Below are 72089 nucleotides of genomic sequence, written 5' to 3'. Positions count from 1 at the left end.
GGTGTGTTTTTTTGGATGATTTCAAAAGACGGTGTAGTGACATCGCCTTTCCCAGATGACGTACTGGGAACACTACCATCAGGACTGGTGACAGAACCTAGTTGCTCATTTTGCCCATATGTGGACTGCTTTGAATCCATTCTGAGCCCAAAGCACTTGTAGTGCTACAAATTGTTTTTGACACTGCAGCAATATAGTTCTTTTTTCACAGCCAGATAAATTTCTGCAAAATAATGGGGTACACCCCAAAAGCAAATGGAAGTGCTAAATAAATAAATAAATATATTTCTTATTAAAGTGCTGCAATATAGTTCTTTTTTCACAGCCAGATAAATTTCTGCAAAATAATGGGGGACACCCCAATAGCACTTGGAGTGCCAGAAACTGAACAAAAAACCCTCCTCTCTTCTCCTCTTACTGCTGTAACAATCTGGTATTAAGCTTTCAATGCTGTTTAATGCAATCAATCACTGTCCCTGCGCTGATATAGCCATTGTGACCTAACCCTGCTCTCTCCCTGTCCAATGGTGATGGATTGCGGTGGAGGCTGGTATTTATGCTTTTTAAATCTCACGAGATCCGAGCTCAGAAAAACGAATACGTCACAATGATGTTTTGCCTCGATTTCGATGGTGCAGATCGAAAAAAGTCCTGTGAACGGGAATGGGAGGATGCAATGAGGATGTAGTGAGAGTGGATGTGTCAGGAGCCGCGGCGGCCTCGGGCACCACCGCGACTCACTTCCTGTTCCTAGTGAACGTCCCGGCCGTCTCTATGACGACCGGGGCGTCACTTCCGGTTCTCGGTCCCGACCGTTGCCAAGGCAACGGCCGGACGCCGAGTGTAACAAGCGGTGCGCCCCGGCAAGTGAGTCAGCCGGGCGCATGCGCTAAGATAGCCTGTGGGCTAATTATTGTCGGGGCATGGGCTGTGATGTGTTGCAGGGCTAAGCCCTGATTGGCCAAAGTCTGTATATAAGGCAGGGAGGGCTAAGCCTCCCTGCCGGTTATAGCGTCCAGTCTGCCTGTCAGCTAACCTGCTCCTGCTCCTGTTAGTATTGGTGAAAACCTGTTTGGACTGATTACCTGTGTATGACCCCTTGCCTGAATTTGACCCTGTCTGTGTATCCTGTGACCCTGACCTTCTTGCCTGTATTTGGACCTTGCTACCGTGCTTGTGATCCTTGACCCTGGATCGTGTATTGGATTCCCTGTCTGCTGCCGGCCTTGATCCTTGCCTGGACTTCACTCCGCTTGCCTGGATTCCCCCTAGTCGGTACACACTTCACGAGCCTCTGCTAGTCTGCGGCCAAGTCTGTCCCCACCACTAGTGGCTCCAGTGAACACCTGACTGGCAGAGCAGACTCCGTGTTGTGCTGTACCGGCTAGAGGGGTTCCTAACATTATAACCGGCCACACGTTTTGGAAACGAAGTTGGTATGGAAGAAAGCTGAACCAATTCGTCTCCTCTTCAAGCCCTGGCGGGTCATGTTGAGACCCTCTACCAGATGATACGGGAACTGTCCCAGTGGTTGTCCTCCCCAGACGGGGTCCCCCGGACTACACTGCTCAGTTCTGGTTCAGTTGATGAACCCAAGTTAAATTTGCCGGACCGGTTTTCCGGAAATAGAGCTCTGTTCCGGAATTTTAAAGAAAGCTGCAAACTCTACTTTCGTCTGAAGCCTCGGTCTTCTGGTTCAGAACAGCAGAGAGTTGGAATTGTCATCTCCCTCCTGCAGGGTTACCCCAAGTCCTGGGCCTTCACCCTACCACAGTTGAGTCCTATCATGCAATCGTTGGAAGCTTTCTTTAATGCACTAGGCCTCCTTTACAATGATCCCGATCGAGTTGCCTCTGCGGAGGCTCATCTACGGGCCTTAAAGCAAGGCCTGCGCTCGGCAGAAGAATACTGCACTGAATTCCACAGATGGTCACCTGACAGTGAGTGGAATGATCCAGCGTTATGCAGCCAGTTTCGCTTAGGACTGTCAGAGGAGATTAAGGATTCACTTGTGCAGTATCCTTCCCCCACCTCGTTGGAGAGCCTTATGCAACTCGCCATTAAAATTAACAGGAGGATCGAGGAGAGGAAGACAGAGAAAGAGGCGTCTTCTTGTTTGTCTGCAATTATTTCAGCCTCCACGGATGTTGAGAAGCCTACGCAGTCAGGTGCGTTTCACCTCCCTCCGGAGGAAAGAGACAAGAGACGGTCACAAGGCCTATGTCTTTATTGTGGCAATAAGGGCCACTTTTCCTGTTCTTTTCCATACAAACCTGAAAAGGGAGCATGTCTGGGAAAAGTCCACTTGGGGTTGCAAATCGTTTCCCAAAAGAATGCTGTCCTGATTCCTGCACAAATTACTTTCGGTGCCAGTTCCGTGGCCCTGTCTGCCTTCATTGATAGTGGAGCGGCCGGCAACTTCCTCGACATCGGGTTTGCCTATTCTGCTGGGATTCTTATGGTGAAGCTTCGTTCTGCAGTTACAGTTTGTGGTCTAGATGGGAGTCCATTGCCTGGAGGTAAAATTGTTTGCGAGACTCCATCACTACAACTGAACATAGGAGCTCTCCATTCCGAGGCCATAACCCTCCTCCTTATCGACTGTCCATCAGTCCGGCTGATCCTGGGCCATCCGTGGCTTTCCCGTCACAATCCTGTCGTGGATTGGCAAAAAGGTGAAATTGTCCAGTGGAGCTCGTATTGTACACAGTCCTGCTTGACTCTGCCTCTGCGTGTAATCCAGTCTATTCCGGAGCAACTTCCCGCACAGTATCATGAGTACTGGGATGTGTTCTCCAAAAAGTCTGCTGACACCTTACCGCCTCATCGAGACTTCGACTGTGCTATTGAGCTGATTCCTGGTTCCAAGTTACCTAAGGGGCGCTTATATTCTCTCTCTGGTCCCGAGACCAAGTCCATGCAAGCTTATATTGAGGAGAATCTTGAGAAGCGGTTCATCAGGCCATCTAAATTTCCTGTAGGTGCCGGATGCTTCTTTGTGTCAAAAAAAGATGGTGGACTGCGGCCCTGCATTGACTACCGGGGTCTCAATCAAATTACAGTCAAGAACACCTATCCGCTCCCTCTCATCTCGGTGTTATTCGATCAGTTAAGAGGTGCCATGGTCTTCACCAAAATCGATCTCCGTGGCGCATACAACCTCATTCGCATCAGAGAGGCAGATGAATGGAAGACGGCATTCAATACACACTCCGGCCAATACGAGTATCTGGTCATGCCGTTTGGCCTTAGTAATGCACCTGCTGTGTTTCAAGATCTGATTAACGAAGTGCTACGAGAGTTCCTTGATTGTTTCATGGTTGTCTATTTAGACGACATTCTCATCTATTCCAAGTCATTAACTATACATCGGGGCCACGTCAAACAGGTCCTACAGAAATTGCGAGAACACCACCTTTATGCCAAACTAGAAAAATGCGAGTTTGAGGTGCAGAAGGTATCCTTCCTAGGCTACGTAATTTCTTTGCAAGGGTTCTCCATGGATCCAACCAAGGTCCAAGCTATCCTGGATTGGGTGCAACCAAATAATCTCAAAGCGGTGCAGAGGTTCCTGGGCTTCGCCAATTATTATAGAAGGTTCATTCGTGGCTTTGGTGATATTGTGGCTCCTATTGTCACCCTGACTCGCAAAGGAATGGATTCCACTAATTGGTCGCCTCAAGCAATAGCTGCATTTGAAAGCCTGAAAAAAGCCTTTGTATCCGCTCAGGTCCTTAGACACCCAGATCGTAAAAAACCATTTGTTCTTGAGGTTGACGCCTCTGATGTCGGTGCTGGTGCTATATTGTCTCAGAAGGACTCTCATACTCACCGTCTGCACCCATGTGCTTACTTTTCTCGTAAATTCTCTTCGGCGAAAGCCAGCTATGACGTGGGGAACCGAGAACTATTGGCAATTAAGTGGGCCTTTGAAGAGTGGCGTCATTGGCTGGAGGGTGCCACGCATCAGATTTCCGTGATTACGGATCATAAAAACCTACAATATATTCAGTCGGCCAAACGTCTGAACCCCAGTCAGGCCCGTTGGTCGCTATTTTTCACTCAATTCGATTTTGTAATCACCTACCGACCAGGTTCTAAGAATGTCCGAGCAGATGCTCTGTCTAGAAGCTTTCTGGCTAATCATGTTCCTATTATGAATCCGGAACCTATCATTCCCCCTTCCATAATCCACGCTGGGCTGACCCAAGATCTGAGCATTACACTCCAAAGGTTTCAAAGGATAGCCCCGAATAATACCCCGGACGGATGTTTATTTGTGCCGGTTCATTTAAGGAAGGCGGTTCTTGCAGAAGCTCACAATAGTAAGACTGCTGGACATCCCGGAATCCGGAAAATGTTGGAAATCTTATCCCGTACTGTATGGTGGCCATCGTTACCTACTGATGTCAGGAGTTATGTTCTCTCTTGCGAGGGTTGTGCCAGGAATAAAGTTCCCAGGAATCGTCCAGTAGGTCAATTGATTCCATTGCCCGTTCCTGCAAAACCCTGGACTCATTTGTCCATGGACTTTATCGTCGATCTGCCACTCTCTGCAGGACACAACACCATATGGGTTGTAGTAGATCGATTCAGCAAGTTGTGTCACTTCATACCACTAGCCAAGCTCCCTAGTGCTCGAAATCTGGCTGTCCTGTTCATCCAGCACATATTCCGCCTCCATGGACTTCCTTGTGACATTGTTTCTGATCGTGGGTCACAATTTATAGCACAATTTTGGAAATCCTTTTTCAAGATTAGCCTGTCGTCTGCATACCACCCTCAGTCTAATGGACAGACTGAAAGGGTTAATCAGTCCTTGGAGCAGTTCTTACGATGCTACACTTCCGAATTTCACGACAACTGGTCGTCCTTATTGCCCTGGGCAGAATTCGCCTATAACAATTCATATCATTCATCTACGCAAATCTCGCCATTCTATTGCAACTTTGGTTTCCATCCCAGATCCAATTCCTTGTATTCCCTCAGATCCGCTGGTATTCCGGAGATTCGTTCCACAGCTGCTGACCTCCAGGTCATTTGGAAAAAAGTGCAATTCGTTTTAAGACGGGCCTCATTTTCTGCAAAAAAAAATTCTGATCGCCACCGTGCCACCTGCTCCCTTAAAGTGGGGCAGAAAGTGTGGCTTTCTACACAAAATATTAGGCTCAGACAGCCTTGCAGGAAATTGGGTCCTAAATTCATCGGTCCGTTTCTCATTATTAAGCAGATCAATGCCGTTGCATTCAGGTTGAAAATTCCTGGGTCATTAAGGATACCAAACACATTTAATTGCTCTTTGCTTAAGCCTGTACTATACCCAAGTCAATCCCAGCTTCCAAGTCCACATGTACAGAATCGGAATAAGTCTCAAAAATACATAATTCAGAAGATTCTCGATTCTAAGAACGTGCAGGGCCAGGTGCACTTCCTGGTACAGTGGAGGAATCGCGGCTTGGAGGACTGGTCCTGGGTCCCGCGGAGAAAACTTAATGCTACAAAACTTAAGAGAATTTTTCAAAAAATTCCCTAAAAAACCTGGGTGTCGGGGTTCCTTAACCCCTTCTCAAGGGGGGGTACTGTCAGGAACCGCGGCAGCCTCGGGCACTGCCGCGACTCACTTCCTGTTCCTAGTGAACGTCCCGGCCGTCTCCATGACGACCGGGGCGTCACTTCCGGTTCTCGGTCCCGACCGTTGCCAAGGCAACGGCCGGTCGCCGAGTGTAACAAGCGGTGCGCCCCGGCAAGTGAGTCAGCCGGGTGCATGCGCTAAGATAGCCTGTGGGCTAATTATTGTCGGGGCATGAGCTGTGATGTGTTGCAGGGCTAAGCCCTGATTGGCCAAAGTCTGTATATAAGGCAGGGAGGGCTTAGCCTCCCTGCGGGTTATAGCGTCCAGTCTGCCTGTCAGCTAACCTGCTCCTGCTCCTGTTAGTATTGGTGAAAACCTGTTTGGACTGATTACCTGTGTATGACCCCTTGCCTGGATTTGACCTTGCCTGTGTATCCTGTGACCCTGACCTTCTTGCCTGTATCTGGACCTTGCTACCGTGCTTGTGATCCTTGACCCTGGATCGTGTATTGGATTCCCTGTCTGCTGCCGGCCTTGATCCTTGCCTGGACTTCACTCCGCTTGCCTGGGTTCCCCTTAGTCGGTACACACTTCACGACCCTCTGCTAGTCTGCGGCCAAGTCTGTCCCCACCACTAGGGGCTCCAGTGAACACCTGACTGGCAGAGCAGACTCCGGGTTGTGCTGTACCGGCTAGAGGGGTTCCTAACAGGATGAGACACGCAGATCTTGTCCCGAACAAAGTTATTGAGTTTGGAGATATTTTGAGACAAAGTGAGGAGATGTATGTTGGTGCAGTTTTGTTGATGGACTTAGGTAGATTAGTAGAAGTATTTTTTTATTGGATTTGGTAAAATACAGGCAACCAATAAAGAGGTTGACAGAGTGGTTCAGCAGAGGAAGAACGATTTACATGAAAAATCAATTTAGCAGCAGCATGCAAAATAGATCGTAGGCGTGAGAGTCTGGTTTGGGGAAGACCGGTTGTGACTGGATCACCTATAAGTAACTTATGGTATTAATTTATTTAAAGGAAATAGCGCAGGGCACTTATTTATATAATTGCAAATGTACTTATTTTTGATATTGTGTGTATTTCGGAAAGGAAATATCTTTATTTCTGAGACCAGGGGAGAAAATTAGTTTTTTGTTTTAACATTGCTAGAGGAAATCTGCAATTAGGCATGTGGGGAGGGAGACTGATAGCAGGAAATGCTAACAAAGTCTTTTGAGATGAAGTGTCAAATGGCTGCTCTGGGGTCGCTACTGTGTAGCGTTTTGTCCAGAGTGTTAGAACCTGTCTGAACATTGTACACAGCACAAGATGAATGAAATCACAGCAAGTTTTAGCATAACACAGATAAAGCATATCACAGATAAGTGTAAATATTGTTAGCTTTGCATTGCATGTAAATCCATGTTTGGGTAAACAAATTGCATCCTGATTCTAAAAATAGCTGAGACCTCAAGGGGACTGGCTTATCCTTTGCTTCAAAGGCCTGCTTCAAAATGTATTCCATACTGAAAATCCTGTGACCTACAGATTAGACCCAAAATCTAATCCATTCTCGGCTGTTTCTGAGGTTTGGAACCAGCATCCATTACCATCGCTCTGCCCGCTACCCTGCAGCTCTGGCCAGTGTGATAGGCCTGGGGGGATCCATCCATAGCAACCCTGATCCATGAGAAGAGATCAGGAGTACCAGCCCAGGTGCACAAGCAACGGGGTACAATCGCAGCGTGAATTATCCAGAAAAAATCCGGTTCTGGATGCCTGTAAAAGAGTCCAGAAGTGGCAGCATTTGTAAGCCCCTCCTACTGCCGTAAAAGGGCGCAATTGGGATAACAAAAAGGAACTGTGGCAAAGTAAGCACAGCCGGTTCCCAGCAACAACAGACAGGATGGCATAGGCGGTCCATCCTGTCACACTGGTAAAGGGAGGAAATTACAATATTCAATGCTGGAGATGATGAATGCATGAATTAGAGTTTTTGCAGTGTCTTGTATAAGATATGTGCGTATTCTGGAAATGTTTTTTAGAGTTATGTAACATGATTTAGATATATAGTCGATGTGGGGAACAAAGGATAATTCTGAGTCAAGGAGCACACCTAGGCAGGGTTGACAACAGAAATAGAAATGTCAGGTAGGTAACTTCTGTTGTTGGGTGGGAATATTATTAACTCTGTTTTTGAAAGATTGAGTTAGAGCTGGCAAGAGGATATCCAAGATGCATAGCAGAAAGACAGTCAGTAACGCGAGACAACACAGATGGCGAGAGATAAGACGAGGATAGATAAATTTGGGTATCATCTGCATAGAGATGATACTGAAATCCAAAAGAGTTTATTAGTTTTCCTAGAGAAGTGGTATATATAGATAACAGCAGGAGACCTAGCACTGAGCTTTGTGGTGGTCCAACTGATAAAGGAAGCGGAGCAGAGGTGGATCCAGAAAAAATAACACTAAAAGAGCGATTAGAACGGTAGGATGAGAACCAGGATAGGACAGTGTCTTGAAGACCTATGAATTGTGGCATTTGTATGAGAAGAGAGTGGTCAACAGTGTCAAATGCACCAGAACGATCCATGAGAAATATAAAAGAGCTATGGCCTTTAGATTCAGCAGGGCTCAAACCATTAACAACTTTAGTCAACACAGTTTTTCTGGAGAGTTGAGAATGAAAGCCTGACTGAAGAGGATCCAAAATGTTGTTAGCGGAAATGAAGCGTGTGAGGTGAGTGAAGGCAAGTCTCTCTAGAAGCTTGGAGGGGCATGGTTGCGAAGAGATGTGACCGTAATTTGAGAGAGAGTTTGGGTCAGAATTTGTTTTTTTTCAGAATAGGAGTAATCACTGCGTGGTGACATAATGACAGGAATATACCAGTAGAGAGAAATAGATTACATGTTTTAGTTAGAGGTGAAATGAGCACAGTTTAAAGGCATCTACTGATTTGTGAGAGTATAGGATCAAGAGAACAGGAGGTAGAGTAGGAAGATAAGAAGAGGGTAGAAACATCATTTTCATTACTTGGGTCAAATGAAGAGAAGGTGTCAGAGGGTGCTGGGAAGGAATTGAGGTGATTGCTTGCTAAGGAGGACGATGCCCTTTCTAGACTGACCTTATCAATCTTATCCTTGAAGTAGGAAGCACAATCCTGGACCCTGATAGTAGTCAGAGAGTTTGTAGTAGGAGGATTGAGAAGAGATGTAAATGTGTTAAACAGGCGTTTCGGGTTAGAAACCTGAGCATAGATGAGAGATTGGAAGTATGTTTGTTTTTCAGTGTTTGGAGCATTTTGATATGAGTGGTAGATAGAAGTATATGTGAAGAAATCATTAGAGGTACAAGACTTACACCAGTGACGTTCTACTTCAAGGAAAAGTTTTGTAAGATTTTGTATTACTTTAGTGTGCCACGGCTGACATTGTGTAGTATGATTTGGCTGTTGCTAGGTTTCGGTGAAAATGAGGTACTGCCATATCAAGGGAGGATAGTATAGAGATTGGGGAGGGAAGGTGTTGGAAAGAGGTGGAAAACTGTTGAAAATCAATAGAGTTAATATTCCTGCGGGTATAAGGAGGCTTGGTAGAGTTTGACAGCTGAGAGGTTAAAGTAGTGGGGGTGAGAATGTAGCTGATAAAGTGATGATCCGAGAGGGGGAATGGAGTGTTAAGGAAAACAGAAACAGAGCATAGTCTAGAGAAAATAAGTTCAAGGCCTTGGCCATCCTGATGAGTAGAGGATTCAACCAACTGGGAGAGGTCGAGGTAGGAGGTTAAAGTGAACAGTTTGGAAGCAGCATTGGAATATGGATTATCAATGGGGATGTTGAAATCACCCATGATGATGGTGGGTATGTCAGAAAATAAGAAGTGAGGGAGCCATGCAAAGAAATCCTGAAGAAATTGTTAATGCACTCCAGGGGGTGCTAGATCACAGCAACATGCATAGGGCATGGATTAAACATCTGAATAGCATGTACTTCAAAAGATGAGAATGTAAATGTTGGGACATTTGGTAGAACTGTGAAGGTGCACTGTGAGGAAAAAGTGTAGTCCAACCCCACCTCCTTGTCTGCCTCCAGGCATGGGAGGTGTGGGTGAAATGGAGCCCACCATGTGAAATGGTTGCAGGTGAGGTAGTGTTTGACTGTGTAAGACAGGCATCAGTGATTACCGGAAGGTTGAGGTTATTTAAGAGGAGAAGGATATAGATATATATATATATATATATATATATATATATATATATATATATATATATATATATATATATATTGTGAAAGTCAAATAATTGCATGAGGTCGTTTTACATTAAAAAACATAGATTGAATTTGTTTTATGAGAAATAAGCGAATGGTACGCTACAGCGCAGAATGGCTAATTATGTAATCATACTAGCGAACACATATAAATATATTTACACTCACACATACATTTGTTAATAGTTCACTTTAATAAGGTCCAAGAATTAGTCCTATATATTCAAATAGTTTAATGTAATAGTTTTAAAACTACTTTCAAGACATCTAAGGTTCAAGGTTTAGGAAATGTATCATGTTTAGTGTCATATTAATCCACTTTTTTCCATTAGGAATCCACTACTATATGCTAAGCAATCGCACCCTGTGGACACTAGTTATGGATGATAAAGGATTAATGCTCAATATGATTATGTGTTTTAAATGCACATGGGTTGGTTTGACCAATATTTCAGCAGGCTCCTTAGGGAAGACACGCAGGCAGCTGTTGGAGTAAGCTGCCCCACCCTTGGAGAGCATCCTTTGAATCAACTTATGACCTAAATCCTAAACCAATGAAAAATGCTTTTACTGTTATCTTATTTACTTTATGACATCATCACAAACGGTTGGGCACTAAATTTTGGCTTACTAAGAAACTACAGTACTTACCACGACATGCTGACATTGACGACTGTCTGAAAAACTGAAGGGCATACATTTCGACTCATGAAGATCACGTTTCCCAGAATAACGTAATTTAAAAGTGTGATTGCGGCTGTTAAAGGGGCGATGCAAGGACACGCATGCTGTACAATGCTTTTTACTAAGTCACACTGTCGCCGTGGTATCTGACGTCATTCTGAGAGCCGGAATCTTCATCTTCGGAATGGTTGCACTTCAGTTTTCAAACAGTCTCCAATGTTAGCATGTCTGGCATCAGAGTTTCGGGGTCCTCGAGTCCTGGTAAGCACGGTCGTTGTTTAGTAAGCCGTGATTATGACTACCACCGACACAAACTTTATATAAACCAGGCACCATTCAGTCTACTCTGACACAGGTTTCAGGAATGACTGTTAGCTGGATCCAGTGCGCAACTTATGTTTTCTATCAATTGTACTTTACATTATTTTATTGTATTCCGTTATACTTTGCTAGTAAATATCTTTGTGAGTTGGAACCACAATTACCACATTGGACAATATTTATTGATAGTGTCAATACGAACATTACAAGTTGGGGGCTCATGAGCGGAGGCCATACTAATCAAGCATTCTCAAAACCTACGGATTTCGGTTTGTAAACAAAGGGTGGACGATGCATCATTAACGATTAAGAGCGCAAATATTTCTATGCCTTTTATCATCTAGTGTTGCAAAACCGAATATCCACTTTGTGTAATTCAAGGGGTGCTGGTTAAAACCTAGGGACAAGAAAGAAAAACTTTCATTTTATGTCTGTTTGAAAATTAAATTTGGTTTCTTTGCATGCTGTATGCATATATTTCCAGGTATATTTGCCACGTTTAAACGGTTGTATTGATAGATATTGCTGTTTTATTTTATGGTGAAATTAATTGTTAAAATTTCTGAGAAGTTATTACCAACATTTGGGAAAGTATTTTTCTGTACAGAAAACAAAGGTGTATGTGAATTGTGAATTGTGTGATTGTGAAGATAAAGTAAAGTTGAGTATCCAGGTTACTGTTGAGAAAACAGGATATAAAGATAACCGAGGTAGGTGTACGAAGGTATAAGTTTAAAATAAAGGTTTTCGTCACAATCCCAATAGTAATCGTAAAGTTTACCGATAGCTAGTGTCTGTGCGCGGTGCGATCGGACCACACGTGTTGCATGCGCAACTGGAATTGTGACTTGTGGATGTGCCAGAAGAAATTCACTGGAAAGGCTGGTATTGCTGAGATCAATATTTAGTGCTCCCAGTTAAAAAGTACTCAGCAGTTAACTTCTCTGGAAATGCGGGATATCGTTTTATGCTATGAAGTTTTTATATTTAGTTCTTTCAGTAGAAAGTGACTGTGTTAGCGAATTAGCTGGGAAAGCTGGAAATCGCGTGTATTGTTTAGTGTTACACAGTGAAGAAGAAGGGAGTGGATACAGCTTACAGAATTCGTCCACGGCCACAAAAAAATCTCTATCAGGAGTTTTGTACTGCGAAGCTTTGAGGATTCTGATTCAACGTAGGTGCTAAACAACCGTTACAGATGGTCGATGAAGTAGAGTCAATCAAGGACCGATAGGTTTGGCAAGTATGTTATGAGTGTCAAATATGGTGCGCAATGGCATACAGTGATAATTAGGTCAAGATGACCAATGAATATGTGAAACCCTTTCCTAAGGTTGGTAGTTTTGATACAGAGGTATTAAGAACTGTAAGAGGTAAAATTTGATAAAGTCACTAAAACAGAGATTTAAACACTCTGATTGTTAAAAACTGTGGCAACATGAAGGGAGTGTGTGGTACAATAGCACATGCGCAGCGGAAAGTAGCATTGCGAAGCAGAGAGAAGCGAGCACAAGTGTGACCCGCTGCCATATGCAGACCGGGGTAAAAGTACAATCGAAACCAAAAATGATAAAATCATAAGTAACTTATATCCCAAATTTAGTGGTATGCACAGTAATATTTCTGAAGAAGATAATGAACCCACTGTTATTTCAGCCATTGCCCATGCAATTTAAATGCAAGAAAGGGAGTGATCCCACCAGCAGGGGCAACGGCTGAAATCGGTGAGATTTGTGTAGAAACCAATAGACGGGGTAACATTTATTGTACTGAAACAGTGATTCCAGTAATTAGTCCACAATGTAGTGATTTAGTATGCTTGCATCCTGTCCGTATAATAGCAGTTCCTAATGGGAAAGCGGACAAGGATGGTGTAGTTCCCATAAAACATGTAGCAATGCATTGTCCATTGACTAGGTCTGAGCTGCATTCAATTATGTCTGATTTCCCAGACTCAAGGATAGATTTGGGCAAATGTCAGAAATTTGTTAAAGATTTGGGCAATGCTCATGATCCAACTAATAAAGATTGGTGAGGGGCGTTGAGGGCCTGTCTTCCTCCTAATACTGATATGCAAATTTTTATTAAGGATTTTATGTTGGAGGAAGATAAATTCTTAACTGATGACGATAATCAAAGCAATATAAAAGGTATAACCTTTCAATTGGGTATAAACTTCCCAGTAAGAGTAAACTGGAGCAAAATTTTCACTATTAGGCAAAGGGATGGTGAGCCTGCATCAGATTATTTTCCCAGAGTCCTGACAGCAATGACCAAATAAATACACTGGGATAGCAGACATAAAAGATGACGTGCATCAAAGGGAGGTAGCTGTTACAGTACTAATGGATGGCCTTTGGTACAATCTAAAAACCAGGGTACAAACCTCTTTACCTAATTGGAGAGAAATCACAGTAGACACCCTTAGGGTGTCTGCTGAGGATCATGCCAAAAATATGGGTAGAAAAAAAGAGGCACAGAATGAATGGTTAATGATGGTAAGTATTCCAGGCACTGGAAGGACTACATACACAACTACAGATCCAAAACACATAGCAAGCGAAAGCGACATACGTCAAGTGAGGTGTTTAAAATGTCTTAAAGAGGGACACATAATGAAGTACTGTAAAGAGGAAGTTAGAGGGGAAAATAACACAAGATAAGATCGGGCCGCCTAGAAGGGAGTCATATTGATACACACAAAAAAGAGATCCACAAGTCTTTGAGGCCTCTCATCAGTTATCCGCACACAACATAGATGCAAACGCTTTGCAGGAGAACAAACACTAGGGGTTAGGTCATACCTGTATCGTACAACCAGTTAGACTAACTTAAAAGTCTTAATGAAGAACCTGCAGTGACAGTTGATGTATCTGGTATAACACACACTTTTCTTGTTGATACTGGGTCAGCCAGTAAAGTGATAACTTCTCCTTTAAGTTTACAGCTTACTAACAAAACTGTTCCAGCTATGGGAGCCAAGGAGAGAGTGCTACATTACCCTCTGACTAAACATGTAGAGGTTACTATTGGGCCCCTGCATACCAAGCATTCATTTATTTTGGCTGCAGCGGCTCCTACTAACCTACTGGGCAGGGATTTATTGTGCAAAATGGGATGTGTTATTTACTGCACTCCTGATGGAGTATTTCTGGATATTCCAGGAAAGTTTGCACATGAAGTGCAGGACTTAGTAGACACACCACAAAGGCTAATGCTGCACTCTATCATTCTATTAACAAAGTCCATCCCAGGTAGAAGAAATGTATCACAAATATAGGGTTGCCTATGGATCAAAGATGGACAAAGCACTGGATTAATGGCAAATGGTGTAATGGTGCATTTATAAAGTGGCAGGCAAGCTCCAAAAATCCCACAGTACCCATTAAAACCGGAGGTGGAATTAGGGCTGTATCCTGTAATTGAAAGGCTGTTACAACAAGGAATCTTAATTCGTCCAGCACAGCTAACAGTCCAATTTTCCCAGTGAAGAAGAATGGGAAAATTGGCTATAGATTAGTCCAAGACTTAAGGGAAATCAATAAAGTAGTTGAGAGCTAATTCCCCATAGTACCCAATCCAGCTGTCATCTATATGCAGATTCCACCATCTGCCAGTCATTTTACTGTAATTGATCTTTGTTCTGCCTTCTTCTCTGTTCCTCTTCATCCTGACTGTCAGTATCTCTTTGCCTTCTCCTATAAGGGGGTACAATACACATGAACAAGAATTCCCCAGGGATTCATTGACAGCCCCAGAATTTCCCCCCAGGCCTTACACGATTGTTTACTATCCTTTCAACCAAGCAATGTGTTTGTTCTAATTCAATGTGTTGACAATTTGTTGCTGTTCTCTGATTCATTTTTGTCATCTGTGTCTGATACTAAACTGTTATTGCTTCATCTCTCGCCGTCTGGACACAAGGTTGCAAAGGATAAATTACAGCCATGCCAGACCAGGGTTAAATATTTGGGACACTGTCTCACCCAGGGGCTAAGACACCTGACAACAGACAGATTTCAGGCCATACAAAACATGACACTGCCGCAGAACCAACAGCAGATCCTTACCTTCCTAGGGATGTGTGGGTATTGTAGATCATGGATTCCAGGTTTTTCTATTCTGGCATTGACATTACAGGAGTTAGTCTCATCCTCAAAGCCTGAATGTGTTACATACACAGAGGAGCCAAAGCAGGCATTCTTTAACCTTAAAGAATGGGAATAACTGATTATGAAAAGCCTTTTGAGTTATATTGAACGGAAGCTGATGGTTGTGCAGCAAGTGTCTTGACACAGAAATAAGGGTACGCCAGCAGAACGGTAGAATACTACAGTGCACAATTGGACACTGTGTTTGGATCTTTCCATACATGGTTAAGAAGTGTAGCTGCAACTGCTCTTTTAGTAAGTAAGAACAAGGGCGTAGTACTAGGACATGTTTCAACTGTCTATACACCACATGTAGTATCTGCTTTGTTAAATTCTGCTCAAACTAGACATGCCTCCTCAGCGAGCTTCACAAAATGGGAATCAGCTCTGATGGCACCTGCAAATATCACCATTAAACGGTGCAATACTTTAAATCCAGCAACATACTTTCCATATGCACCTCTGGATGCACAAAGGGTGGAAGAAGAGGAGACTTTAGCTGAGGGTGAATTTGACAGGTATACTGATACACATGATTGTATAGAATATTTGAACCAGACTTTTACTGCAAGACCTGACATATATGACACCCCTTTATGTAGATTTTACATATTACACGGAAGGAAGTTGTCATACACAGACAGACAGACAGAGGAGAACTATGTACCGGTTATGCTGTTGTAGATGATGAGGATGTTATAGAAGCTGAACCCCTTGGTCCACCTCACTTAGAATAAGTAGCCGAACTCATAGCATTGTGAAGAGCGTGTGAGTTGGCAGAGGGTAAATCAGCTAATATATACACTGACTCTAGGTACGCTTTCAGGGTAGTGCATGATTTCGGTGCCCTTTGGAGTCTTAGAAACTTTTATGACAGCGGCAGGCACACCAGTAGCACACTCACAGCACATAAAAGGACTTTTGACAGCAATACAATTATCAAAGGCGGTAGCCGTCATCAAATGTAAAGCCCACACACATGAAGAAGACCCGGTATTAGTGGGTAATAGCAGAGCAGATGAAGCTGCCAACTGAACAGCAGGTTTATCTGTAAACATGTCAACTGACAAGATGATGCTTTTCCAAATGACAAACACACAACAATTAATTGAAATGCAAGATTTGTGTTCCCTACAGGAAAAAGCAGTCTAGAAGGTGAAGGCATGTGGTCAAGAGTCCTCTGGACTCTTGAGAGATGGACAAGGTAGGCCTGTGGTTTAAAGAGCATTTTTTCCAGGCCTAGCTGAGGCAGCTTATGGTCTGACTCATCTGGGTAAAGAAGGTATGTGTAAGCTGGTTAAAGCATATTCGTTTGCAACAGGCTTTTATTCTCAATCTAGTAAGAAGGCGATGTCTTATCTTACTTGCTTGAGGAAAAATGTTGGGAATACAATATCAACAGAGCTATCCCATATTCCTCCAACAGATGGATGTTTCCAGGTAATAGAAAATTGACTTCATCCAATTACCACCTTGGAGGAATCTCAAATATGTATTAGTATGTGTTAGGAACCCCTCCAACCAGTACAAAACCCGGAGTCTACTCCGAAAGTCTGGTGTTCACTGTTGCCTCTAGTGGTGGGGACAGACTTGGCTGCAGACAAACAGAGGGTCGTGAAATGTGTACCGGCTGGGGAGAACCCAGGAAGGCGGAGTAAGGTCCAGGCGAGGGTCGAGGGCCGGCAGCAGACAGCGTATCCAGTAAACAAGCCAAGGTCAGAGGTCACAGGCAAAACAGCAGCGTAAGGGTCCAGGCAATCGGTCAAGGAGCACAGGCAGTCAATCGTAGTCAGATATCCAGACAAGAGTCGGCAACAATAAACAGGTACAAAAACAAGCAGGTACAGAGAGCAGGCTAGAGCACTGAAGCGGGAACTATAACCGGCAGTGAGGCCCAGTCCTCACTGCCTTAAATATTATGATGGGCAAATCAGAAAGGAGGAGGACAGGGCTGATAATCAGCCTCAGGAGGCTGCTGATTAATTACTAGCTGGGAACTAGCATAGATCATATCACAACCAGGAACATGTATGAATGACAAATAATATTCATGCGAGAGCTCCCCCTGGAGTTGGAGGATGTCCCTACAACCTCCACAAATATAGCAGTGCATTGAAACTAATGCACGTGCTCGGCTGCTACCTCACGCCAGGATGCGGCATACTGCCGCGGCTCGTAACAGTATGCACTGATGTATTATCTAATTGGGTAGAGGCATTTCCAGTTGCCACTAATATTGCTATTTTTACTGCAAAAAAAATTGTCCAGGAATTTGTATGCAGATATGGTATCCCTAGAATTATAGAAAGTGATAGGCGTACTCATTTTACTGGTGATATTTTTCAGCTCATGTGTAAACTCATGGGAATTGATAGCAAACTTCATACTCCTTACCGACCACAAGCCAGTGGAAATGGTAAATGGTATCATTAAAACAAATTGAGTAAGGTGATAGCTGAAACTGGATTTGCGTGGCCAGAAGGTTTGCCACTAGTCCTCCTTAGCATCAGTACCAATCCCAGACCTCAAATTAATTTGTTCCCCATTGAGATACTTTTTGACTGATAACCTTAATTGATCATATGTCCAAAAGATTATTTAAAATGCAACAATTAAGCGACTGCTCAATACTTCATAAAGATGAGCAAGTGGCTAAGACAGCAGCAACAGAAACTCAAAATACTGTCACCTGGTATGTAAGACACTAACTGACACAATGTTGAACTTGGGGAATATGTCATAATCAGCAATTTCTTACGCTTAGGTTGTTTAACAGACCAGTGGGAAGGCCCGTACCAGCACCACATCTCTAAAAGTAGCAGAAAGAGACACTTGAATCTCTACACACTGCAGAAAAGTCAACAATCCGGAGAAGGTACAAGACAAAGCCGAGACTGACACCACAGATCGGTCACTCGTGAATCTGTTTCGGGAGACCTAAAGACTGCATATACTGACATCTGAGCCAAGGATGTTGCAAAGGCTATTGTCTCAGCATAGAGTGGTGGTTCTTCTATTTTTTTTTTCCAGAATTCTTCTTATTTTTATTCTTTCTAGAACATTTGATTCTTGCGATGGTGGTCAGATGAGAGAGAATGGGTTCGTTAGTTATACTGATGAGGTGGAGATGGAGGAGAATTTGTTAGAACACTCAATACAGCCTGTTGCCTTATTCAATTAAGGGGTAATGAAAAGATCTGCTAACTCTGGAGCTCGGCGACAGTGTGAGGGGCTATTGTATCTGTAAGTACTGTGACCCCCTGAATAAAAGTGCATCCCGTGGTGCCAGTCCAGTAGTAATTTGGATGTGGGTGAGCACCCATTGGATGATTATCATTCCTTAATGGGTAAGGTCTTAAACCAACCAAATGCTGGGTGTGCTCTCACCTGCCTCAGGAACAGAATAATGTAGGAGTGGTACCGTTCCTACTAAACATCTCTAAGGTCCATGAATTACAGTGAGGGATGCCCATATAAGAGAGATATAATACCACTATGTCCCTTAGTTTAAAACTTTGCCAATACTCAGTAGATTGATCCTTGTTGTGCTTGAATTTTTCATATGCAACGAAACTTGAGAAGTGGGAAGCTGAAGTACCTAATCAGACAATAGCTCGCCACATCATTATTGGTGGGAAACTCACTAGAATACCAATAACCACAATTACTGAAGGGCACCATGGACGAGGACATGTCAACAAACATAAGAGGGTATTGATTGGTAAAGTTCCTTTGGGTTATTGTCAGAATGTCATACATGTCGAAACCTACTTTGAACAAATGGAAATGATATGAATGAGGAGTTTTGTCAAGATTTTGTGCAATATTATAACCAATCGTACTGCGCCTTACATGCGCACGCTATCTTCTTATTCTGTTCTCAGATACACTCGTTATAAAACTCGCACTTTTATGCACTTTACTCAGTCTTTTGACCATACTAAATAACACAAGTTTTACAGAACTATTTATCCAATAATCACTGTATCTCTCACAGTATATATTTGTTATAAATAACCAATACTCACAACATATGTGTGTATTTTAATCAAAGTATTTTACTGTTAACACAGAAAAGCTTGTATTCACAGTTCACACATATATCATAACGTTGTTCAACATAACATGGTATATCAATATAACATTAAACCTAGGTTCACCACCGTTATTCCTTACACTATCCTAGCTTTACATATGTATCCTTGATAAGAATCAGTATTTATAATATTGATTTAACTATCACAGATATCAGACAATAGCTACAAAGTTATATGTATATAAATAGTTAAATCCACATTACAAATACACATATAGCTCTATGGATATATATATTAATGGTACTTATCAAGTCCTTGTATCCTGGGTCCGATTCTTTATCTGCAGTGTAGGGAACGTTCCTGTAGTATAGAATCCTTTCTTGTAGCTTAGTGTAGGTTTTCTGTAGTATAATGTAGATATATTTTCTGTAGTGTAATGTATCTTTTATAGAATTGTATAGTGTAATATATCTATCTTTTCTGTAGTGTAGTGTGTCCCCATTAGTGTAGTGTTCCTAGTGTATGTTCTGTAGTGTAGTGTGTTGTCCAGGGGCAGCAGGCAGCAAGAGAAAGGGGGAGTCCCGGGTCTGGACTTTTATAGTCCAGACCTGGAAACTCCCAGCAGCAGCGTGTGTGTGTGGTGATTCATCACAAACTCGTGGAGCTTCTTGTGTCCAGGGGTGATGATGTCATCACCCCTGTCGGTTCTCCCTACTGTGTATGTGTCCAACAGTAAAAAGCAAGTGACCCTCCCAGTGTCCCAACACCCTCCTTTGTCTATGGTCAGTTTCAGATAACAGCTTTGAAACCTGAGTTGTGTGTGGGGTTTTACAAACACATGCAAAATAGCTAATGTTGCCATGTGGCTGGGAGGATGGGAGATAATTTGAACAATGCATGAAATGGCTTGAGAATCATATCATAGGAGAAGATTCTTCAACAAACACCGTGGCAAAAGAAATCTGATTCCAGGTAAAGAACCTCTAGCTAAAAATGATGGATATTTTGTGACGTTAGCTACCCAATTTGGTGTTAAGTGTTGCACATACATCACCAACAATACAGATGAAGTAATTGACCGGAAGATGGACGAAATCGAACGGTTAAAATGGGAATTCCGGAAGAACCAAACTTTTCATTATATGAAACAGGAGAAAAGGTAGCAGGGTGGTTCTCGTAGTTGAACCCAACAAAGTGGTTCTCAGGTCTTTTGGAATGGGTACAAGAAATAATTGCTAGTACTGTATAGGTAAGCTTCTTGGGCCTGATTCATTAAGGATCTTAACTTAAGAAACTTTTTATTTCAGTCTCCTGGACAAAACCATGTTACAATGCAAGGGGTGCAAATTAGTATTTTGTTTTGCACATAAGTTAAATACTCACTGTTTTTTCATGTAGCACATTAATACTTGATAGCTTATTTGTACAATGAACTTTAAAGTTGATATTTGTGTGCTACATGAAAAAACAGTCAGTATTTAACTTATGTGCAAAACAGAATACTAATTTGCACCCCTTGCACTGTAACATCGTTTTGTGCAGGAGACTGAAATAAGAAGTTTCTTAAGTTAAAATCCTTAGTGAATCAGGCCCCTTATTCTTATATTTGGTGTCTGTATAGTAATTGGCTTATGTATCAGATGTGTTCCTACTATGTTAACATTCTACTGAGGTAAATAATGAAAATGAGAATGTGATGATAATGAGAAGTACAGATACCATGGTTAATGAAAAATTGCATTACAATACTGAGATAAAAAGCATAACTAAGTGATAGTTTGTGCATTATCAAAGGGTGGTGTCATGGTCACTAGAGTTCTTGACCCAATGCTCTGCTAGTTGTTATCACTACTCTCGAGGCGCGGAGTCTAACGCAGTGACTGGTCTTCTCCAGGGACCCCCGCAAGAGGGTTTGGGTTTTGCGGCGTCACAGTGCAGGTCGCGGTCCTCAAGAGAGTCCCGCAGAGCAACGGTGTACAGTAAACTATAAGGTTGATAATAGAAACAATGTGAGGGTACTCAGGTGAACGTAGATATATATGATGAGGGTAACAACACTTGTCCGGCAGGAAAGATAATGAAACATAAACTATAGGATAAGCAAAGAGAGGTAATGTTATCCCAATAACACTAAAGCATATAAGTCCAATGAAAAAGATATAACACGATAGAGACAATTGGCCAGAAATGATGAATGCAGATATAATGAAAGGTGGTGTCACACGGCGCTTATTCGGCTTCCATAAACAAAGACTAAGACACTCACCTGTGCCTCATTAGCAGCCCTCAAACCCTTAGTCTGATCTGTACATGTGCAGACTGAGCGCCTGTCTGTTTCTGGCAAGATTCCTATTGGTCTCAGGTTCTGGCTCTAAACTTGAAAAGGCACCTCCTCCCATTCCTCTGGGCCTGTTCATCAAGTTACCTGGCTGTTTAGGTTCCTATCTATTCTGTGTGCTCTCACCTGGATCGTCAGTGCCTCTGCTGTGTTGCTGTTCAAAGGCTATACTGCTCAGACTGCACTTACCTCTGCTGTGTGCTGTTCAAAGGCTATACTGCTCAAACTACATCTCCATTGACTGCACCACTCAAGATCATCTACTCCACATTTGTCTCAGTGGCTCAGTGGTTATTACAGGTCGTATCATCTGAGCTGCTTGCTCTTACCCACTCCACTTTGTTGCTGGACTGTTACTTGTACCTCCTGTATCGTGCTGCCTCATTGTGGTCTCATATACCTGCTGCATTACCATCTCCACTTTGTTGCTGGACTTTTACTTGTACCTCCTGTATCGTGCTGCCTCATTGTGGTCCCATATACCTGCTGCATTACCATCTCCACTTTGTTGCTGGACTGTTCCTGCTATCGCTATATTTGAATACACTGATTATACTGCTATATTGTATGCACTCATACTGCATTGCTGGTGGTACTGCTCACCCTGTTCCTATGTTCCTTGTGCTTAATTACCAAGACTTTCTGTGATCATTCAAGCATCATTAAATCGCTAATTGTACCTTATCCTGCATCTGTTGTCTATTCGCTGTCTGGGTATAGAACTGACATTACCAGTGTGCCTACTTCACACCAGTTACTATCACTCCCCCAAGAGTCCAGAATACCAAACTGTGACAAGTGGCCAACAGGGAATAGGTAACAGTCACTTCAGCCTACAACAGGAGGCTAGTTTACCACGGATGTGACTAAGAGTATCCGGCCAACAGGTGAGAAGCAGTGGTCACTACAGCATACAGCGGATGGCAGGTTTACCATGGATGTGGCTAAAAGTATCCGGCCAACAGGTGAGAAGCAGCAGTCACTACAGCATACAGCAGGAGGCAGGTTTACCACCAGCCACAGAAACAAGGTACACAGCTGACATGAGGAGGTGAGAATCAAGATCAGACAATTAAGGAGGGGTCAGGAGTGCCTTAAATAGAGACAAGGCTAATGGATAGCCAATACCAATAAAGGAAAGGTTATATAGAGACCTCTTAATCTGCACATGCACAGAAGCCTAGTCAAGATGGTGGACGGCCGCGGCACAGCACAGGCGTTGGCAGAGGGACAACTGGCCCAGCTCTAGATCTAGAAGTCTGGTGAGTGACAGGTGGCCTGTAAATGTCAAATTGGATGAAGTAGATTCAAATTAATAAACATCAATTGAACTGGTTTTAGGTGAAATAAGTGAATGGTACGATATGGCATGGAAGGGCTAATTGCATAATCATACTAGCAAAAAAAATACATTTATACTCACACATACAGTCATAGCCAAAAGATTTAAGAATGACACAAGTATTGGTTTTCACAAACTTTCCTGCTTCAGTCTTTTTAGAACTTTTTGTCAGATGTTTCTATGGTATACTGAAGTAGAATTACCAGCATTTCATAAGTGTCAAAGGATTTTATTGACAATTACATTAAGATAATGCAGAGTCAATATTTGCAGTGTTGACCCTTCTTTTTGAAGACCTCTGCAATTCACCCTGGTTTGTTGTCAATCAACTTCTGGGCCACATACTGACTGATGGCCGCCAATTCTTGCCCAATTAATTCTTTAAGATTGACAGATTTGGTGTGTTTTTGTTTGTCCACTCGTTGCTTGAGGATTGACCACAAGTTCTCAATGGGATTAATGTTTGGGGAGTTTCCTGACCATGAACCCAATATTTTGATGTTATGATCCCCGAGTCACCTAGTTTCCACTTTTACCTTACGAAAAGGTGCTCCATCATGCTGGTAAAGGTATTGTTCATCACCAGACTGTTCTTGGATGGTTGGGAGAAGTTGCTCTTGGAGGATGTTTTGGTACCACTGTTTATTCATGGCTGTTTTCTTAGGCAAAATTGTGAGTGAGACCACTCCTTTGGCTGAGAAGCAACCCCACACAAGCATGGTCTCCGGATGCTTTACTGTTGGCATGACACAGGACTGATGGTAGCGCTCACCTTTCCTTCTCCGGACAAGCGTTTTTCCAGATGCCCCAAACAATCAGAAAGGGGATTCATCAGAGAAAATGACTTTACCTCAGTCCTCAGCAGTCCTATCCCTGTACCTTTTGCAGAATATCAGTCTGTCCCTGATGTTTTTCCCTGGAGATAAGTGGCTTCTTTGCAGGCCTTCTTAACACCAGGCCATCCTCCAAAAGTCTTTGCATCACTGTGCGTGCAGATCCACTCACACCTGCTTGCTCCCATTGCTGAGCAAGCTCTGCACTGGTGGTGCCCCGATCCCACAGCTGAATCAACTTTAGGAGACAGTTCTGGCGATTGCTGGACGTTCTTGGGCGCCCTGAAGCCTTCTTCACAACTATTGAACCTTTCTCCTTGAAGATCGTGATGATCCGATAAATGGTTGATTTAGGTGTAATCTTACTAAAAGCAATATCTTTGCCTGTGAAGCCCTCTTTGTGCAAAGCAATGATGACTGCACATGTTTCCTTGCAGGTAACCATGGTTAGCAGAAGAAGAACAATGATTTCAAGCACCACCCTCCTTTTAAAGCTTTCAGTCTGTTATTCTAACTCAAACAGCATGACAGAGTGATCTTCAGGCTTGTCCTCATCAACACTCTCACCTGTATTAATGATAGAATCATTGACCTGATGTTAGCTGGTCCTTTTGTGGCTGAAATGCAGTGGAAATGTTATTTTTGGGATAAAGTTCATTGTCATGGCAAAGAGGGACTTTGAAATTAATTGCAATTCATCTGATCACTCTTCCTGACATTCTGGAGTATATTCAAATTGCCATCATCAAAACTGAGGCAGCAGACTTTGTGAAAAATAATATTTGTGCCACTCTGAAAACTTTTGGCCATGACTGTGCATTTGTTAATAGTTTACTTTAATAAGGTTCCAGCACATAGTCCTTTATATTCAAATGTAATATATTTAAGAGTTTAATGTTAAAACTACTTTAAAGACATCTAAGGCTCAGGATAAAGGAAATGTATCATGTTCGTGTCATATTAATCCTAGTCCAGGACTCACCAATATTTCACAGGGAGAGACCCAGGAGTTTGCCCAGGGAAGGGAAAACACTGTGGAAATTTGACCTGAGATATAATGAGCCACTCCAGGGGTAGAGGTGATGTTGATTCTGGGAATTGATGGCTGGAAGTTGTAGGGTGGCTGGTGGCTATCAGTGAAATACATCGGCAGATCCATTGGTCAAGTCTGGACAGCAAGGTGGTTAACTCCTTAAGCTAGTGGGGTAAGGGACAGATGATGGGTCTGATTCATTAAGGATCTTAATTGAAGAGGATCCTTATTTCAGTCTCCTGGACAAAACCATGTTACAACGCAAGGGGTGCAAATGAGTGTTCTGTTTTGCACATAACTTAAATACTGTCTGTTGTTTCATGTAGCACACATACTTGATAGCTTATTTGTACACTGTAATTTAAAGTTGATATTTGTGTGTTGCATGAAAAAACAGTTAGTATTTAACTTATGTGCAAAACAGAATACTAATTTGCACCCCTTGCATAGTAACATGGTTTTGTCCATGTGACTGAAATAAGGATCCTCTTCAATTAAGATCCTTAATGAATCAGGCTCGATGTGGTGAACCTGCTTGGCATTTATTTACTGTGTGTTAATAATATTCTAGTAATTGTTTTTATTGCAATAAATGTACTAAGCTGCATGGTACCTGTGACAGGATGGACCGCCTATGCCACCCTGTCTGTTGTTGCTGGGAACCGACTGGGCTTACTTTGCCACTGTCCCCTTTCGTTCTTCCGAATACGCCCCTTCTGCCGCAGTGGTAGGGGCCTGTTGCCACCACTGAGCTCCTTCTATGGCACTCAGAACCACGTTCCTTCTGGGTCACTGACGCTGCTAGTGTATCTCGTTGCTGGTGTACCTGGGCTGGTAACTCCAGACCTCTTACTATGAATTTGGGTTGCTGTGAATGGATCCCCCCTGGCCTATCACACTAACCAGGGCTGCATGGGTGGCAGGCAGAGCGGTGGTACTGGAAAAGCTTGGGTTTAAACCTCAAAATCAGCCGGAGAAGAGATTAGATTTAGGGTCTAATCTGCAAATCCATTGGGCTGAAAGGGGTGGAAACAGTATCTAATGGCTCACCTTCACCAGTTAAGCAAGTCAGCTGGGCCCCAGGACTCAGATTAGGGGCACGAGTCTGGGGTGCTGGAGCTGTGGGACAGTCCTACCTTAAATGACTCATTTTCCCGCAGTTGTAGCACTTTCTCTCCAGCCTGGACTCCGATGGTCTCTGATAACTCCCAGGGACAGGGCGGGGCAGTGGCTGACGAGGAGTACCCGAAGGTTTAGGTACTTGCTTTTGGGGGTGAGTAGAAGATGGGTGTCCCCCTGATTGTACAGTCCTTTGGTGTTGGCTGTTAACCTGGTGCTTCTGCCAGTGTGGCCTCATGGCCACATACTGCTCCGCTAGCTTTGTGTCACCTCCTGTACACATTGTCGGTGAAACTGCTCTTGGCACATCAAATCTATTACCTCATCCACTGTCTGGGCACCTGCCCTACGTACCCACTTCCTGGCTGACTACCGTAGCAGGTTGGCAAACTCCTCATGAGTGGTGTGGAAGTCCTTTCTAAAGTCCCGGAACTTCAGACGCTGGGGTAATAGTGTACCATTTAAGGTGTGCCCTTTTTACTATATCATAGTCCTCACAGTCCTCTATGGGCACCCTACGGTAGGCCTCCACTGCACGTCCTTGCAGTGTGGACACCAGATGCTTAACCCATTCCTATCTGGGTACAGCGTGTAGCCTGCAGCTCCTTTCAAATACCTGCAGGTGCTCATCAATATTCCCAACACAGTCCTCAAATTTAGGGCACGGTAAAGATAACAGTCCTGATCCTCTAGGGAGTGCTTCCCCCCTGGGCTGCAAGGCTGGTGCTCTTCCCTCTTGGTGCCATGCTGCGATGACCTGTGCCCTGTCAGCTGCAGATACGTTGCCCCCTAAGGCCGCCAGCTGGATCTTTAGCCTGGCAGCCCTGCGCTCATCATAGGATAGAGGGGCTGGTTGTGCGGGTGAAGTCTGCTGGGTAGAGGTCTCTGCAGGCTGCTGAGCAGTGATCTCTGCTGTCTGGGTGTCTGGGGTACCATGCTGTCGGTGCCATTCCCTCAGCGCCTCTCTCATCTCTGCCCTGTTTGGCAAATGGCTGATGTCAATGCCCTTGGCACTGCACAGAGTCTCGAGATCCGCCCTGGACATGTTGGTGTAATCAGACATCCTGTGCGTTCTTCTGGCTGCAGTTATTTCTCTCTGAATAACTCGACTCTTCTGATTGGTTCACGAAAACCCGCCTGCCGTTATCCCACTGCTGCCACCAGAAATCTGTGACAGGATGGACCGCTAATGCCACCCTGTCTGTTGTTGCTGGGAACCAGCTGTGCTTACTTTGCCACTGTCCCCTTTCATTATTCCGAATATGCCCCTCCTGCCGCAGTGGGAGGGGCCTGCTGCCACCTCTGAGCTCCTTCTATGGCACTTAGAACCACTTTCCTTCTGGGTCACTGATGCTGCTAGTGTATCTCGTTGCTGGTGTACCCGGGCTGGTAACTCCAGACCTCTTACTATGGATTCGGGTTGCTGTGAATGGATCCCCCCTGGCCTATCACACTAACCAGGGCTGCATGGGTAGCAGGCAGAGCGGTGGTACTGGAAAAGCTTGGGTTTAAACCTCAAAATCAGCCGGAGAACGGATTAGATTTAGGGTCTAATCGGCAAGTCACAGGCTTACAGCAATATTGAAGAAGTTGTCAAGCAGGTCTGTGAAGCAGAGTGATGTTTATTGCTCAAGTGTCCTGAAAAGGACAGTCCCACTGATTTGAGGTATCAGTGGTCAGGTCAGATGGAACATCAGAATGATACATTTCAGTGTACAAGTCAGTGCATTTATACCTTTCAGACACATGCTATTTTTAGCATCAGGATATACTCTATTTACACAAACATAGATTTACATGCATTGCAAATCCACTAATATTTATACTTAGCTATGAAATTCCTAAAACCCTTGCTGTGATTTCCTGGACCTTATTTCAGAAGCAGGAGACCCACTAGCAAGTCAAAAGGTCTGAATGGCATGAATACTTCAGACAGTCGCCAAATACCCATTCTCACAGATAAAGTGCACGTGCAATTATATAAATAATTTGCTTTATATAAAGTTTACCAAAAGTTATTGAATTGTGATCCAGTCACAGCACCGAACATTTTTCTATCAGGTCAATGGGCCAAAAGTGTGTCCCCTATCACAACTTATATTAGTTACACAGCCCATTATAATAATATTCTGAAAAAAGGCATTAGAAAAGGATGTAAGGGATGTGTGTATATATATATATATATATATATATATATATATATATATATATATATATATATATATATATATAGGGACAGAAACTCTGGGCTAGTGATAAATGGCAGGTATATAAGTCCCAGGTTTGTAGGTTAAACAGACAATTCAAGGGATGCACCTGTGAGGTACCTGTAATAGGGCAGCTGGGATATGCAGCCAATGTCTCAGACCTGGGAAGAGGTTTGCTGCCTCCTGAGACACTCTGCTGCAGTGAGCAACAATTACATGTGGTTTGGTGTATGTGTGGGACATTAGGCCCTACACATGAGAGAGGGCCTTCATACATGTATTAGCTAGAAGCCAGACGGCTAGGATTTTATTTGTGTTTTGTTTCCATTTACAAGCTGGTGAATAAACTGGCTGTGGCTTTTATTCAGAAACTTCTGGACTTGTGTGTCTTACTGCTGCTGTTCACCCAGGAGTTGATACCTGTTCCCCTGATTTTACTACATATGGTGAAGAATTGGCTTGCAAAGATCTGCGCAGATCAAGAATAGCAGCAGTCTTGGAGATACTCACAGAATCCAACTCTGTGTGTGTGCTTGGAAAGTTTAAAGGGACAGACACCGTGGACATACATGCGTGTTTTATCCTGTGGACAAAGACAGCTAAATATTGGAATGTTTATGCACAACAGTGGGATCCAGAGAACCACGTGGATGTGAGCAATAAACCCTACTGTGAAATACTGTCTATACAGATTTGCTGCATATATGATGATTTGAAAATAGTTAAAAGTTGTCTGTGAAAACTGACCATTTGTGTTGGGAAAACAGAAGTGTATGCAAAGACCAGTGAGAGGCAAAGGAATCAAGTGTTTCATGGACTGTGTTTGTTAATTGCTCTAAAGCAGAGTCAATACAAATTTGTTTATGAAGTCATTCTCCATGTGTACAGAAATGGATTAGTGCAACTATTGTATTACAGTTGATGTGGTTTATCCCAATGTCCAAGGGGCTTCCACAAAAAAATAAAGCAGCAAGAAGTCTCAGAAAAATGAGCACATTATTGGCACAGACAAAAATGTTTTCTGCAATGTAAAGACTAAGGGCTAGATTTACTATCAGGCGTGATGCATGGCGGCTTCAAACCGCCATGCATCGCGGCGGTTTTCCGGCGTGTTTGCATTGCAAACAGCCGGATTTACTAATGGGCGCATTTCAGCTTCAATTTGAAGCCGCCGGCGATGTAACGGCGGGATGTAATGCTCAAAGCCGCCGGCGGCTTTGAATAGAACATGGCGCTTTTGCTTTAAATGATGGCGCTTTTGTGTAAAGGCGGTTTTTTTGAAAATTACACCTGTCTCCTGGCCTGTTACTATTGGCTATTTTCAAACTCAGGAGATTTGACATCACAAGCCCTATATAAACCACTGGCCTGACACTTTTTTCTCTGATAGGGTTTAGAGGAGTTTTGTGAGAGGAGTTTGGAGGATAGTGGTTTGCTGAGAGTTGGTGTTTGGTGGATTGGTGGAGCGATATCTGATTGAAGTGTGAGTAGTCCTGTGGTTTTTTCCTGTTTTGTACATTTATTTTCTCATTTATTTTCTGTCTTGTATTTTTTGTATTTGACTTGTCCTCTGTCTGTGTTACTTGTGTGTGACTGTGTGGAGAGTGTGTCTGTAGGTAGTGTAGTTTGTTCTTTGTGTTTGTAAGTCCTTCAGTGTTTTGTGTTTTTCTGTCTTCTGGGTAAAAATGTCCAGAGATAGGAGGGGAGCAGAGGCTGAGGAGAGGGAGATGGAGGTTGAGGGGTCAGAGGAGGGAGAGGGAGAGGTTGAGGAGACAGGACAGAGCAGGAAGACCAAGACAGGGAGGAATGTGCGCTTCTCACATGATGAGAATTGTGTGTTGGTGCACAATATCATTCCCTGCTACGAGGTGATCTTGGGGAACCTGGCAGCCCGGACTCCGCTAAGGCGGCGCCACCAATTGTGGGGGAGAGTGTGCGACGCTGTTAACGCGGTGGGCCCACTAAAGAGGACAGTGGCGCACTGCCGCAAGAGATTTTCGGACATTAAGAGGAGGTTGAAGGAAAAAATGGCCCAGGAAAGGAGGTCCACAAGACGCACGGGTGGTGGCCCCCCTCTTCGCGTTGAATATACCAGCTATGAGGAGGAGCTGCGGCAGATAATGCCCCGTGAAATAGTGGAGGGAATTAATGTGCAAGACACAGATTCGCCCTCGTTTGCCCAAGGAGTTGGTGAGTGATTTGTCCTTTTTAAGCTAACAATATTGAAAATGTTTTTTTATTGTAAAAGTGTCTTTTTTACTCAATCAGTATGTAAAGGGCAATAATTTTGTTTATAACTGTTTTTTAATGTGCAAACACATGTCTTCCAAAGATTTATTATTTGTAAAAGGCTTTTTGCTGCAAATACATTGTATGCTTTTTCTAATACATCCAGATTCACCTGGACCACAGTTGAGTCCCATTCCTACAGCTACACCTCCACCTTCAGTCAGTGATTCGGCCACAGAAGAGCAAGCAGGTGTGTGATTTATGTTTTTGTGCTAAATAATGGAGTTAATTGTTTTTCTGTGGAAATGTTGCTGGCAAAATTTTTTTTATTAAAATATGGTGTGCTATGCGACCTTAGGGCTACATTTACTAAACTGAGATGTTGGCTAGAGCAACCAATCTGAATATACCTTTACTTTATTTATTGCATTCTACAAAAAGAGAGCTCAAATCTGATTGGTTGCTATAGGCAACGTCTTCACTTTTTTACACACGCAGTTAAGTCAAAATACCCAGCATGTACTACACAGAGGGAGGACTGAAATAGGATTTGTGTACCCCAAGGCACGGTCTAGCCAGATATTGCGTAATAAATCACAATATTTGTAGGTTACAAATACTATGCTTTTTTAGCCCCCTCAACCATACATAGTTCATATGATACTGGGTATTAAAAGGATAATATGTGCATCCTTAAGCAGGTAGCATAGGACAATAAATCATTAATGCAAAAATTGTGAAACAATCTGTAGTTTGTAAAGATTATTCTTTCCTATCAAGTGTTCAGAATGCAATATACAAACATATTATATCCTATATACTTACCGTCATTTTCATACACAGGACCCTCTTCATACCAGGCACCTCAGGTGGAGTCCCTCCAAATGTCCCCTGAGCCAGATGAGCAAACCATAATCACCCTGGAAACAGTGGATGCCCCTGTGTCTGGTTTCCAGGATGTTGCACCTGGCCCTGCTGAAGCCCCAGCACACCAGCAGCCGGCACCTCAGAGTATGGACCCAGCCCGTGAAATGGCGCAGTCTATTGGTGCTTTCCAGCAGCAGCAATCAGTCTTCATGGAGAGCCAAACTCACAACATTTCCCAAATTGCGGCCCAGTTGAGGCGGATACACCGCACAAATAGCCAAATTCCTGCTGCAATCAATCGTCTGGCTAATGCCTGGGAGCAATCCAATCTGCAGATGGCCCAAATGACTGGGGCTGTGGAGGCATTAAATTCCTCCGTTCGCGAGGGGAATGCGAACCTGACCCGGCTGGCAGGCCAACTGCAGCAAGAACTCATTGCCCGCTTGCCTGCACCCTTTTCCTCGGCCGCCACAAGTACCGCTAGTACGCCAAGCACATCGGCACAGAGTACTCCTCCAAGGAGAGGTGCTCGCACCAGGGGTGGGCCAGGGAGAGGACAGAGTGGGGCAAAACATAGCGATATGCAAGCAAAAAGGCGTCGCTAGCGCTAACACATGACTATTGCCTCATGCTTTTTTTACTTTGTATAAGCATTATCCTTTATTATTTATTGTGTTGTACTGCAATAAATGCAGTTAAATTTCTATGGTGTCAGTGTTTATTTTCTGCTAATTAAACAAGAGTATAGTGATGTTTTAAAAAACTAGGCACTCAAATCATTTACACATTGCCCTCTGACTGTCACAAACATTGCACTCACATCAAACACATTTTAGAGAAATAAATGTTTTTCCTATTGTGTAGTAGTTTGTAATGAGACGGACTCTAATCTGCCTTCCGCCCTCTGTGCTCTGCACATCACCAGATGTGACACAGACCCCTTCTGCTTCAGTGTGTACTGCACTAATCGGTGGGGTAAATTGATGTAATGCTAGATTATGTATAAAACAGCCAGCCAGGATAATATCAGACCCCTTTTCAGGTGCATACATAACCACCCCACCAGATTATTCTAGTAAGCTGAACCTGGTTTACCAAAGTACAAATGTACGCTATAACACACCTCTACTAGTGGGTTTGTGCCTGAATTTGTGCTGTGCAGATGTGTGAGGATGCAGCAGAGGAGTCATCAGCCAGAAACCCATTCTTTATTGAGTACAGTTAAAATTGCTTTTACACTCTGTTAAGGGATTTGTTGCAATATTAAACAAATGTTGAACTTAGTAAAAAAATTGCATCGTGGGAAAACAGAAGAGAAAAAGAAACCCAAATTACACTGCCATTACAAGACACTGGCCTTTTAACATATACAATCCCAAAGGGACAAACTTTGCACATGAAATGGCCCTTTCCCTTCTGTTCAGATTGACCAAATACCTCAAACAGCACACTGTTTGAACAATCTCGCCGCTCACAAGCAGCGCTTTCATTTTGGTCTTTTGAATGGCGGTTTTCCGGCGCCTTTATAAACCCCCTAATAGTAAATCCGGCTGTTTGTATGTGGAGCATTGTTGAAACCGTCACGGCGCTTTATACAGAGGCGGGTTTGAAAACATCATTTCTGGCCGTTTGGATGGCGGGTTTAGCGTTAGTAAATCCGGCGATGGCTAAACCGCCGGCAAACCCGCCAAAAGTCGGCGGCTTTACAAACACGCCTGATAGTAAATCTAGCCCTAAGTGGTGTTAATTGATGGAAAGCAGGTGTGTTCATTAAGACTGGGAAAAAAAAACCAAGTATTAGTGGGTGTCTGCAAAGCACAAATTGGGTGTGGCCTGCTTCTGTGCATAAACCAAAAGCAAGAGACCTTAAACTGAGAAATTTATTGGAAATCCTTTTCAGTATAAAGTGGATGTTTTCTGTGTTGAAACAGAAGTGTGCAAATGTGTTTGCAAAACCATTAAGCAGAAGTTAAAGGAGAAGAAAAATAACTTTTGCTCTACAAAGGAAAAGTTTGTGATATATGCTGGGTGTTGTAGTGCCACACATCATAAGTCAAGTGAGGTGCCCTTCTACAAAGAAAGTGCTTTGTTCGTATAAAGTTAAATTGGCTACTTCATCTACAGTGGGCGAGAAGAAGCAGAAACCTAGTATCTCAACCAAAAAGAGACTGTGTGAAAATTTAAAGAGACAGGCACCAAATTTTGGGAAAGTACGCTATATGACCAAGTCTTATGAACCCTAACCCAGGACATCAGCATCTTATTAAGAAGGCTACATTCTGCCCTTTTCCTGCACTGGGAGCCAACATGGAAGATATGTTCAAAGTGTTGGTACAAGCTACTGCAGCTCAGCAGGAAACGAACAGGGTAATTACTGCAGCTCAGCAGGAAGCTACCAGGGTACAGCAGGCAGCTACTGCAACTCAGCAGGAAACGAACAGGGTAATTATTGCAGCTCAGCAGGAAGCTACCAGGGCAATTAATGCAGCTCTGCAGGAAATCCAGAGAGAACGTCACCAAGACCGCCAGGACCTAAAAGAGGCGGTGCAGGCTTTAGTGTCCCAGTCTGGCAAGGCTTCCCTGGCTTTCCCTGGCAGTAATGATGAACAGGAGAATGTACCTCTTACTGAAGGAGGAAATGTTGTGCAGCTAGCTCATGGGATGGCTGATCTTGAAGTGAGAATAGATATATTTGCCTCAGAGCAGTTAAAGGATCCCACTCTGTTAAAAGCTAGGGGGTTACTGGATGTCGCCAAGGGAACATGGTAGGGGCAACCTAGTCCCCATAAAACTGTGATTGAACAGGTTTCCCAGTTGCAAGAAAGAATGTCTGCAGTGGTGCCAATAGTAAGAGAGCACCTAGAGCAAGCCCAATTGGTACAACAACGGGTCTATACCCTTGATGCCCAAGTACGAACCTTTGCTCCTGGCAACAGGGTGCTTGTTTTAGTGCCTACTGTAGAAAGTAAATTGTTAGCTAAATGGCAAGGACCCTTTGAAATAATGGAAAGAGTGGGGGAAGTTAACTACAAGGTATATCAGCCAGGGAAAAGAAAACCAGAACAAATTTACCATGTAAACCTTATAAAACCTTGAGAAGAAAGAGTAGCCCTGTCAGTTACCCCGGTTTCACCGACACCTGTTTTACCGCTGGTTCCGGAAGTAGTAGTAGCTAACACCCTCTCAGTTGCCCAACAGAGTGATGCTAAAGAGTTGCTCATAAGAAACAGAGACTTATTTTTGGATGTACCTGGTAAAACAGTCATTAAACATGATATAGTCACTGAACCGGGGATTAAGGTCAATATGAAACCGCCTGATGGGAGTTTATGCTTTTGCAATGACTTTCGTAAATTAAATAAGGTGTCTAAATTTGATGCATACCCAATGCCTGTTAACCCAGGAGATGATACCAGTCCCCCTGATTATACTATCTATATATATATATATATATAAAGTATACAAACAGAATAAAACATTGGCACAGTTATGCACCTAGGTGGAGATTAAACCAGGTAAAAACATATGTGTAGTTTGGAGTGTGTTAACTTACATGATTTAAAAGCTGCTTCCTCTCAGCAAACAGACAGGGTGTGTCTTAGTCTAAACAGAGCCAGGGATGGGCGTTTCCTTTTAAAGGGAAGGTGGGTGTGTCACCTGCCCATCAAGCTAGGCCTGTGGGTGGAGTGTCAGGTATAAAACCCTGCTTGTTTCATTGTTCAGGGAGATCAACGCTGGGCTAGCTGGCTGATCTGGACAGAGAGCTGGACTATGTATAGTAAGCGTATAGGGTCTCCATAATTGCTGTGCAAGTATACGGTATCAAAATATTATTACCATCCTGACAATAAAGAACCATAAAAAGGAAGAAGTTGTTCGTGTGTGCTTCACCAGTAGCGGGCTCTTGCCACAATATATATATATATATAAACGCACGAAAACTTCTTGTTTTAAATCAAATATATTTATTGTTTGCAGCACAATAAATGGCACTTCTTCTGTCTGGCTGACACCAGCAAGCAAACCCTTTTGCTTGCACCTCCTGGTGACCCTACTGTTTACTAGACACAGACCAGCTCACTACTAACTGGCCAACTAGTTCAGCATCAGTCACCTCTAACAAGAGCACAACTCAATGTTAAATACACATAGGCTTGGGTGACTGACAGGTGACACTCCCACCTTGTCTTTAAAGGAAGTCTCCTCAGGTGTTCTGTATCGCCTATTCAGTACAGACACCCTTATCAGCTCTGCTGCTAGCTGTGGAGACAAACACGTTAAAGCATGTAAGTAAATCACATTTTACATCCACTTTATCACATGTCTCAGACCTGTACATAACTGAACCTAAGCACAGTGCTACACCTGTATATAACTTGGTCTGCAGCCTTTTACCTGCAGACTGTTCGCTCCATAGCGAATTCCACTCAGAGGCCTGTGGGAAACCACTCCCATTGCCATAATATATATACATATATATATATATATATATAATATATATATATATATATATATATTATATATTCCAGTTTAAGGCTCTTTCAATGGCCAGATCTGTGAATGGTTTACATCTACCAAATTTGTTTGACAATATCCTCTAGGTCAAGGGGAGTAATATATCACGCTATGTAATAGTCATGAGCACGTGTATCCACTCAATGGATGACACATACAGTCTGTTCCAGATAATTACTGAATAGATGAGTAAGTTCATATAATAGGGCATTTCATTTCTTAGTTTATTATAACCTAATTGTTCATCTATTTCTAAATGGTTTAAAGATTATTTTTGAGTGGAATCTGTCATTAGATCCGGTAAAAAGGATTTGTTATGTTTGTCACTTGATGCACTGCAAATAGCTGTCATACTCTCCTCCCTAATATTAATATTATACCTTCAACATATTTATATGCTGACTAACATCATATTGCAACTCAACTACATAGATTTTGTTGTTAAGATATTTAGTTCCCATTTACGGTCCTGTACAGCTCACCTATAATTGTCTGGTCAGAATCAATAGATCCCACTTAAAAGGCATTACTTAAAAAACAGAGTTGGATACAGACAAACAAAGGCACTCCGGTCCACTAATTCATAATTCTTACCATTAAAAAGTCCATTTTAATTATCAATCTTATAAATAAAAAAAAAAGAAATGTTTCAATGTATTTCAGGTAGGTTTTGGCAAATTATTAAAAGAGAGAGTTAAAGAAGTTAAGCAAAATAAATAGTTTTCAAAATAAAAATATCAAACCCATATGTGGAAACCATACTTTAGAAGGAAAAGAGTTTGGTAATTCTTATGTCATCAAACTATACCTTATGCAAAGAAAAGAGGAAGAAAATCAAATTCTAGCTCATCATACTTCATTTATTATATATCCTAGGCCTTGACTTTACATAATTAATCTTATGTTTGTATTATATTCTTTCCAACTTCTTCCGATTATAGAATTGTCTTCAGTTTTAAATCCTTAATAAATGATGTAATTGCAATGTGTTTCTCTCATTTAACACCTTGATTTGTTATATGATTGTATACAATATAGTTCCTCATCTATCTGAAAGTTGGATCCTCCTTACTTTATTGTGGGTCTAGAATCTCCCATGCCGCAAGAAAGAGGGGGGAAAGTTATTATGAGTATTCAGAATTTATGAGAATAACTAAGGTAGACATTAAAGTAGGCTGATCGATTAGTATTTATTAAATGACAATTAATGAACCACATATGTAAATATGATTGGTCTTAATGAAGACCTCAATTAAAAGAGAGAATATGAGAAGATATTGTTTAAAAAGATTTCTTTCCAAATTTTAACTTTTGGACAAATGTAAATTAAGATACATCATACTTACCTTAGCTTACAATTTGATAGACGTTAGCAATATACAAATATATTATATTCAGAATGAGTAAAAGAATATGCCTTTAATGGTAAGGAAATATACACAAAACACATGATAAGCTGTGAGTGATGGCAGTCAACAAGAAAAACGTGAGATGATTGGTTGGACTCAGCATAAAAACAACACAATGCCTTCAATTGGGTTATTCCTTTGAGAAAGTCAATCAGCAAAACGTATGTCGGATTACGACGTCACTTACAGTGATGTCATACTTTCCGAAAGTGGAAACCGGCATCAGCTCTATGCAGCGTCTCTTGGGCAAATATGACTTAATTTAGAATTGTCTCATTCAATACTATCTAATTAAGAAAACAAGGGTATCGGAATAAAGCTATATAACAATAGGAGGCTCCGCATATATTAATGAATAGGTAATAAGTATAAGATCTGATGATGTATGGCATAATTAGTGAGAGTATATATTACTGCTGAAGTAAAGATGTGAGTTGATCCCCATATTTGTGGCTTTGGGTGTGGTTTTGGTTCTAAAGGTTCTGTGACAGATTTTGCAAAAATAATTGCAAAAGGTTTTTTGTGTTTTGGGTCTGGTTTTTATTTAAAAATTGTGAAAAATAGGTAAATAATGTCATTTTGATATGTTTTTGCCCCAATATTACTATTTATAGCAGTAACATTTATTTCCAGTCATTTCCAGTCTATTTTCCAATGTAAATTTGGCAAAAGGTCACAGTTTTTATTTAAATAAAAAGGGTGGCAGAGAGAGCAATGTGAGTCAGCTAATAACTAATAGCAAAACCAAACATTGAAAGGTCAAAATGTCATTACACCATTGATCCCAGGATATAATCCTTTACAATGTTACGGCTTCCTAGTAACTGTCATAAGCTTTTAGAACTATCGTGGGAGATCTTCACCTATAGTAGCTGCCTTTCCCGTAGAGTTGGACACACTAGGTACTCGGGAGCCCCCAGGACTTAACTCTGCATAGTAAAAGCTTATGAGCAGGAACCGGTAGCATGTATGTAGGAGAAATGGGGCCAAGAGTACGACCCCCACATCCAGTCAGAAGACAGCAATAATTTAATTACAGCTGTGCGCCCGGCAGCCTGCCACTAGCAGGAACGCAGCCGTAGTGTGAGTACACCTCTGCTTGGGGACCACCTCTACTGCAAGTCTCAGGCAGGCCCCATTACCCCATGGTTGGACGAAGCTTACCCCGGGGCAATCATTTTTACTCTCTCCCTCCTACATAAATGTTTACAGGTTCCCTAGTTTAATTCAGAAGGGCAGCATTACGGGACAGAGCATATAAGGCGGCTATTAAATTGACCTTAGTCTCTTTCCGTCTGTGTGTGTAACTATGTTAGGAAATTTAGACCGTAGTCGCCAGTGGTGCAGGGACTGATGTGATTTCACTGCACAGTGCTTAGGAATTGCTGGCGCTGTATAAATAGCTGATGATGATGATGATTAAAGGAAAACAAGGTATGAAAACCCTGCTCTTGGCTACCGATGAATACTCTGACAATGTATTGTGTGCCTAATCTTTGAATTTTTGTAGTATAGGTGCAGGACAACTATGTCTATTTACTTTCCAAAATGTCTAACTGTATTTATTCATACTGCTGTCCACCCAATGACCTCTGCCTGTTAATTTAATTACAGCCATGTGCCCCCAACTGTCTGTCACTAGCCAGGACGCAGTAGCAGTATGAGGCATCAAGGTTGCCCTGGTGTCACAGTGAGTACACCCCGTCTTGGGACCGCCCAAGTTTCAGGCAGTCCCCGTTACCCTAGGGTTGGATGAAGCTTTCCCCAGGGAAATAAATTTTCCGCCCTCCCTCCCACAAATATTTACCAATCCCCTAGTTAGATTCAAAAGGGCAGCATTATGGGACAGATGTTCCTCACTGTAAGGATAATGTCATCTTTACTTGCACCACTTAACATTGTGCCACCTCATCGTCTTTTAAATGTCTACGAAAGCTGCTGTCCGTAGTTCTCTACTGTAGTCTTAATGAAGGATTTTGTAAATCTGCCACTGGTGCATTTGCTTTCTCCAATTCAATTCTAAAATGCAATTAACCATACTTTACGGTTCGCTAACTCTATCAGGTAGTATAAATCATCATCATCCATCATATCTCAATCTATACATATATTGTTTGCCAAGTTGAAAATCTGTCCTGTTAATTTTTCAGGATGTGGACTTTCAATTGTATTGTCAAGACAGGTTTTTGGCAAGCAAATCTGCATCAATGTAAGTATTATACATACTTACATGTGTAGGAAGGACGACTTTTGGCCTATCTGAACTGTCTCTTTTACATATTTATTACACGCCACTAATAGAATATATAAATATAATTTATATACATTCCACATTTATATACATGGTTCTTTGGGACCACCTCCACTTCAAGTCTCTGGCAGTCCCCAGGAGAATGATTTTTCCTCCCTCCCTCCCTCCCCATAAATATACATGTGTCCCCTGGTTTGATTCAGAAGGGCATCATTATGACACAGAGTATATAAGGCGGCTATTAAATTGACCTTAGTCTCTTTCGGTCTGTGTGTGTCTGTTAGGTAATTTAGATCGTAGGCACCAATGGTGCAGGAACTGATATGATTTCTCTGTACAGTGCTTCGGAATTGCTGGTGCTATATAAATAGCTGATAATGATAATGTAAGGAAAACAAGGCAGGAAAACCCTGCACTTGGCGACAGATGAATGCTCTGGCAATGTATTGTGTGCCTAAGCTTTGAATTGTTGTATTAGGGGTGCAGGCCACATTTATCTCTCAACATCCTCATTTATTTATATAGCAGCAAGTTATTGAAAGCCATCCTCTTCACAACCAATGAATACTCTGATGACACACTGTCTGTGTCAGAGCACCAGGTTGCTAACTCCTGATTCTGGCTCCCGCTGTTTTTCTGGTTCTCGGCTCCTAGTGAATATCTCCTGGCTTGTTTGACTACGTTTTCTGGATTAACCCTTGTGTTGCTTTCTTCAGTGTGTATCTGACCCAGCTTGTTCACTGACCTCTCTTTCTGGACAGTCCTTGGCATGGTATACCTCAGAGTGTATCCGACTTGGATTTGTATATTGACCACAACCTCTCCTGTGTATCCAGCTGCATCTGTCCATCTACCCTCTATCACATCAGGGGGCTACCCTGAGGTTCCTGACCTGCGAACTCCCAGAAGAAAAATCCATCCTGCCTTGCAACAGTTCTTGGTGAAGACTGGGTAGTCTGTTAGACTACGCACCTCAGGCAGGCCTGCACTAATCCTGATTGATAGTTGCCCTCAGTGACCGTAATAGCTTGCTCTGACCCAAAACGATGGAGGGATTCAGCAAACCTCCTCCGTGAGATCTCCTGAAGCATCTTATCGGTCAGGTAGAGGAGCAAGAAAAGAATGAAGCCCAACTTCTACAATATCTTCAGGGTCTCTCTACTCGCCTTGATATGCTATTACTGTTAAAAATAGGTATATGTTACCTTTGATCTCAGAACTCTTTGATAGGATTAAAGCAGCCACCATCTTTACCATGTTGGAACTCAGAGGCACCTATAATCTAAGTCGCATCAAGCAGGGTGACGAGTGGAAAACATCTTTTAATACTCACGACGGTGTCACGGGGCCTGAGTTTGGAATTGGCCTTGAAGCCCCGCTCTAGATAGACTTACCCCCAGAGAGGTGCGGAGTCTAACGGTAGAGAAGTATCTCCAGGGATCCCTGCAAGGGACTATGGACATAGCTGCTCTCTAGCCGCAGGTCGCGGTGCTCTAAGGGGGATTAGAGCAGGGTGAAATGGAATAGAGCAGGGTGAGATGGAACCGTGGAGTGGAGCAGGACTGCTGGACGATAAATACAATGATTCAGGTGAATGGCAGTGAGGTCTTTTGAAAGCGTATAGCTGAGAACAGGACTGATTATGAGGCACGAGGTTCCTGAAACAAGACTGTAGGTCTTGATCATGGAACAGGTAACAATGGATACCAACTAAGAGGTGGTGACCTGATGAGTACTGATGCACTGAGATACCTGGAAAGTGAATAGCTTGAGGACGGGATCGATGATGAGGCACAAGGTTGTTGCAATAATATCACAGGTCTTGGTCATGGAACCGGTAACACAGGATACCGATGTGCAGACGGGAGTCAGAGAGAACAACATCCTAACCGGTAAGGGGACCTGAAGATCTGGCAACATAGTTGAGAAACAGGTGCTTTAAATAGACAGAGCTGACAGGCAATTAGCTAATTAAGAGAATGCAGGAAGTTTTGAAAAGACCAGGCATGCGCATGCTCAGTTCAGACCTGCAAGTGAATGCAGGGAGTGACAAACAAGGGAAACAGGTAAGAACATTAACCAAAATGCAGGTTAACTGGTGCAATGTGTGACAGACGGTCACTTTGAGTATTTAGTGATGCTCTTTGGGCTTTGTAACATGCCTGTGGTTTTCCAAAATTTTATTAATGAGAACTTCAGAGACATCTGTATCGGTTTGTGTGTCATATATTTAGATTATATTCTCATATTCTCACCTGACATTGCCTCTTATTGCAAACATGTGTCTACTTTTCTTCAGTGTCTCCGGCAACATCAATTGTTCTGTAGAAAAATGTGTTTTTGAAAATAATCAGCTTCCATTTCTTGGCTTTATAGTGCTGGGCTCCGGGTTTCAAATAGATCCTGAGAAACTCAAGGTCATCATAGTCTGGCCCCAACCCGTCGGTCACAAAACCGTCCACCGATTTTTAGGATTCGCTAATTATTATAGACAATTTATTAGAGATTCTCTTCTCTGGTTGCTCCAATTACCGTTTTAACCAAGAAGTCTATCAACTCCAAACATTGACCATCCGAAGCTGTTAAGGCTTTTGGCTTTCTCAAAAAGGTGTTTACCTCCATTCCTATTCTTTGACAACCAGATATCACCTTTTCTTTCTACCTAGAAGTAGACGCTTCCTCTGTCAGAGTTGGGGCTGCCTTATCTCAGAAATCCTCATCTGGGAAATTCTTTCTGTGTAGATTTTTCTCTTGAAGACTGACTTCTGCAGAAAGGAATTATGGTATTGGGGATAGGGAGCTTCTTCTATTAAGTTAGCACTGGAAATGTGGAAACATCTTTTAGAAGGAGCTCAATTTCCTTTGACAATCTAAACGGATCATAAGAATCTTTTATATCTGCAATCAGAGACCTGCTGAATCCCACAGCAAGCTAGATGGTCTTTAATTTTCTCTTGCTTCAATATCTGCATCACCTTCAGGCAGGGTCCAAGAACAAAATAGCAGATGCTCTATCCCGCTCATTTGACTCTACTGATTCGGAGAAACAATATAAGCAGAGACCCACTCTAGATCCTGAATGTATTATAGCTGCTACATCTTTGGACTTGGGACTATGAGGGCATAAAGGACTTCCTCATGGGAAGACCTTTATACCCTCTCACCTATGTGGTAAAATTCTCAAATGGGATCACACCTCATTTTGCCGGTCACTTCGGTATTAAGACGACCAAGGAGTTAATATTCTGTAGCAAATGGTGGCCTTCCCTGCAGTCCGATGTTCAGAAGTATGTTTCCGCTTGTCCTGTCTGTGCACAGAATAAGGCACCCAGACAGTCTCCTTATGGTCTAATGCATCCTCTTCCCATTCCTGATCATTCATGGAGCCATCTTTTGATGGACTTCATTACTCACTTACCTCTTTGCAAGGGATGTTCTGTTGTTTGGGTTGTCATGGATCGTCTCTCTCGTGTTGCTCACTTTGTACCCTTAATAGGCTTACCTTCAGCTTCTACTTTGGCTCAATTATTTATCAAGGAGGTTTTCCGGTTGCACGGATGTCCTGATGAGATTCTTTCTGACTGTGGGATCCAGTTCATGGACAGATTTTGGAAAGCTTTCTGTTGCACTTGTGGGATCAAGCTAAAATTCTCTTCCATCTATCATCCTCAAACCAAAGGTCTCACTTAGAGGACTAATCAAGAATTGTAGAAATTCCTCAGATGTTAAATCTCTGTCAAACAGGACAACCCGGTTCGACTTATTGCCTTGGGCAGAGTTCGCCCATAATAACCTGCGTCATGAGTCTACCTCAGTTTCTCCTTTCTTTGCTCTCCAAGTCTTTCATCCGAAACATCCTCCATTTTCAGATCTTCATGCCTCTGGAGTTCCTGCCATGGATCTCCTTCTCCAAGACTTCACCGCTCGATGGTTACACGTCAAACAAAATTTGATCCTCACTTCCAATTCTGGCAAGATATTTTTTCACAGGAAGATACATCCTTGGAGACAAAGCATGGTTGTCCACTCAGAACCTTCATCTTCAATTATTTTCCATAAAATTTGCCCCACGTTTTATTGGACCCGTCATAATCCTGGAAGTTGTCAATCCTGTAGCATTTAGGTTAAAATTACCCCCTACCTTAAGAATTCCCAACATATTTCACATTTCTTTTTTGAAATTGCTGGTCATTAATAAATTTTCCTTCACTAGGATACTTCTTTCGGATGTCTCAGTACAAGACCACCAAGAATACGAAGTTAATGAGATTCTCAACTCCCATATCTTGAGAGGTTCTCTTCACTTCTTGGTTGATTGGTAGGGGGATGGCCCAAAAGAATACTCTTGGATTCTTGCTGGAGACCTTCACGCTTCTGACCTTCTGAAGCAATTTCACAAGAGATTTCCTAACAAACCCTTTACAGTGTCCAGAGTCAACCCCTAGGAGGGGAGGGGGGTACTGTGAGGAACTTACATGCTCCACGCACCTGTTCACAGCATTCACTTGTTTACTTCCTGCTTGGTGGTGCAATAATGTGACTCTGAATGGGGAGTTTGAAACTCTCTGCCCTATATAAGATCCACTGTGACACACTGTGTCAGAGCAACAGGTTGCTAGCCCCTGCTTCTGGCTCCCGCTGTGCTTTTCTGTTTTCGGCTCCTAGTGAAATTCTCCTGGCTTGTTTGAATACGTTTTATGGATTAACTCTTGTGCTGCTTTCTTCAGTGTGCATCTGACCCAGCTTGTTCACTGACCTCGCTTTCTGGACAGTCCTTGGCATGGTATACCTCAGAGTGTATCCAACCTGGCTTTGTATATTGACCACGACCTCTCCTGTGTATCCATCTGCATCCGTCCATCTACCCTCTATCACATCAGGGGGCTACCCTGAGGGTCACAACCTGCCAACTCCCGGCATCAAAATCTATCCTGCCTTGCAGCAATTCTTGGTGAAGACCGGGGAGCCCGTTAGGCTCCACACCTCAGGAAGGCCTGCACCAATCCAAATTGATAGTTACCCTCAGTGACCATAACACATTCTGGCCCTCACAAACAGTCTTCTTTAAATATAAATTTCACTGAATGACCCTTCCAAAGTAGACAAGTATTGAAAAATAGAAAAGATTAGAATATAATAATATATAACCTTTTTTAGGGTATGAAACTGTTGCTGAATCTTACAAGCAAACACCCACTTTTTTTCAAAATTATATCACTTGCCACTGCCCCACACAAGATTACTTTCACTAAAAAACTTTCAATTTTAAAAGAAAGAAATCTGTTTGTTTTTTGGATTCTGCTGCTAATTGTGTGACAGCAAAAGCACTGTTTTCTCAAAGAATTTACTGCTTAGTTCAGAATGATATCTATCTAACTTCGTCTGTGTATTCTGTCTAGTACTATTAGATATATGCAATGTAATGCATTAACAACAACCAGTAGCCACTAGTCTGTGTAAAGTGTATTAAGATTGAAATTAAAAGCAATTGATCAGCAAACTATTGTAGCTGACTATTCTCTACAGAACTGCTATACAATAATGACAGGATTCTATTGCTTTACTATAGCCCTAGTTCATCGTGAACGCTATTTTATGAGCAGAGCACCGCAGCTAACCTCCTACCTACACGCTGTCTGTTTTAAAAGGGCACTTGAGAGAATGAGGGAGGAATATATATAATAGATGGCAATCTCTGAAATGACGTTTCGCCCCGTTTTGATATCCATGTTTGGCAGGAGAAATTGAGTCACGACTTCAGATCCCCAGTGTCGGATTTCATTAGATTTAACATAATCCGAACTGCTCATCTCTAATTTATATATAAGGTTTGGAGCAGAGGGACCAATGAGAATCTGTTTTACATATTTGTTGCTAATTTTTTTAATGTGTAATACAGTTTTAGACCATTTTTAACAATGTGACCACACTAAAGGAATTTTTTTTCAAACAGTGTCATAGCCCCTTCAAATGTTATTTAAAAGTATTTTTTATAATTACTTTGATAATTTTAAATAATTCGTATTTATTTTTTTAGTTGTGATATGAATGAAAGAAAGAACCCATATGGGTAGTTGACGTCAACACTGACGTCATACCCGGAAATGGAGCCAGCTAGCGGCGGTGCCGCGAGCGCTCTCATACCACGGAATATGTGGTTAGTAATTTAGGAAATCCTGAGCAATAGCGCTTCTCATATATTTAGTAAGGGAATGCATGGCAATCGCTATAGCTAGTTGGTGCATTCAATATTTAGGTGGAATATGTATGACTATTAAATCCCATCCTACTATTAGTAATGGACATCTGGGGAGGCATTATGGCACATATCTGGTTGGGAAAGCATTTCATTTTAACAAAATGCTGTTTCGATACTTCTGAATAATAAATACCATTATATTAATATTTTGCACAGTGACAGCAATTGGAGACCTTGGATCAATATTAGAATCCATTACCACCAGCTCTTATATGCCATATATATTTTCAGTAATGTGACTTAACCCAATATCACATACTATATTATCTCAAGGAGATGCAGCTATATACCATTATTTACAACTTTAGTGCTTTACTGGTATCTATTTTCTCCTTTATGCTCTCCCTATAATAAGGGATACCAACAATATATATATTTTTCACCTGCCCAAATATATTGTTGAACAATTTGTGGCTTTAATAGGTGATAATCATATTGGTTCATAGTCATACAACCATACAATTCTTCACCTGGCTCCACTATCCTATGTTTTAAATACACCACTATTTTTTCTTACACTAAATCTTTTCCTTTTTTAATATTTCACTTTTTTACCAATGAGGTTATATAACATCATTTGGACAGATATGTTTTTATAATTGTTAATAAAGGCTGGTGCCCAAAACTATTAATAGTAATTATTGAGTTACTTTCTGTGGATAGGAGTGCTTATACAATCCATCTCTCTCTTTGTTTTCGCTCATATTCAAATATTAAACGAGCACCCCCTCATCTATATGGACAATGATTTCTATATATCAATGAGGTATATCCTGGCTCTGTACGGACAATGCATGTTTTTTTCTCTAGTTACCAATTAGCATAGACCAGATATTACAAAGTGAAAACGGGAAGTTTTCCCAATGCGGTTTCTTGTATAGACGCAGGTTCAAAATTTAGTAATATGAACAAGTTGATTTTTCAGAAAATATTTAGCTGCTTAGCAGTTTTCTTGGCATTGAAACTCGAATAGACTTTATGATATTTTCAAGGATGAATAATAGCACCATATATTTCTACTGATATACACAATAATGGAAATTCTCTCTGAAAACAAAACTATTAAATGTTCAATTTACCCTGAAATACTGTAAAATTGATTTATTTTGGGATCCATGTATACTAAGTGTTGACCAAAATGGCCTGCAAAGATTTTATATGACTGCTGTGCGAGGGCCACAATTCATCTTACAGCCACCAGCCAGTCATAAAGCCACTGGTGACGCTCAAGGAGAGCACAGATTTAAAAGGCAGTAATAGGAATAAAAGAAGGATATTGCAAAGATAAGTGTACTGCTTCCTGACAACCTCAGCAGTCAAACCTACCCCTAAATTGTTTTAGTAACATAGGAGAACAGGTATTTGGCACAACAAAATGCTTTTACTGAGGATTAGGGAAACACCAGCAATTAAATTTGGTGCCTCGGTTCTGTAGAAAAAATATTGAGTATATTGGGAGGCATGGATAGCACTGCTGGTGTCATTAAACAGGGAACATAACTGCTTAATAGTATTTCTGGCTGTTTCTGCTAGAAGATGTGGTTGTCATTAAGTAGGACTTCACACCACTGGATAATCCACCGCTGCTACCATAGTCGCTACCACCAAACCCAGAGCCTCCACCAGAAGTATAGATTGATCCTCCGTAGCTTCCATATCTACTTTCACCTCCAACTGAGGAACTGGAGTTAACCACAGCTGTAAACAAAGGAAAAGAGGTTAGGAATTCATGTAGATTATTCTAAGCCACCTTCCCATCTAACCACTGATACTGGATTGCGACAGTAGTGGCAAACAAGGATACTTACATACACTGACAGCATTAGCCCCTTCACCAGCCAGCCTGTAATAATAAAAAGAGAGGAAACACATGAAACATTTTATTGCAAGATCACTCCTATTCTTGACTGTATCATTGTATTTATTTAGCAAGATTTTGCTTGATTATTGAAGGGAAAAAATAATGCTATTAGATCTATATGTCTGCGAGTAGACAGAAAATAAAAGTAATCTTTTATTTCTTAAAAACATAATCAGACTGTAAAACATACAGTCTATGAAATTACCAAAGTACCCTTTCTTCTTGAACTACCTGCTCTCCTCTCCTTCCAGCAGCTTCCTGTATGTGGCAATCTCAATATCCAGAGCTAGTTTCACATTCATCAGTTCCTGGTATTCACGGAGTTGCTGAGCCATGTCCTGCTTGGCCTTCTGTAGAGCAGCTTTCAGCTTAGCTACTTTCTCCTGGGCATCTTTCAGTGCCAGTTCACCACGCTCTTCAGCCTCAGCAATCTGTGCTTCCAGCTTAGTACACTACATATGGCAAACAAATGGGAAATGGTTTATTATAAACTGCTTACACATTGCCATTGCAGTTTACACCTATAGTACAATTACTATTTGTATGTGTTCAAATGGGTTTTTCATCCAGTAAAAGCAAGTGCCAATTCCCATCTTATGGAAAAGACTACGTATTATTATTATTATTATTATTATATTATTAGTCTTTATTTATACGGTCCCACAAGGTTTCCGCAGCGCTGTACAGAATACAGACAGTGGATCATACAGGGTAGAACCATACAGAACACTGAACAAAAATACCAGGACTTCAAAAGCTACAAAAATAGCTTACACATTGAAGATGGAGCAGAAGACTAGTTAGAGAGACAGGAGGGAAGAGTTCCCTGCTTGTGTGAGCTTACATCTAAAAGGGAATCAATTGCAAGAGAGGCAAGTGGCGGAACAGGGGAAGAAAGAGGTAAGGAAGTCAGGCATGTAGAGCAGGTTAGGTGGATGGCTAGTAGGCTTTGAGGAAGAGGTGAGTTTTAAGTGCCCGTTTGAAGGTGCACAAATTAGGGACAGTCAGATGAAGCATGGGAGATCATTCCAGTGGAGGGAGGCAGCCCAGGAGAAATCTTGGATTCTGGAGTGGGATGAGGTGATCAGAGTGGAAGAGAGGCGACGGCCATTGGCCGAACCCAGGGAACCTGGTGGGGTGTGAGTATACAGGAGGCTGGAGATGTAAGGGGCAGTGGAGTGGGAGAGCCTTGTTGGTGAGGGTGAGGAGTTTGAAAAGGATTCTGTAGGGCAGTGGTTGGGGAACCGGGGTAAATTACTCCAAATGGGGTAAAAATAAATTTCCTGGGGGTAATGCTGCCGAGACACACCGCCGGCGGTCTTGTGATTTTTTTTTTCAATCACATGACCGCGCGGCGACTCCCAGCAGTCTCCTCTTCTCTCCCACTGATTGTCGGGTGGCCCGATGTCATTTTCAGTGAGGAACAGAGAGGAGCAGCGGCAGAAGAAAACAAGACAAGAAGAACAGAGAAGAAGAAAAAAGAAGAGAAAAAGTCAATAAAAAGTAAGTAAAATAACAGAGGCACATAGGGTGAGGGAAATAAGAGACGTGGAACAAAACTATGGAGGCACATAGGGTGAGGGAAGTAAGAGAATGGGGAACAAAACTATGGAATTCTAATAATTAATAATATATGATTTCCTTCCTTTCAAATCAAGGGGATAACATCGGCGTATCTAAATATATTTTGGGGTAAAAGGTAAAAAAGTTCCTTGACTCCTGCTGTAGGGGAAAGGAAGCTAGTGTAAGGTAAGGTAGAGAGGGTAGGCAGAAGAGTAGCGGAGAGAGAGGAAGATAAGTCTCACAGCAATGTGAAATATAGACCTGAAAGGAGCAAGGTGGGAAAGGGGGAGGCCAGTGAGGAGAAGGTTACACTAATCAAGATGGGAAATGATGAGTGCAAGGATAATGGTTTTAGTGGCATCCTGAGATTGCAAGGGACGAATACGAGCGATATTGAGGAGTTGGAAGTGACAGGATTGGGTGAAAGATTGAATGTGGGGGGCAAAGGAGAGGGAAAAGTCAAGGGTGACGCCCAGGCAGCGGAGTGGGGGAACAGATGACATGGTGATTTTGTGAACAGTGATAGAGAGATCAAGATGGGAAGAAGATCTAGAAGGAGGGAAGTCAATTAGCTCAGTTTGGCAAAGTTAATTGCCAAAGTGGGATAGGAGGGGGAGCAGAGGAGATGGTGGTCAGAGACTGGGAATGGTGAGTTAGCGAAATCAAAGAGATCACATAGATGAGAGAAAACAAGGTCAATGGAGTCACCAAGACAGTGGGTGGGGGAAGAGGTTCACTGAGTAAGACCAAAGGAGGAAGAAAGGGTGAGAATTTTGACAGAGGCAGGGTCAGTGGGGTTGTCAATTGGGATGTTAAAATGTCCTAGTATGATGGAGGGAAGGTCAGATGAAGGTAGTGGGGAAGCCAGGCTGCAAAATTGTCGAGAAGGAGGGAAGTGGGGCCAGGGGAGGGTAGATGACAGAGACACGGAGGTGGATGGAGGAGAAGAGACAGATGGAATGAACTTCAAGGGAGGAGAAAAAGAGTGAAGGCACAGTGGGAATAACCCAAAATTTACAATTAGGGGATAGGAGTAGGCCCACACCACCTCCTGGACGGTCATCCAGTCTGGTGGAGTAGGTGAAGGACAGGACCCCATGGGAGAGAGCAGCAGGAGAGGCAGTGTCAGAAGAGGTGAGTCAAGTTTCAGTGATAGCAAGAAGGTAAAGGGAGTTGGAGATGAAAAGGTCATGGATAGAGGGCAGTTTATTACAGATGGATCTGGCATTCCAGAGGGCACAGGAGAAAGGAAGGGAAGGAAGTGAGGAAAAGTGGATAAGATTGGCAGGGTTGCTGGAGCGTGGGGGAGGGTAGAAGTTGGGGCGGGGGAGTGGGCTGGGGGAGAGGATGGCTATAGGACATAAACGAGGAGGCATGATGGAAGACTGGAAGAGAGGAGCGTGGAGGGGAGGAAGAGATAAAGGGGCAGAAGACAGAGGAAGAGTATAGAAAGCAATAATAAGCAACTAGTAGTGAATCACACAAAAATGAACAAATGAGTATTGAAGATGCTAAGCTAACAGCAGCACACATCAAGCAGGTGAAATCAGCAGCCAGCGGATAGAAAATGTATTCGCTTGCATTACTTAAAAGTATCAGCTGATCATACTATGATTCATGCATTCACGCCCTGCTCTCAAACTAAATTTTTACAAAGAGGTCTAAACGGTAACTAATCCTAATGTATGTTGCTTTCTGTTGCTTACGAGCAGCATTAAATCACCTGTAGTTGCACCTGCTATAAAGTATTATAATAATTTAAGAAGCATCACAGAAGCATTGCCTTATCTTAGCATATTAGTACCTGCATCATGCTACATTAAGAAAGTATGAATAAAGATGACACTTTATATTTGAAGAGTTATTTGGAAAATATACACTTGTCTGGATACTGGCTCCAAAATTAAATTATCAGTGACAATGTAATACCACCAGACCAAATTTAATTTTCATTGAGATTATAGCACTTCTATGTGGCCATAAAAATGCATTTTTTTCCTTTCAGATTCTATGGCCTGATTCATTAAGGATCTTAAATAAAGAGGATTCTCATTTCAGTCTCCTGGACAAAACCGCGTTACATTGCAAGGGGTGCAAATGTGTGTTCTGTTTTGCACATAAGTTAAATACTGACTGTTTTTTCATGTAACACACAAATACTTGATAGCTTATTTGTACACTGAAATTTAAATTTGATATTTGTGTGCTACATGAAAAAACAGTCAGTATTTTACTTATATGCAAAACAGAACACACATTTGCACCCCTTGCAATGTAACATGGTTTTGTCCAGGAGACTGAAATGAGAATCCTCTTCGTTTAAGAACCTTAATGAATCAGGCCCCTAGTTATCTTTTGTCACTTGTGAAGATAGGGCAATACAGTACCTGTGTCTTCACATTTTCAATCTCAGCCTTTAGCCTCTGGACAGTACGGTTCAGCTCAGAGATTTCAGACTTTGTGGTGCGCAGATCATACCCATAACTCTCAGTGATGACCTGGAGCTCTTGGAACTTTAGAGGGAAAATCAAGGACACATTTAGAAATCTCCTAAGAGGCATATGCACATATATAATTGGAGAACTAATAAATTAAGCATTGTAAAAGCAAGGTCACAGCGTTCACAATGATTCTCACATGCTTACCTTGTTCTGGTAAACAGACTCTGCTTCAGCACGGCTCTTGTTGGCAATATCTTCATACTGAGCTTTAACTTCAGCAATGATCCTGTTCAGGTCCAAAGCTCTGTTGTTGTCCATGGATAGGACAACTGAGGTGTCTGAGACCTGTGCCTGCAGCTCACTCAGCTCCTGGAGAGAAACACAGATATCTGGTTTTAGTGCGCTAGCAGACACACTGCGGTTATAAACTCTGAATGTCTATATTGCTATAATAACATATTTAGTACAGAAACTACTACTTACAGCTTTATATAGTGCCCTCAGGAAGTTAATTTCATCTGTTAGACCATCAACCTTGCCTTCCAGCTCCACCTTGTTCATGTAGGCTGCGTCCACGTCCTGTAAAGACCAGAAGATTTTATCAAAATATACCAAATTCCACTGAGCTACAATGCTACGTAGTATGTATTAGGTATCCTTTTCAAAACTAGTGGCACCTAAGTTTTGACCACCAGCTACACGGGGCGTCTTCCTACTATTTATTCTCCCTTTTCCACACTACTTTAGTCTGCCTACGTTTTGTGCAGGAACATTTGGCAAAGCTATGTAAGCTTTTGTTTTTTGTTTTTTGTGGGATGTCATTTTAAACATTTTAAGTGTACAATTGAAGTAAGAATATTGTTTTCTTTATGTGCATTGTAATACTTATTTCTGGCAATCATGGGAGAGACAGTTCAGCTGCAACACATAGTAGATTAACATTTGCTTCATCCAGGGGCTGGGAGTGTTTTCTACATAGTAAATGGCCTGGCTGTTTTATTGTTATGCAAACAATCTGCTGTGCAGGTAAAAGAGCTCACCTTCTTCAGAACCACAAACTCATTCTCAGCTGCAGTACGCTTGTTGATTTCATCCTCATACCTGCAAAGATGAAATGCGAGGGTTATAGTACACTTAAACTGAATGAAAAAGAGAAGAATGACCATGTGATGCACTCAAATGGAAATAAAGAAAGTATGTTGTATTCAGATGTACTGAATTCTGTTAAATAAATCTTTATTGTTTATATTGTTAAAAAAATCTAGTAGCAAAATATTAAAAGTTGCAATTAGAACACCCACTGAAATGGATATAAATACTGTTAAAATAGACAATGATTAATTGTCTGGCCGCGACACTGCTCTGGATTGCTTATTACACTGATCTAATATACCATGGCTTAATGCCGTTAATAACACCTATATGTACTTATCATACCCCTTCAACAAATTAATATGTCATCCTCTTTGATACCATTTACACACCACCTAACTAATATAAAGGAGATGTGTTTGGCTGCTCATAAATAAGATTACACTGCTGGTCGTAAATAATAGTAACTTGCTAGGGCTGGTTGAATTCTTAAAATTATCCACTGAAATCTGCAGAGTCTTAGAATATAAATTTCTGCCCTATTATATTGTTATAAAGATTATTCCCCTTGATTCGGGTCCTTTTAATCTACTAACGCTGAGTCTCATATCCACATTCTAATATCATGATTGTAGACAGCTTAATATCTCAAAATCTCCACCCTCGGGACCGTTGATAGGATTAACCCACTGAGAGGCTGATAATTTGCCAACTTGAAATCTTATATGAGCCGGTGTGCCTCCCTATAACCTAAACAGCGCTAATATGCCCTAGCAATGTTCAGAGCAAAGCGACACAGCACATAGTTATATTAATCCTTCCTTAATTATTCAAACAGAGGACTTAAATTTAACAGAGATTGAAAGTGCCAGAGCAGCGATCGCGGCGTCCGCCAACGCGCGTTTCGCTGCTAGATTTTTTTAACGATATAAACAATAAATATTTATTTAACAGAATTCAGTACATCTGAATACAATATACTTTCTTTATTTCCATTTGAGTGCCCCACATGGTCATTCTTCTCTTTTTCTTTCAGTTTTGGTTGTACAATTATTACAATGATCGGGTGCACCCTTCCTCTGTTAACATTTCTTACTGTTGAAGTAAACTAAGACTTAAACATTAAGAGGAAGGTGAATGGATTGCCTGGTGCAGTCTTCTTTTTTGTAAATAAGAATCTGGTTATAGTACACTTGGCAGAGGCGTTGGGTACTATATAACAATGCTGGAAATTCCGACACTACTTACCTTACCTTAATTTTGGATTACACTGAAGATCTCTTTGCAACTCACTGGAAAGACAGGTAGCTTGAAATGCAGACTTCAGTAAATTGAGACAGATGAAGAACCCGGCAGGGTCCGATTAAGTCAGATTGAATGGGCACACTGTCAACTGAGCTGTTAAGGTACTAATTTAAGGAGGCTCCGCCTGTAGAATGTACATGGCTTAGTAAAGAACCTTTTACAGGCGGAGCCTCCTTAAATTAGTATCTTAAGAGCTCAGTTGACAGTGTGTACATTTAATCTGACTTAATCGGACGCTGCCAGGTTCTTTACCTGTCTTAATTTAATGAAGTCTGTGTTTCAAGCTAACTGTCTTTCCAGTGAGTCAGCGAAGAGGTCTTTGGTGTAATCCTGCCGGGGAAAGTAGTGTCGGGATTTCCAGCATCGTAAAAGTGAGTACCACCGTGGCAGGGAGAGTTTCCACTGTAAAACAAAAAACAAATGTAAAAAGAACTGCGGACTGCAGAACTAAAATACAGTTTATTATATTAAAAATTATATAAAAACTTCATATACGTATAATAGAAATAAAAAAATTTGAAAAGTTAATGATATGGTATAAAACATATATATTCAGTTTATATTTTGGTTTTTTTGCATTTTTGTTGTTGATATCTCTACTTGTTACTAGTCTTGGTGAAGCAGATAATAAAAATCCACAAAGAGTATTATGTAGTTACACTGTATAAAGTATAAGGAGCGATGGAGAAATGATTAAAGAATGCTCAACGTGGGTAAATATTGGAGATGCTCACTGGCCCCTGTGTTTTGGTTTTGGTTTTGGATCTGGATTACCCTCATGTTTTGGTTTTGGCTTTGGTTTTGCCAAACCGTCATTGCGTGTTTTGGTTTTGGTTTTGTTTGGTTTTGTTTTGCTATTTTGTCTAAAAATTAGGGATGTGCACCGGCGACTTTTGGTGTCTCGTGTTTTGTGTTTTGAATTCGGATTTTCTTGATGTTTTGGGTTCGGATTTGTTTCGCAAAACACCTGCCGAAAGCTTTTGGTTCGGATTTTTTTTTAAAAAAGCAAAAAAAGTAAAAAAATCAAGTTTTTGGGCTTATTTTCACTCCTACGCTATTATTAACCTCAATGACATTCAATAACAATCATTTCCACTAATTTACAGTGTATTCTGAACACCTCACAATATTGTTATTAGTCCAAAATGTTGCAACGAGGTATCTTTCTGGACTGCGTAGAGGAGTGGTCACCACAATATAATTTAAAAACCCTGAACTTGTATGAATCGCACCAGAAAATGTACCTGGACTGCGTAGAGGAGTGGTCACCACAATATAATTTAAAAACCCTGAACTTGTATGAATCGCACCAAAAAATGTACCTGGACTGCGTAGAGGAGTGGTCACCACAATATAATAAGAAAACCATCAACTGGTCTGAATCGCACCAAAAAATGTACCTGGACTGCGTAGAGGAGTGGTCCCCACAATATAATTAAAAAACCCTCCACGGGTCTGAATTCCAAAATAAAAAGTTTCTGGACTGCGTAGTGGGGTGGCACTGGTACACAATTTGATACCGGGGCCACAATATAATAAATACACCCTCAACTGGTCAGAATTCCACCAAACAAGTATCTGGACTGCGTAGTGGGGTGGCCCCGGTGACCAATTTGATACCGGGGCCACAATATAATAAATACACCCTCAACTGGTCAGAATTCCACCAAACAAGTATCTGGACTGCGTAGTGGGGTGGCCCCGGTACTAAATTTGATACTGGGGCTACAATATAATTAATACACCCTCAACTGGTCAGAATTCCACCAAACAAGTATCTGGACAGCGTAGTGGAGTGGCCCCGGTACTAAATTTGGTACCGGGGCCACAATACTTCCTCCAACTTCCAAGTGTAGTGTTTATAACATATTAACACTACACTAATTCTAGCACGTCAATACCTCTTGTTTTAAATAATGACAGGACATTTAACTTTTGATTTAATTTTTTGAATTTGTTGACATTTTCTTTTACTTTTTGAACATGGCAAACGACTGTTGAATGGTCACATAATGCCAAAAAAAGAGTTGCAAGATGGAATTGTCCTTGGGCCCTCCCACCCACCCTTATGTTGTTGAAATAGGACATGCACACTTTAACAAACCAATCATTTCAGCGACAGGGCCTACCAAACAACTGTGGCTGAAATGATTGGTTTCTTTGAGCCCCCACACCAAAAAAACAATTCATCTCTCCCTGTACAAACTAAACAGGCTCTACTGAGGAAAGATGTCGTCCTCATCCTCAACCTCTGATTCCTCTCCCCCTACAGTGTGTATTTCCTCCTCCTCACACATTATCAATTCGTCCCCGCTGGACTCCACAACCACAGGACCCTCTGTACTATCTGGAGGGCAGTGCTGTACTTCATTGAGGAATTGATTATTCATTTTTATAAACATCATTTTTTCAACGTTGTGAGGAAGCAACCTCCTTCGCCGCTCACTGACCAGGTTCCCCGCTGCACTAAAAACTCTTTCCGAGTACACACTGGAGGGGGGACAACTCAGGTAAAATAGAGCCAGTTTGTACACGGGCTTCCAAACTGCCTTTTTTTCCTGCCAGTAACAATATGGACTGTCTGACATGTCTACTTGGATGGTGTTAGCAAAGTAATCCTCCAACATTTTTTCAATTGTGACAGCATCCAATGCAGTGACAGTAGACATGTCTGCAATGGTTGGCAAGTCCTTCAGTCCGGACCAGATGTTATCAGCATCCCCGCCAGCGCCTCTTTTAGGAAAACTGAGCTTTTTCCTCGCAGCCATAGATGTGGAAGAAAATGAGGGTGGAGCTGTTGGCCTGTCACGGTCCTCTTCAGAGGACAATCTCTTGACCAGCAGGTCTTTGCACCGCTGTAGACTTGTGTCCGCCGGAAACAGAGACACAACATACGCTTTAAACCGAGGATCGTGCACGGTGTCCAGAATGTATTCCTCTGACTTTAAAAGAGTGACCACCCTCGGATCCTGGCAAAGCGTACGAAGGTCTACATCCACAAGAGCTAAATGCTTGGTGTAATCGCAATGGTTTACCAGCTCCTCCCTCACTTTCTCCAGCTGCTTCTGCAACAGCCTGATCAGGGGAATCACCTGACTCAAGCTGGCAGTGTCGGAACTGACTTCTCGTGTGGCAAGGTTAAACGGCTGGAGAACCTTGCACAACATGGAAATCAGTCTCCACTGTGCTTGACTCAGGCGCATCCCCACTCCTTTGCCTATGTCGTAGGTGACTGTGTAGGCCTGAATGGCTTTTTGCTGCTCCTCCATCCTCTGCAGCATATAGAGGGTGGAGTTCCAGCGCCTCACAACCACTTGTTTGAGGTGATGGCAGGGCAGGTTCATGGTTTTTTGATGTGCCTCTAGTCTGCGGTAGGCACTGGCTGAATGCCGAAAGTGTCCAGCAATTTTGCGCGCCACCGCAAGCATCTCCTGCACACCCCTGTCACTCTTGAGGTAATGCTGCACAACCAAATTAACGGGGTGGGCAAAACATGGGACGTGCTGGAAATTGCCCATATTTAATACCCGCACAATGTTACTGGCATTGTCTGACACCACAAATCCCCATGAGAGTCTAAGTGGGGTAAGCCACTGGGAGATAATTTCCCTCAGTTTCTCTAATATGTTGTCAGCGTTGTGCCTCTTATTAAATCCTGTAATACACAATGTTGCCTGCCTTTGCACAAGCAGCCATTTTGTAGATGCTGCTACTGATGCAGCTGTTGCTGTTGCTGCGGAAGGGGATGCATCTACCCATTGGGCTGTCACAGTCATATAGTCCTTCGTTTGACCAGAACCACTTGTCCACATGTCCGTGGTTAAGTGGACAGTGGGTACAACCGCATTTTTTAGAGCACTGAGGACACTTGATCGTACTTCTCTGTACATCTTTGGTATCGCCTGCCTAGTGAAGTGGAATCTTGACTGATTTGGTACCGGGGACACAATACCTCCATCAACCCTCTAAATCCCACTCCACTGATGGCGGACACCGGGCGCATGTCTAACACCAACATTGCAGTTACAGCCGCAGTTATATGCTTTGCAATAGGGTGACTACTATCGTATTTTGTGGTCATGGCAAACGACTGTTGGACGGTCAATTGTTTTATGAAAGACTTAGCGGTCTTACGACTTCCCCTCTGGGAAGATGACCGACTAACAGCAGCAACAGCAGCAGTGGCAGTAGTTGGCGTACCGCTGCAGAATTCCTGGAGGAAGTTGACGAGGAGGGTGTTGCTGGTGTGTATCCAACTGGACCACGGGATTTAGGTGTCCCTGTACCGATGACGGTCCTAGCCCCAGTTCCTGAACTAACCACTGAACTATGAAGGTTATTCAGGTGACGTATAAGGGAGGATGTCCCTAGGTGGGCAAAATCCTTACCCCTGCTTATTTGAGCTTTACATAAGCTACATATGGCCATACATTGGTTGTCCGGATTTGGATAAAAATAACTCCAGACCGAAGAGGTGCAATTTTTGGTCTTTTGACCAGGCATGGCGATGGGCTTTTTCATCCCATCGACATCAGCTGTTTCCCCCCTGGTGCCTCATTTACAATAACCACATCACCATCCTCATCATCAAGTTCCTCCACAGCGCCAGCTACATCATCAATAGCCTCCTCCCGAGCCACCTCTTCCCGTACAGTGATGGGAAGGTCAGGCTTGACAACCACCAACACCCTTGGACTCGCCTTGGGGATTTGTGATAATTTCTCTTTAGAAGGCAGAGTTGTTTGCTGTTTTGTTGCTGACAGCATAACTCTCTTCAATTTTTTGTAGGGGGGGGAGGAGGGCTAAGATCCTTGGGTGAAGCTGAACCACTAGTCATGAACACGGGCCAGGGCCTAAGCCGTTCCTTGCCACTCCGTGTCGTAAATGGCATATTGGCAACTTTACGTTTCTCCGCAGATGATTTTAAGTTTCTATTTTTGCTACTTTTTCTTAACTTGGGCTTTTTGGATTTTACATGCCCTGTACTAGGAGATTGGGCATCGGGCTTGGAAGACGACGTTGATGGCATTTCATCGTCTTTGTCATGACTAGTGGCAGCAGCTTGGATGGCTTTGCGCTGTTCCTTCATCCTCTGCAGCATGTACAGGGTGGAAATCCACCTAGTTACCACCTCCTGCTTAAGTTGGTGGCAGGGCAAGTTAAACTGCTCTTGGAGCTGCTGCAATCTCCTACATGCTGTGGCCGAATGCCTGAAATGGCCTGAAATCTAACGGGCCACCGAAAGCATCTCCTGCACCTCACAGTTAGTTCGTAGGAAGCTCTGCACCACCAAGTTGATGGTGTGAGCAAAACAGGGAATGTGCTGGAAATCACCCAGCTGTAATGCTCGCACTATATTGTTGGCGTTATCAGAAATGACATATCCTGGGGAGAGTCCAAGTGGTATAAGCCATGTATCAATCACATCTCTTAGTTTGCGTAACAAATTGTCAGCTGTATGCCTGTTAGTAAAGCCGGTGATACAAAGAGTGGCCTGCCTGTGACAAATGTTACGTAGTGGTGCACATGCTGCTGCTGTTCCTGCTGGTAAAGGTGTATGACCAACCCAGTTGGCTGTCACAGTCATATAGTCTTTGGTTTGACCACTTCCACTTGTCCAAATATCTGTGGTTAAGTGGACAGTGGGCAGAATGGCATTTTTCAGCGCAATCTCTACATTTGTACACACTTTTTGGTATAGTTGTGGAATAGCTTTACGGGAAAAATGGTGTCGCAATGGAATTCTGTAACGCGGACACAAAACCTCAATTAACTGTGAAAAACCAGCTGCGTTTATTGTGGATATTGGATGCAGATCTAACACTAACATGGCAGCCATGGCGTCTGTGATTCGCTTGGCGACTGGGTGACTGCTGTCATATTTGCTTCCCCTAGCAAATGATTGTTTCACAGTTGATTGTTAAAATGTAGGACTGCTCTTTTTCTTGGCCTTCCTCTGGGCTGACGATTCACCCCCAGCAGCAGCAAAAGCAGCAGCAGTGGGACTAACGCTTTCTTCAGAGGAATCAATAATAGTGCAGGAGTCATCCAGCCTTAATAAGTGGGATGCAGGGCTAACTCCGAGCGCTACTGAGGATATTGATGAGGATGGTGTGCTGGGTGTATTTTGTATTTTGATGTCGGTGAGCGGAGGGTCCTAGCTGATGATCGAGTGCTTGTAATTTTTTTGGAAGAACTTTCAGCTTTTCCCAACACTTTGCCATGAACTCTCGTCAAATGGCGTAACATAGACGAGGTTCCAAGATGGTTAAGGTCCCTCCCTCGACTGACTGTGGCTTGACATATACTACAAATGGCTATACAGTTGTTGTCTGGATTGGGGTAGAAATAAATCCAAACATAAGAAGTGAATTTTTTGGTTTTATGCCCAGGCATGACAATGGCCTTTTTCTTGTCACGTGCCAGAACTGCTGCCACTGGTGCAGGACTGACATAAACAACCTCATCCTCATCAACATCCTCATTAGCGCCCTCGTCGCCTCCACAAATCTCCCCCTCATCCTCTTCTATTTCCAAAGTGGCATCCTCAATTTGTGTATCCCCGGCTACACTCGGGCTGTTCAGGCACACTTCAGCAGAACTACTGAAAGGGTCCCTCTTTATGGGTACACTAACAAAATGCTCACAATTAGACATCCCACTGTTAGATGGACTCTCCACAGGGTGTCAGGATCTGACTGCAAGCTTATGCATTACATGCTGCTTTGCCTGGCAGCTCCTGCCTTTGTCCTTATTATTGTATTGCAGCAGTACCTCTGATTACCAGAGGTGCTGCTATTGTGCCTTTCTTGTTTGCTTTAGGGGTTAACTTGTTCACTAATTATTCCATGCACCTGGGTGTGTTCTCATTTCCCTTTATATACCTGTCACTCCCAGCACACATGGCTGGTTATCGTTGTCATATCCTGTTGTTACACCCTGTGGTTTTTCATCTGTGAACCTGGTACTTTCATGTGCATCTCCCTGTACTTGCTGCCTGGAATCTTTCCACACCTCCCGTTTACCTGCAACTGTGTATACCTGGTAATTTCTACAAGACCATTATTACATCATCTGTTCAGTCTCTTCAGCAATAAACTTGTATGTTTTTCACCTTATTCATGGCTCCTCAGCTGTATCTCTACATTGATTCGTGACAGTATAACCAGCCTAAAGAAAAAACAGCTTAGGAGTCGTGTGGAGGATATTTTCTGGGATCTTTTTCTGCAATTCTTTTTTCATTTGTTTTTTGCAACATGTCTGTTTCACCAATCTTGGAATTGCCACTGCTACAAACTTTACAGATGGACATTATCTTGCTACATTCTCAGCTTGCTAGATTTTCCGCTTTACTTGTGGACCCTCTCAGGAGACTGTCTGATTATGTCTCTTCTAATGCAGAAGCTGCTGGTCTGTCTCAATCCACATTTACTGCTGCTGAACCTGTGCAAACAGTACCTCTTAATGGTGTCTCCTGTTCCGAGGTGCCAGCCTCTGTCTCCTGTTCCGAGGTGCCAGCCTCTGTCTCCTGTTCCGAGGTGCCAGCCTCTGTCTCCTGTTCCGAGGTGCCAGCCTCTGCCTCCTGTTCCGAGGTGCCAGCCTCTGCCTCCTGTTCCGAGGTGCCAGCCTCTGCCTCCTGTTCCGAGGTGCCAGCCTCTGCCTCCAGCTCTGAGGTGTCATCATTTGCCTCCAGCTTGGAGTCTGCTGCCACTGTGTCCGGTCCTGAGTCTGCTGCCACTGTGTCCGGTCCTGAGTCTGCTGCCACTGTGTCCGGTCCTGAGTCTGCTGCCACTGTGTTCGGTCCTGAGTCTGCTGCCACTGTGTCCGGTCCTGAGTCTGCTGCCGCTCCCTCTGCACCCGAGTCTTCTGCCACCGTGCTGCCTGGTCCTGAGTCTCCTGCCACCCTGCTTCCTGGTCCTGAGTCTCTCGCCACCGCGCTACCCAGTTCCGAGTCTTCAGCCGCTGTCTCCAGTTCCGAGTATTCAGCCGCTGTCTCCAGTTCCGAGTCTTCAGCCGCTGTCTCCAGTTCCGAGTCTTCAGCCGCTGTCTCTCTTCCTGAGCTACAGCCTGCTCCAGAGGGGGCGCTGCCCTTAAAGCCTGCTCCAGAGGGGGCGCTGCCCTTAAAGCCTGCTCCAGAAGAGTTGCCTGTCTATGCGGTTCAGCCCAAGTTGCCTGTCTATGCGGTTCAGCCTGAGTTGCCTGTCTATGCGGTTCAGCCCGAGTTGCCTGTCTATGTGGTTCAGCCCGAGTTGCCTGTCTATGCGGTTCAGCCCGAGTTGCCTGTCCATGCGGTTTAGCCCGAGTTGCCTGACCATGCGGTTCAGCCCGAGTTGCCTGTCCATGCGGTTCAGCCCGAGTTGCCTGTCCATGCGGTTCAGCCCGAGTTGCCTGTCCATGCGGTTCAGCCCGAGTTGCCTGTCCATGCGGTTCAACCCGAGTTGCCACTTGGTGCTGTCTGCTTTGAGGCTTCTCACAGCGCTGTCTGCCCCGTGGCTTCTCACAGTGCTGCCTGCCCCGTGGCTTCTCACAGTGCTGCCTGCCCCGTGGCTTCTCACAGTGCTGCTTGCCCTGTGGCTTCTCACAGTGCCGTCTGCCACGAGGCTTCTCACAGTGCCGTCTGCCACGAGGCTTCTCACAGTGCCGTCTGCCACGAGGCTTCTCACAGTGCCGTCTGCCCCGAGGCTTCTCACAGTGCTGTCTGCCCCGAGGCTTCTCACAGTGCTGTCTGCCCCGAGGCTTCTCACAGTACTGTCCCCGCGAAGCCTGCCGCCCCGCTCGGGCCTGCTGCCAAGCCTGCCGCCCCGTCCGGGCCAGCTGCCAAACCTGCCGCCTAGTCCAGGTCAGCTGCCAAGTCCAAGTCATCCTTTGCTGAGAGTGCCAAGTCTGAGCCGTTGCCTTTCTTTGAGGGGCACATTTCCCAACTTGGTGCCCTTTTGAGATTTGCTGTGTCTTATATTCCCTCCCTACCTGAGCTTGTTAACAACCCTAAGAGACAGGTACTGTTCCTAATTTCATATTTTAGAGGGGAAGCTTTGGAATGGGCAAACCCACTTATTGAAACGGATCATTCCATCCTATCGGACTTACAACTGTTTGTTGAGGCAGTAATCAAAAAGTTTTCTCCAACCCCTGCAGTGCCATCTTGTGGGTCACCTGTGCTTTCGGCAACACTACCCAGCACTACAGTCTGAGAACTACCTTTGTGCTCCACCCTGTTGGCTCAGGTCTCAACTCCGAGGAAGTCCCGTAAGAGAGGAGGACGTAAGAAGAGAGGTGCTTCTGCAGTGCTTGAATTGACAACTGGCATGGTCTCTTTTGCGTTTCCGCCCATGGACGAGGACTTTTCTGCCAGGCCCCCTATTGTGGACTATGATTCCGATGAATTTAGACATTTCTGGTAATCGGGCGTCTGAAATCCGCCCTAAGGGGGGGGTACTGTCAGGATCTGCCTGCAAGCTTATGCATTACATGCTGCTTTGCCTGGCAGCTCCTGCCTTTGTCCTTACTATTGTATTGCAGCAGTACCTCTGATTACCAGAGGTGCTGCTATTGTGCCTTTCTTGTTTGCTTTAGGGGTTAACTTGTTCACTAATTATTCCATGCACATGGGTGTGTTCTCATTTCCCTTTATATACCTGTCACTCCCAGCACACATGGCTGGTTATCGTTGTCATATCCTGTTGTTACACCCTGTGGTTTCTTCCTCCTGCTTGCTCCTGTGATTATGCTGCATTAGGATCTCAACATACATTCTGCTGAACTGTTTTCATCTGTGAACCTGGTACTTTCATGTGCATCTCCCTGTACTTGCTGCCTGGAATCTTTCCACACCTCCCGTTTACCTGCAACTGTGTATACCTGGTATCTTGTACAAGACCATTATTACATCATCTGTTCAGTCTCTTCAGCAATAAACTTGTATGTTTTTCACCTTATTCTTTGCTCCTCAGCTGTATCTCTACATTGATTCGTGACACAGGGATTGGTGTCATTTGTGATTCATAGCAAATATTATCCTCTAATGCCTTACTGTTATCTTGCAGCTCGGCTTTGACGTGTAACAATAGTTGTGCACCACTTGTAGGCTCGGTAACATTTTTTGATCTGCCACTAATAGACAAAGGTGAAGGCCTCATTCTCTCTTTGCCACTGCGTGTGTAGAATGGCATGTTGGCAATTTTTTTTTTTATCGGCTCTTAACTTTTCCTCAGTTCCTTAGTTAGTGTTTTTTTTACAGATTTCAAAAGACTGTGTAGTTTTACATCGCCTTTCCCAGATGACGTACTGGGAACACTACCATCAGGACTGGTGACAGAACCTGGTTGGTCTCATAATGGATTCAAAGCAGTACACATATCAGCAGAATGAGCAAAGCACTTGTAGTGCTACAAATTGTTTTAGATACTGCTGACAAACAGGACTTTTGACAGCCAGAAATATTAATGCAAAAGAACACCCCAAAAGCACTTGGGAGTGCTAAATATTTTATTTGTAGTCTGCTGACAAATAGGACTTTTGACAGCCAGAAATATTAATGCAAAAGAATGGGGTACACCCCAAAAGCATTTGGGAGAGCTAAATATTTTTGTTGACACTGCAGACAAACAGGACTTTTGACAGCCAGAAATATTAATGCAAAAGAATGGGGACACCCCAAAAGCACTTGGGAGTGCTAAATATTTTTTTTAGACACTGCAAACAAACAGGACTTTTGACAGCCAGAAATATTAATGCTAAAGAATGGGGACTCCCCAAAGCACTTGGAGTGCCAAATATTGAAAAAAAAAAAGACTCCTCTATCCCCCTCTCTTCTCTATTAATTGTTATCAGAATTGTAATCAGAATTGTTAGCAGAATTGTATTCTCTGTCCCTGCTCTAATCAGCCTGTGACTACACCCTGCTCTCTCCCTCTGTCAAATGCTCGGCTCGGTACTCGGATAGGCAAAGTTCGGGTGGGTTCGGTTCTCGGGGAACCGAGCCCGCCCATCTCTAGTAAATATGAATATCCCCAGGTCCCGGATCCTACCCAGCTTTGTGGGGAAAGAACAGTTGTCTTACTGGACCTCTAGAAGACGGCACCCGCAATCTATTATTATTGTTATTATTATCATTTATTTGTTAGGCGCCACAAGGTATCCGCAGCGCCACACACAGTACTAACCAGGGCCATCTTAACAACATTATGGACCCCCGGGCAAAGCAGTGCACCGGGGCCCCTAGATATAGATGTATACAGATACAGATATAGATATAGATATAAAGAGATAGAGATAGATAGATGTACTTGCTCAGTGACCGTTGAAGGTTTTTTTTTTCCAGGTTTTTTTCTTTTGCAGGATTATTTATTCTCATTAAGAGCCGTGCCTATGGGGCCCCCTTGCCCGTGGGACCCCTGGGCAGCTGCCCATCATGCCCAATGGAAAAGATGGCCCTGGTACTAACAGTAGACTATACAGGGTGAAACCATACAGAACAATGAACAAAAAGTACCAATACTTCAGAAACTCCGGCTAGTCATATGCAGTAAAGACGGAGCGGAAGAACAGGTATGGAGACAGGAGGGGAGGGGGCCCTGCTCATACGAGCTTACATCCTAAGGGAGGGTAAACAGACCAGGCAGGGCCGTCTTTCTCATTGGGCATGATGGGCAGGTGCCCGGGGGCCCAAGGGGAAAGGGGGCCCTGGCAAGTCTGCTGTAAAAGGTGACGATCCGGCTCACTCCCTGGTCTTCTCTTCCGTGATGCGCTCGCAGTGAATGTCGGGTGTGATGACGTCATCACGCCCGACATTCACTGCCAGCACAGCATGGAGGAGCATAGCGACGAAGTACAGAAGAGGATTCGACGCAACGCGATTGAAAGGTAAGTTAAGAGGGGGATTTGAAAAAGAAAAAGTGACTAATTTTATATATAAATATATATATTCACTTTTTTTTCCCCCACACACACACATACACTAATGGTACAGAAAATCATGTATAAGGTCATATAAAGATAAATTCCATATATATATAATCTTTTTTTTTTTTTTATACTTCTATATTTATATATAGGGGCGCCGGTGCACTGCTGTGCCCGGGGGCCCATACTGTTGTTAAGGTGGCCCTGAGAGATTTGTACATATATTTAGTATAAACACAGTCTGTGTTTCATTTGTAAACACAGTACAGCTAGCAATATGTATGAAAATAACAGATGCTGATTAACATTCTCAGATGAATCAATACTCAATAACTTAGCAATACAATAAGTATTATGTACTAGTTTTCAAATTTTGGAAAGTGTCACTATCATATCTGTTGTGAAATTCTTATTAATTTAATACTAAATATGACTTCACTAATTGTAATATTTCTATTTAAGAGTTAGATGTTCTAAATGACCAAAAATAGTCAGATGTCAACATTGCCTAAGGTGGCGGTTCCCAAAGTGTGCGCCGCGGCTCCCAGGGGTGCCACGGCGCTGTCACAGGGGTGCCGCTGGAAAGCCAGAAAAAAACAAAACAAAACATAAACTTACCAATCCGCGCGGCGCCGGAACCCAGCATCCTCTCCTCCTCTCTCACGCAGCTATAGTGACAAGCTGCGTGAGAAAGATGGAGAATGCTGGGTCCCAGTGCCGCGCAGATTGGTAAGTTTATGTTTTGTTCGGTTTTTTTCTGGCTGGCCACGGCAGAGGGGACAGAATGAGAGGGAACGTGACAGAGGCCAAAGGAGGGGACAGCGTGACAAGAGGGCAGAGGAGAGGGGGCAGCGTGACAGAGGCCAGAGGAGGGGGACAGAGGCCAGAGGAGGGGACAGCGTGACAAGAGGGCAGAGGAGAGGGGACATCGTGACAGGCCAGAGGAGGGGACAGCGTGACAAGAGGGCAGAGGAGAGGGGACAGCGTGACAGAGGCCAGAGGAGGGGGCGAGAGGCCAGAGGAGGGGACAGCGTGACAGAGGGCAGAGGAGAGGGTACAGTGTGACAGAGGCCAGAGAAGGGGACAGCAGGACAAGAGGGCAGAGGAGAGGGGACAGCGTGACAGAGGGCAGAGGAGAGGGGACAGCGTGAGAGGGGGCAGAGTGACTGGATGCAGAGGGGGCAGTGTGTCTGGATGCAGAGGGGGCATTTTTGCATACAACTAAATAAGTATTTCTGTCCTGACCTAAATACTTATTACATTTTTTTGACCCAACTACTTCTAAAACAGGACTACTCAGTAATTATTTTGGAGGGGTGCCTTGAAAAAATTATGGAGAACTGCAAAAGTTTGGGAAGCACTGGCCTAAGGGACCAAAAAACAGCAGAGGGCATTTTCATCCGCCCAGAAAAGACAGAGCTTATTGCATATTGTAATTGATTTATTTTTGGAACATTGTATAATACTGTGATCCTTTATGTACATTTGTGAGCTGTTTTTTATTGTGCAAATGGTATCAAAACTTCCCTTTGCTGACTATCAGTGGAGAGTTCAGTATTGAAACTCCGTACCAACATGTTGGCTGCGCTGCGTAATTCAATCTTAAAATAATGTTTCAGAAAATAAATATATTCTTTTTTTTTGTAAGAAATTGGATCGGACAATCAATTATTTTTCCACTTTAATAAGTGCTTGCGCTAGATGGCTGAAAGTGTAATCTGACAAGTATGTATAGTTCTAAGAGTAAATAAAAAGTTACGTATTTCAGGTACATATATATGGGTTTAAAGGTAGATATGTGTGCGTGTTCCTGTGCACTTTTGGATAATGTACTGGATGAAAGTAGACAATAATGATTAAATTGATATGATCTTCTTTGTGTCTGTGCCCAATTATTAATTCTGGACTGGACATTTAGATTTAACTTGATAAAGATTACCTACTAATTGACTTTCCTGCAAGTGACACACTCCAGGTTTACCTACTTTGTTTAGTTCCTCTCTTCTTGGCCAGCAAACCCTCCCCTTTTTCCACTTTCTCTAGTCCGATAAGGGTGTAGCAGTAGCCATAGAGAAAACCTTTGTAATACTTTAGTTACAGTAACTTATGAACTGTCTGACCAAACTATTTACAAATTCAGATTCTACTTTGATACATTTGTGAATTTACATTTAAATGTACTGCAAACAAATTAAACCCTTCTCTCACACACTTTCTTTCATAGCCTGATTTTAGGACTTACTTGTTCTTGAAGTCTTCTACCAGGTCCTGCATGTTCCTAAGCTCTCCGTCCAGTCTGCCTTTATCATTGATCAGGCTGTCCAGCTGCCTCCTCAGGTTGGCAATGTAAGCTTCAAACAGGGGTCCAATGTTGCTGGTCTTGGATGACTTCTGGTTTTGCAGAAGATCCCATTTTGTCTCCAAAACCTTGTTTTGCTGTTCCAGGAACCTTACCTGTTACCAAAAAGATGCCCAGTAGAAAATGTAAATGCAATCGTTACTGTCTACAGATTTAACATATCACCTGCATGGGCGCACTACACATATATATATATATATATATATATATATATATATATATATATATATATATATATATATAATCACTGTAGTAACTTTTCTCCACTGTGGCGAGAGGTAGCTTATATATTTTTATGCCCGTGACTTTAAGAGACAACAAACGATTTTGTCACTCAACATACACAAGGTATTTTAGTTGAGCATTAGTGTAATAACAACATTACTAATAGAACCATCATGATAATATTGTGATGTTAAAATACACTTACCTTGTCAATGAAAGAAGCAAACTTGTTGTTTAAAGTCTTGATCTGCTCCCTCTCCTCCTTCCTTACAACTTGGATGTTGGGATCAATCTGCAGGTTAAGGGGTGCCAGCAGGCTTTGGTTAACGGTCACCTCAAGTTTCTGAGGCGCAGAAAACATGCAAGCTCTCTGGCCACCTCCAAAGCCACCTCCAAAGCCACCTCCAAAGCCACCTCCAAAACCACCTCCAAAGCCACCTCCAAAACCACCTCCATAGCCACCTCCAAAACCACCTCCAAAACCACCTCCACAACCACCTCCATAGCCACCTCCAAAACCACCTCCAAAACCTCCACCATATCCAGCCCCAGCTCCACCTCCATTACTTGGGCAAACAATAAAGCAATTTGGGTTGGGTTGACAACGTAAGACACTCTTCTTCACTGAGCCCAAATTGGACAAGCTGGAGCTGCTAAATCCTCCTGACCTTCCAAACCCTGCACCAGCTCCCCTGGATGTATGGGTCTGGCTGATTCTCAATGAGCTAACACCCCCCTGGGGGATAGCAGAGCGAGCGCTGAAGCTTTTATTGTAAGACATTGTGTCAAGTCAAATAGAGAAGATAAGAGAAGTTGGTGCTGCAGGTCAGCTAGAAAGATCCAGTGTATTTGGCAGTTGATTACCTTTTTATGTTGGTTTGTCAGAGGGGGGTAGGGGCACAGCTAGGTGTGGCTGGCTGCCATCCATATTCAGTTACCTGCAGCTAAATCCCCACCTCCTGCATGTCTCCTCCCTTTGACCACTCCAGCAATTTTTCATGTGATCTGGATGCACAGATTAACATAATAATAAATACCCTGTACATAATGTATGTACACTTGGATGTCATCTTTCACTATTGCTTGATACCATACATACAGTGCAGAGCAGAGTTATAAAGTAACTTTTTATATGTAAGATAACTGCAGTTCTCTGCAAGTTTTCCCTCGAACAATAAGGAAATTAAAGATACATATATTTGCATAGTTCAGAACTTTATTCACACTATGACTCATATTTAGATAAGGATAAAGCATTTACAACTGAAAGATTAAAACAATACTATCAAATGATTTTAATTTGCAACTCAAAGTCCATTGAAATTTTCATTTCAATACAAAAAGTGGCTGACAGAAGGACCACAGTCCTAAAAGTAGCTGATTAATGTTCCCTTTGTTATTGTCAGGCGCCGCTCGGCGGCCGCCCGCCCGTCCATACAAGAACGTCTGGTTGCCTAGCAACCAGACGCGTCATTTCCCCTTCCGCCCGGCCGGCCAGCCCAGACCCAGAAGCGTCCCCGTTGCTAGGCAACGGGACGCTGCAGGAAGAGAGCGCTACGGCGCTGCCTAATGACTAGCGCTACGGCGCTACAGCTATTACAGCACCACTAGTGCTGAGGGCATTGGTTAGCAGCCCTATTTAAGTCCCTCTGACCTCACCTCCTGTGCCAGAGTTTCAGGTCCTTTCCTGTCCTCCAGCGTTCCAGTGTTCCTGTGTCTATCTGTTTCCTGACCCTTGCCTTCCTCCAGTTTATTGCCGTTTGCCTGTGACCATTGTGACCCGGATTGGCTTGACTACCCCTTTGGATCTCCCTTTGTACCTCGCTGTCAGAACGTTATCGACCCGGCTTGACTCACACCCCGTTTGAATTCTCCTTGTGTACCTGCATTACCCGCATCATTGCTGAACCCGCCTGTCTGATATCCCTCTCGTGCTTCGCTATCTGACTCGTGGAAGGACCGCGACCTGCGTGTTTCCTGCGGCCAAGTCCATACCTCCTTGCGGGGGTCCCTGGTGAACACCAGGGGCACGTTAGACTCCGCGCCTTCCTCCGAGTAGTGCCAACGATAGCAGGTACGCTATACTAGTCGTGACAGTTATTTAGCCATTAAAAGGTTTCACACTCATGCAACCTTAGTTTTTACACTTTTTTTTTGTTTAAATCCAGTATTTTTATTGAAATTTTTTAAGATATAAACATATTAAACAACAAAAAGAAAAGAAAAACAATCGCATACATATCGGAATTAAATGACGTAATTTACAAGATTACATTAAAGCATAATAATAATAAATGTGCTATATTCATTCAGGATCATACATCGTAAATGCTTATACATAAGTATGTTACACATGCAGGGTTTATTACATGGACTCAGATACTTATTATAAAAACTGCGGTAGCCATAAATTTAAGTAGATAGAGCATCTGTACTAGATGACATAGGATAGAATGGAGACTCTAACCATCTGTACCATATATTCTCAAATTCCTTCAGAGCCTGTCTGCTAATATAAACAAATCTCTCGTGCCTTATGGTGGTATTGACCAGTGCCTTCCAATTTTTAACCGTGGGACTCGTCGGGGCCAACCACAGCCTCGCTATACAGACCTTAGCCAACATCAATAACTGTGAAATGTACATTTTTGTCAGTTTATTAACTTTCCCCTTCAATCGGAGCCCAAAGAGACAAGTGGCCGGTGAACTAAGAGACACTTCAATTCCAATAACCTGAATACATCTCCTGATCCTTCGCCAGAAGATTTGTATACATGAACACTCCCATAGAAGGTGCCAAAAGTTAGCATTGATCAAATTGCATTTCGGACAGTTAGGTGGTAGCATCCGGGCGAAATTTTGCCAATCTAATAGGGGTAAAGTAGGCCCTGTGTAAGATAAACACCTGTATTTGTTGAAATTTTAATGATGAAGTATAACCTTTAGTACTGTCTGTAACCATTTCCCACTCCTTGTCTGATAAAGGGCCAATATCTATTTCCCACTGATTCCTCAAATTATCCAAATCATCTGCAGTGGATTCATACAGAAGACATGAATACATTCGAGAGATCAGACCTCTATAACCCAAGGCCTGTAATTGTTTCCTCAGTGAATCCACCCCAAACACCAAAGTCTCCCCTTTAAATTGTGTGTTTAGGGCGTGTCGTAACTGAAGGTAAGAATAAAACATTGTTCTGGGTACAGAGAATTCCCCAACCAACTGTTCGAAGGATTTAAGTACATTTGTATCATAAAGCTGACCTACCGACACCACACCCAACCGAGACCACTCCCTGGCCCTCTTCACTGTATTCTACTTCTCAAATTTATTTGCCCCCCAGATAGGAGTATATGGATCAATGTCAGTTTGTTTCATTATTTTATTACAGATTGTCCAAATCTTAACTGCCTGAATCAGGAGCGGAGGAGCCCGCATACCAAGCCGCCCCGCCAGCAGTGACTGTAAGGGAGTGTGATTAGAATTAAATTGGTGTACCAACACCCAATGTAGCTCATGGTAATCGGGGTCCGAAACCCATGCCCTAAGGTGGACCAATTGAGAGGCAAAATAATATAATTTCAAGTTAGGAAGTGCAAATCCACCAGAAGATCTGGATCTATACAGCGAGCTGAGCTTGACCTTAGCCCTTCCCCCTCTCCAAACCAATGAAATCAAATAGCTATCAATGCATCGGAAAATGGAGGGTGGAATATATACAGGTGACTGCTGGAGTATATATAAAAACTTTGGCTGCACCATCATCTTAATTAAATTTATCCTACCGGAGACAGAAAGTGGGAGCTTCTTCCATACATGAGTTTTTTCTTTAATGTATTTGATATGGGGCCGCAAATTAAGTTCTACATATTCAGCGGGGGTATTAGAGATCCATATTCCCAAGTATTTG

General features: G+C 42.9%; 1 protein-coding gene across 1 annotated transcript; it reads right to left on the bottom strand.

Annotated features, from left to right (window-relative positions):
• Positions 1-46282: 46282 nt before the first annotated feature.
• LOC142141050 (keratin, type II cytoskeletal 7-like) lies at positions 46283-69000 on the bottom strand. Its single transcript, XM_075199136.1, has 9 exons — positions 68384-69000; positions 67837-68048; positions 52337-52397; positions 51780-51875; positions 51501-51665; positions 51243-51368; positions 47524-47744; positions 47240-47274; positions 46283-47129 (listed from the first exon to the last, which is right to left on the bottom strand). The coding sequence occupies exons 1-9, from the start codon at positions 68957-68959 to the stop codon at positions 46936-46938; spliced, it is 1686 nt and encodes a 561-aa protein (XP_075055237.1). The 5' UTR covers positions 68960-69000; the 3' UTR covers positions 46283-46935.
• Positions 69001-72089: the final 3089 nt, after the last annotated feature.

Source organism: Mixophyes fleayi, chromosome 2 (genome assembly GCF_038048845.1).
Source record: "Mixophyes fleayi isolate aMixFle1 chromosome 2, aMixFle1.hap1, whole genome shotgun sequence".
Classification (NCBI taxonomy): Eukaryota; Metazoa; Chordata; class Amphibia; order Anura; family Limnodynastidae; genus Mixophyes; species Mixophyes fleayi.
Note: the sequence above shows the minus strand (reverse complement) of the source record. Positions and strands in the feature narration are given on the sequence as shown.

Bases quoted from the DNA above. Each gene is read 5' to 3' on its own strand.
- LOC142141050 (XM_075199136.1), bottom strand. From the start codon at position 68,959: ATGTCTTACAATAAAAGCTTCAGCGCTCGCTCTGCTATCCCCCAGGGG. The intron at 68,049-68,383 runs GTAAGTGTATTT...TTTTGGTAACAG, and splicing joins TTGCTTCTTTCATTGACAAG to GTAAGGTTCCTGGAACAGCA. The intron at 47,275-47,523 runs GTAGTTCAAGAA...TTATTATTACAG, and splicing joins CTGGAAGGAGAGGAGAGCAG to GCTGGCTGGTGAAGGGGCTA.